Here is a 70,649-nt window from a genome sequence, read left to right as displayed (position 1 = left end):
CGTCCATTTGCCCACTCTTAGTGGAAGCATGACCAAGCTACATGTGGAGATAAGCAAGCACGGTTGTGCCCTATGAATATTTGGAGACTTCAGACAAGTCAATCAATTATCGAAGATAGCTAACAGGCACCTTCAAACCACTCTCATCACAAAAATTGTCGAGCCCATAAGATGGAGAAGGCACCTTCTGACGCAAATGTCCTACCTCTTCTCATTGTCGTCGTCAGAGCTACCAGAAAAATTCTCCCTCAACCACAACATGAGGAACTCTTCGACTTATTTAACTGCATTAGTTCTGCTGTTGTTTCAGTGCCACCCTAATCCTTTCACAAGAAGTGCACATTCATCTAAGTCTTGAAAGTGAACCATCATTGAGTTACTTCCAATCTAAAGTCCGGTTATACGATACACATCCTCTAGTGTGATCGGCATCTCTCCAAAAGGCATGTGAAATGTGTTAGTGTCCTCGTTCCACCTCGCTGAACGTCGTATAAGAATCTAGTCTAGTTTATGGTTCGAGTACTGAGCGATTTGTAGAAATCCAGATTCTTGCACTTTCTCACGAACTTCTTTAGGCTTGAGTTCTATGTCCCAAATGTGATCCTTCTTCAATGCTCGTATAGCTTCATGTTGAAGGGTCTCACCAGATGCACGATTGTGTATTCTCAAAATCGGTCGCCTATAAATTTTTGTAAAAATATATACGTTATGTTTGATTAATTGATTAAAGGAAGGACAAACATAACTTATCAAACAAGGACATTTCCAAAAAAAAATATACATGTACCTCGCTGTTCCAAATCGTATACGTAATGTGATTCGCCTAGTTCTTAAGAAGGTTTTGGTCGGTTGCCCCTTGTGGAAAATGGTCAATACTGACTAAAACTAATCCAAATAAAGGGAAACACATTAAACATTGATAAACAATACTTAAAGAACAAATGTTGATTAAAATTAAAGAAAAAAATAGGGAACAAACACAAAATCGTCAAGGTAATACCGACTAGATATCCAAAATTCGGGGGGTGTGCCGAAAACATCTAAGGATACTTCGACACTAGCCCACCGAAATTCACTTCAGGAGCCTATCTTTAGAACTGAGGTTCAATTCAGTGACCTCGAGCTGAAATACTAACCACAGTTTGAAATCTACTCGCCGAATTAACACCAGTAAGTAAGAGAGGTTACTGGAGTTAAATTCGGTAGGCTTGTACGGAATTCCATTATGAAGTGCGACATGGGCATACCGAATTCAACTCCACTAAACTAAACAACTTACTGGAGTTGAATTCGGTGGCATCATGTCAAGTTTGAGTAGGTTCATTGACACGAGCCTATCGAAGTCATCCCTAAAGCTTAAAAGGCACAAAACTTAACTATCCTATTCGAGGAAATCAAATACTTTAAATTCGAGGACAAATGCAATTTTTTTTTTGCTGTTGATCAAACAAACGAGAGATTAGAGAGTTTGAGAGAGTTTGAGAGAGAGGGAGAGAGAGAGAGAGAGAGAGAGAGAGGGTGAGGATGAAGAAGAAGGAAGAAGAGCCGATTGAAGTAAGGTCAATTTTATTATTACTTAACGGCGACTTAATGGCGTCAACTTTAACATTAGTTCAAACTGTATATTTGGGGGTGCTTCTTACAACGGGACCCTTATAGCCAAAATGGAAATTTTATAGGGGCCCCCATTCTTGTCAAGAGGACCCTTCTTGTGAATTTGGTGCGAGTACACCGAATTCAGTACGAATCCACAAAAATGGACTACTAGAATAAATTTCGGTGAGCTCGTACCGAAAGGTCTCTTGTGAATTTGGTTGGCATGCACCGACGGATCACTTGTGAATTCGGTGGGCTCGTACAGAATTCACAAAGAGGGACCTTTTAACAAGAATGGGGGACCCCTTTTAAGAAGAGCCGCCCCCTATAAAATCTCCCTTAATTCTTTTCTATATCAAGCTAGTATACTGTCAGCCTAACCGCAGCGGTGCCTATAAATGTATGGACCTTGATCATCAACCCCAACCGGCCAACCCCACACACCATTCCACTCGGTCCACAAAATCCAGGAAGTCTACTAGTTGCTAGCCACAGCCCCAAAAATCAATTATATGGGCACCGAGGTTCTTGAACCTCAACTTCGCACACCTTTGAACTTGGTCCACTCAAATCCCGGAAGCCTATAAGTTGCTAAACCTCAGCCCCAAAAAATCAAAAGAAGAAAAAGACCATGCGACCAGGAGCACAACATCAGACGAGACGGGTCTCCGGGTTTGTGACGATTGCAGACTGTTACAACTCCGGAAATGCACATCTTCACCAAGTATAGATACCTATGGAAGAAGAAAAATAATATTGGGTTTAAGGTCCAAAATAAAAAGAAAATATTGGATTTAAGGTCTAACTTTGATATAAAATAAGTAAAAAATATATTTATATTTTAGTATTATTTTTTTTCTCATACAAATACACAAATATATCACTAATGTGTTAATTGTTTAACGAATGTGTAGATATGTGTAGGAATAGGTTTGTTTTATACGCAACACAAACCAAATTGTATGAAGTTAAACAGTAAAATGTCTATGGTTATTTATGTTTTGTTTAATGCAATAAGACAACAATGGCATGCAAAAATAATTTGTTTGGTGAATCTAAAAAATTGTGTATGCAAAAATGATTTGTTTCGTCAATGTCAAAATGTGTATTTTTGGACTTTTGGCCTTTTTGCGTTAATATTGAACTTGTGGTGTTATTAAGGCTCATATTTTTGACCTTTCACAAAAAATCTAGAAAACAGAACCGTCTTCTATTTCTTGGCCCAAGTTCATAATATAAGTCAATAGTTCGAATGTGCGCTCCTTCAAACTACGTGAGAAAGCGAACTAAGTTGTTGTATCCTTAAGAAGGAATACCGTTAATCTTTAGATATACACATGGCGTAATTCATCTTAAGGGAAGAGTTTTTTTTGTCTCCTAGGCTTTTGTATATCTGAGTCTCGTTTGTACAAAATGTAAGATGTAAATATCGATTAATGTCGTCTCTAAGTTTTGTACTACCCGAAATACAACATCTATAGCCTACCCTCGCCTCTATATAGATCCGTCTCTGGTACTATTAGTGTTTATGTAGACTCATATCTCATTTTAGAGCATGTCCAACTATGAGAGGCTTAAACTCAAATCACTTTTATTATCATAATTAAATGAAAGAGCTCTACCAAAAAAATTCAACTCCAACCATGAGATGCTTATGCCTAAAATATTTGTGTATGTGCAAGACACATGTGTGGTATTTTATGCGTATGTGAAAAACTTGTTTGATATTGTGCATGTACGAAACACATGTCTAAACTAAATTGGATTCAACTTTTAATTACATCTACCATGCAACTTTTAATTACATTTACCCATCCAGCTTTTGGTGGTAATCGAGTCATAAGCATCATCACACGTTTCATCGAGGGGCTCTGATATGTGTGGTGATGTTTGATCAGCGGTGTCATCATTCCCTAATTCAACATACGTAAAATCAAGAGACATCATTCCATAAACCTTTCGTCAGACATTTGTTACATATCGATAGAATCCATTATATGAAGAAATAAAGAAAAATGAGAGGAATAAAAAATATTGTAAGATAATGAAAGAAAATGAGAGAGAAGATGGTTGTGTACGGGTTGGTTCCTTCTTTCCAAGGAACCAACCCGAAATTGGACTATTGGATTCAGCGGTCCAATTTGATCAAATATGGTGGAACAGATCCAACAATCATATTTGATCTGCCCAGCTAAGTTGGATTTGATCAAACTCAACTAGGCACCCAACATTTGAAACTCCCAACAGTCATATGTTGGGAGGTCCAAAATTGGTTTGGTTCAGTCGAGTCTACTCTTAGAGTTGACTGAACTTTTCTCTGGGACTAAGCTTAAGCTCAGTCCAAAGAAAAGTGGGTTGGAGTACGGGACACAGTTGAAAGTATAATTCTTCAGTCTAACCCCTATACGATTGGACGTCCTAGCCAACTCAACTAAAAACTAGTATATATAAACTTACATAAACTATAAATATTTAATTGTTGCGATGGAAGCAGCAAAATTCACAAAATGTCAAGAAGAACATCAAAATCTTCGACAATGTAAAAGTCGATCTGGTGGGGTAGGTCCAAAGGCATATGTACCAAGTCTTGGTCCACTATTTGCCTACCTAAGAACCTGGGAGGCCTAGACATTCACTCCCCGGAGCTAGATAACCAAGCTATGCTGAACAAGCTTGCTTGGAGGATCAAATCGGAACCTAAAGCGATTTGGGTTCAATTCTTAAAATCCAAGTATTTCAATAATTCAGATAACACAGGTCCAACCAAATCTCACCATTCTTGGCCTTGGAAGACTATTAGTAAACACATAAATCACATTGACGAATTCACTACTTGGGAGGTACATAATGGAGAAAAGATAAACATATGGAACGATAACTGGATCCCCACGCTTCCCAACCCCCCTAGCAACAACTACAACTCTAATATCACCAAGGTTTCGCAGCTGATCGAACAAGATAAATGGAATGAGGATCTTCTTACTAATATCTTTGACGTCACTACTAAAAATTTGATCATGTCGATTCCTATCACGGGAGAAAATGATGATCAAAGAAAATGGACCCTTACTCAGTCAGGCAATTTTACTGTCAAATCCATGTATCAGCATCTCCGTACGAGCATGTATTCACCGAGGCCGCTATCACACAATTGGAATTTCATCTGGTTTATCCCTGTAGTCCCTAGAATAAAAGTTTTTATATGGAAAATATGCGTCAAGACACTCCCGGTAAGGGAAAGAATAGGTAAATACATTGACAATAATTTGAATTGCCCTAATTGTACTGATATTGAATCCATCGAACACGCTCTGCTTCATTGTCCTTTAGCGAAAAACATATGGTTCTACTTTAATATTTTATCTGACAAAATCACCTCGGTGGCAGAATGGATATTCTCCTGGGAACAGAAATCCCAGAATAGTAACACTGATAACAACATCCACTATGCTACTATCCTTTGGAACATATGAAAAATCCGCTGCGATCATTGTTTTCAACACGAAATAAATTCGCTAGACAGAATCAAAACTATGATACTAACTGTAAGTTTTCTAAAGAGCTTTGATTTTATTTCAATCAATCTTAATCTCAATTACAATTTTGTTTATATAGAGTTTAGAGTAAAGAAGAAGATACAACTAACTCTAACTAACTCTTAACTACTAACTAATTATTAACTACTAACAGAATTAACAAACTTAGCTAATAACTAACTTTGTTAATCTCTATTTATTCAGGTACAAGTGGTGCTTCTATATTTTGACTGGAGAGCTTGGAGGTGCTCCTAAACTTGGACTGAGAAACTTGGACTTGCATGGGCTTCACAAAGACTATTTTACCCTTTGTATTACTTTAGAGTAAAACCCTAGAGAGTCTGTTTTCATCTTCTATCTCTTTCGAAACCCTAGCTCTTACATCCCCCCTCAAACTGATGATGGCGGCAAAGACAAAGTCATCAGATTGTTCCTTATGCGAGAGAACAGATCATAGGGTAAACCCTTCGTAAATATATCCGCCAGTTGATCCTTCGTCGAGACATGAGTAATTATCAGAGACCCATTTGATACTAAATCACGAACATAGTGAAAATCTACTTCAATATGTTTCGTTCGAGCATGAAAGATGGGGTTGGAAGCGAGATGTTGAGCACTGATGTTGTCACAAAAGAGATTAAAAGGCCGATTCAGAGGACATTTGAGCTCATCCATAAGGTAAGATAACCATACTACTTCGGTTGCTGTATTCGATAGTGCTTTATACTCAGCCTCAGTCGATGACTTGGCTACTGTTGACTGCTTTTTAGAACTCCATGAGATCAAACTTGAACCAAGGAAAATACAGTACCCACCTGTTGATTTTCGTGAATCAGGGCATCCAGCCCAATCTGAGTCTGAATAGGCGATTAAAGTAGAAATATTACCAGGGACTACACTAATTCCAGAACCCATTGTCCCTTTTAGATATCTTAATATTTTCTTGACAATAACCAAGTGAACTGTTGTGGGTGTTTGCATGAATTGAGCTGTGTAATTCACAGCAAAGGATATATCTGGACGAGTTAGGGTGAGGTATTGAAGAGCACCCACCAAACTTCTATATTCTGTGGGGTTTTCAAGCACTTCTCCATCAGTAATGGATACTCTTTGGCCACTGGCAACAGGAAGCTTAGAAGGTTTGCATTCTAACATACTTGCTTTCTGTAATAATTGAAGAGTATATTTAGTTTGTGTGAGAAATATACCTTTATGAGATGTACTTGAGTTAACCTCTATGCCCAAAAAATAAGACAGAACTCCCAGATCCTTCATCTTAAATGCTGAACTCAAATCAGATATTAGCTTTGAAATTTGAGTGTTTGAGCTGCCTGTTAGAATGATGTCATCAACATATAATAGAAGAATCATCATCTGATCTTGAGAATGATAAAAGAACATAGAGTGATCTGTTTTACTCTTATTGAAGCCATAAGCATGTAAAAAATTTGCAAACTTGTTGTACCAGGCCCTAGGAGCCTGCTTTAGACCATAGAGAGCCTTATGAAGATGACAAACATACTTTTCTTTCCCTTTTTGCTCAAATCCTGGTGGCTGAATCATATAAACATCTTCATCCAAAGTCCCATGCAAAAAGGCATTTGAAACATCTAATTGTTTCATGAGCCAAGACCTAGTGACTGCAATTGTGAGAACTAGTCTAATAGTGTTTGCTTTTACCACAGGACTAAAAGTTTCTGCATAGTCCACTCCTTCTTGTTGATGGAACCCCTTGGCTACAAGCCTTGCTTTATATCTTTCAATAGACCCATCACTCTTTTGCTTCAACTTGAACACCCACTTGCAGCCTAGAATGTTCATAGACTTTTGATGAGGCACAAGTGACCATGTCTGATTTTGTTGAAGTGCTAAGAATTCTTCATTCATTGCCTTGACCCACTCTTCATGTTTTGCTGCCTCTTTATATGTTGTGGGTTCAGTAGGTAGATGTAAGATAGATAGAAAAGCCATATCCAACATGTGAGGTGATGAATAATGAGCCACAAAGTCAGCAGGAAGCTGCTTGGTCTTGATTATGCCATTTCTGCCTCTAGTAATCACTTGGTCAGACTGTAAAGTCTGAGAATGCAACTCTGAATTAGCTGGTGTACTAGTGACATCATTAGGTGTACCTAATTCATGAGAGGGCAAGCTCCTATGTCTTGGAATAGTTGGTGAGCAAGTTGAATTTGATGTCCCTACTCCATTGACATTAGACTGACTAGTTGATAAACCAGGCAGAGGTAAAGAAATAATTGGTTGTTTATTCTGATCACTACTAGACTGTTGAGAGGAGATGTTAGCATATGGAAATTTGTTTTCATCAAACACAACATGTCTAGACATATAAATTCTCTTTGTAGTTGGTTCATAACACCTATATCCTTTGTGTTCTTGACTGTAACCCAAAAATACACATAGTAGGCTCTTGGGACTTAGCTTATCTTGCCTAAGTTCTCCTAAATGAGGGTAACATGCACACCCAAATACCCTTAAGTATTTGTACTCTGGTGTAGTATGAAATAAGACCTCAAAAGGGCTTTTACCTTGTAAAATAGGTGTGGGTATTCTATTTATGATGTAAACAGCTGTATTAAAAGCATCAAACCACAAAAACTTAGGCAGAGAACAATGAAGAGATAAGGTGTTACCTAACTCTGTGATATGCCTATGCTTTCTCTCAGCCTTCCCATTTTGCTGAGGAGTATAAGGGCAAGAAGACCTGAATAATATGCCATTTGAGTCTAAGAATCTCCTGAAATCACCTTGTTTCAATTCAGGAGCACCATCTGATTGAAAATATATCACTTTTGTTTTAAGTAAGTTTTCTGATGTTGACTTGAAATGAGTGAAACATTTGATGCTATCAGACCTATTTTTCATTGGGTATATCCAGCTGTATCTACTGAAATCATCTAGGAACAAGATGTAATATCTGGCCCCATTTGGTGTGGTAATAGGGGCTGGTCCCCAATCATCACAATGGACCAAGTAGAGTGGAACTTGTGATATAGTAGAAGAAGAATCAAAAGGTAAACATTTACTCTTACCCATAGCACAAGATTGACATAGTTTTTGATCAATAACAGTAGATAAAGCAATCTTGTTCTCCTGTTGAAGTTGTTTAATAACACCACAATGTGAATGACCTAGTCTAGCATGCCAAGTATCATAAGATGTAGCTACTTGAGCAGTATGAGCAGCTGTCCTATTTTCTAGAACCCCATTACTGACTTCAATAGGATATAAATTGTTCTTAACAGGTCCTTCTGAGAGAACCTTTTTGGACCAAATATCCTTAATACAATATCCCCATGGCATGAATTCCACTGAACAGGAATTGTCTTTTGTAAACTTAGAAATAGACAATAGATTCCTTTGTAAACTTGGAACACATAGTACTTTGTTAAGGTCAAAAGAGCAAGAGGAGGTAGATAATGTTGAATTCCCTATGTTTGTGATAGTTAGAAACTTACCACTACCTACCATGACTGCTTCAGAACCCTTGTAAGGCTGAGAACATGTTAAATTGCTTGTTGTGTGTGTCATATGGCTGCTGGCACCTGTGTCAGCTAGCCAAGAAGTATCTTTTGAACATTTTTCTGCTGAATTAGTTGCAGTATAGCATTCATTTACCATATCAATGTCAAAACTATCAGATAGACAATCCATAAAGCATTCTTCTTCTGTTTCAAGTACAATAGCAGTATGGCATTCTTGAAATTCATCATGCTCATCACTACTATACATATATACTTCTGCAGTATTACATTCAAGAAGAGGTTCATCTGCATATGAATAAGATTGAGGATCCACTTGTTCCATTTTTTCTTCAATTTTCATAGATACTTCTTGTTGAGTTTCTGTATGATAGCTATTATGTGGTTTATTTTGCATATATCTGAAATAGCATACACCTGCAGCATGGCCCCATCTTTTGCATATCCCACAGGGAACAGAAGAGAAATCAAAATCATCTGCCCTTTGATTATGATTCTTTCCTTGAGGATTTTGAGAAGTAGATGATGGAATGTTATCTTTCTTAAAATGGGTAGCTTGATTCTTGTAATATGAGGGAGAGGGTCTACCATTATATCTATTAGAAGGCCTAGGATACCCTCTCTTGACATAGTAAGCCTCTTGTTCTAGTTCCTTATTAGATAACCATTGTTCATGTTGTACTAATCTAGACTTTAGTTGAGGCAAAGAAAGGAATTCATTGTTGGCTCTAAGAGCTATAACAAACTGATCATAATCTGAATTTAATCCTTGTAATGCTAATCTTACTAATTCTGAATCTGAAATCCTATCATGCACAGATAACAGAGAATCAGAAATGGTCTTCAGTTCTCTTAGGTATTCTGTCACAGTTGAATTACCCTTTTTGATGTTTTGTAATTGTTTTCTTAATTGGTCTTTCTTAGACTCAAGACCCTCATTATTGGTGAGGTCTAGATATTCCCAGATTTCTCTAGCTGATTTTAATCCATAGGTATCACAATAGATGGATTTTGACAAGGTACTTTTGAGGTAAGATCGAACAAAACTCTCCCTGGATCTCCATTGCTGGAAATCAGGGTTAACTTGCTCTACTCCATGAATTATTCTTAGTTGGGGTGGTTCCTCTATAGAACCATCTACAAAACCTAGCATATCATAAGTATTGAGAAGTGTCTCAACTTGATCTCTCCACATGAGATAGTTGGAGTCATCTAACTTCTCTGTAATAAAGCTAGTAACAGATGATATAGGTGGAAGATTACCTGAATTCAAAGAAGCCATGAAAGATCCTTGGAATTTGGTGATAAGTTCGAAAAAACAGTAAGTTGCTGCTGAAAACCTAATTTCCTTTCTCTCTTAATGATGAAATTGAAAGCTTTAAGCTTTCTTCTGTTGAGAATATTGATTTGATTCTAATATTTGATCTTGTTTGCTGTTGAATTTTGTATGAGATGTTGAATGTTGCTGATTGCTATTAAGCTCTTGAAGAAAACCCTAGTATTTGGATCTAACCTTGAAATCTGATACCATGTAAGTTTTCTAAAGAGCTTTGATTTTATTTCAATCAATCTTAATCTCAATTACAATTTTGTTTATATAGAGTTTAGAGTAAAGAAGAAGATACAACTAACTCTAACTAACTCTTAACTACTAACTAATTATTAACTACTAACAGAATTAACAAACTTAGCTAATAACTAACTTTGTTAATCTCTATTTATTCAGGTACAAGTGGTGCTTCTATATTTTGACTGGAGAGCTTGGAGGTGCTCCTAAACTTGGACTGAGAAACTTGGACTTGCATGGGCTTCACAAAGACTATTTTACCCTTTGTATTACTTTAGAGTAAAACCCTAGAGAGTCTGTTTTCATCTTCTATCTCTTTCGAAACCCTAGCTCTTACACTAACCTTCCCTAAATATCAGTCAAATTATATTAGCAAGAATCATATAGAACAAGGAAAATGGAAACCCCCTGAAACGTCTTTTCTGAAAATAAATGTGGATACATCCTTCATCGACATTCATAATGTAACAGGTACTAGCTTAGTTATTCATGACACAAGATCTAAATTCATAGAAGCACATGCTACTACCACTAGGAGCAGAAACTCTGAGGAAAGTGAAGCCATAGCTATCCTTAATGGATTGGTATGGGTCGAATCTCACAATTACAGAAGAATCATCATAGAAAGTGATAATATCAACATCATAAAAAATTTACAAAACAGCAGACATGAAGTTCAATGAAAATCGAAAATTCATATTCAGATAATAAAGGAAATAAAACAGAGGCTGGAAAAAGTTAAATTCAATCGAAAATTCATATTCAGATAATAAAGGAAATAAAACAGAGGCTGGAAAAAGTTAAATTCTCTCATACTAGTAGGAAATTCAACGTAGCGGCAGACAAGTTGACAAAATGGACAAGAATGAAGAACAGAACGAAGACATAGAATAATGTACCATATATAGTTGTTAAATTTTATTGCAATAGAATTTTTATTTCCTAGTAATATATAGTATCAGTTTCAACAGAAAAAAAAAAAAAAAAAAGAAAAAAAAAAAGAAGAACATCAAAATCAATCAAACATATGCAAATAAAAAAAAGAAAACAACCAAACATCTTCAAGTTGGTAAAAGATGACAAAATCGAATGTAGGAAAATACATAGATTATGAGCACCACATGGCCGAATAACATATCATGATATCATCACACCGAGGAGGTCCCACCTTCTCTCTTTCTCCTAAATTCCCACTTGGACTGAAAATCAATACTAGCACTCTTTTCGTGTCCATTGGGTGGTAAAATTCAAGGTTAGATTCTTAATGGACTTTCCCATTTAATTTGTAACGTACTCAATGACATTAATGTTTTTGTAAGAAATCCGTTTCTGATATTATATCTATAAGATATTACAAGAATTTAGATTTGTTGCACCAAATAAGTACTAAAAAGTGATTATTGTTGTAATTCTTAAAACATCTGTGCATTTTGCGATAGATGAGTTTTTTCCGCTTACAATAAGCGGCCACTTATTTCATCCAAACGCAAACAATTTCCTATAAGCACTTAAAATAAGTTAAAAGTTATTTTTTAACTTATTTTAAGCGAAACCAAACGAGACTAATTCTTCGACACTAGCATAATTGTAGTCCGCACAATTTTTTTGTCTGCGTATATTTTATCAAGATTCAAGAACAATAAATTATCTTACAAGGTCAAATTAGCTCATGACATCATCAATTTGGTGTTGTCCGTCCTTCAAACCATTTTTTGTCGGCCAAATGACATTTTTTACCCATTTTAATTTTATTGTTGTTTTTTTCTTTTTTACTCTCAATGTTTTGCTTTCACCTTTATATATTCTCTTTTTTCTATAGTTTATTGACAAAAAAACAAGAAGAAGAGAGACAAAAGAGATAGGGGGTTTTGCTAATCATCTCGAGCCAAAGATTAGAGATAAAGTAAGTCCCCAAGATAGAGGTTTGTAATCTCTCTTTCTCAATCTTGTTTTAGTGATAAAGAAAGGTGACTACTAGCTTTATAATATTTGTAAGGAGATAACAAAAAAACTAAATTAACAACACATTATTGATTTTGGTAGTCAAAATTGGAATTGGGTCAAAATATGGTATCTAAATAATGAAAAAACCTTACATGGACAATATAATTTATAAGTTGTTGGAAGCATCATAAAACCTTAACTACCTCCAAAATCTTCATTCAATCTCTTTGTTCTTTGTATCAAGATTCAATGTATGTTCTCTTGCTTCCTAACTTCCTTACCTTATTTCTCTCTCTCTCTCTCTCTCTCTCTCTCTCTAAAATTAACTTACATAATTAAAGATTAATTCACTTAATCTTATCTAAATAATTAATAAACAAATATATCTATACTATGATAATTATATCATTTGCTTCCCTAGTCTATCTTATAAATATTAGTAGTTTTTTCAAATGGGATGTCTTTCATATAAAGACATGCAGTCTTTCGGCGAATTTTATTTTTCTCTCTCCTCATCTCTGTTTCTCTCTCTAGAGAGTTGAAAAGTGGATCACTCATTGGATTAGGAAGAGAGAGAAAAAAACGACCAGGTGCTGAATGATCTTCCTCCTCCCCACGAGGGGCTGTACATGACCCCTCCAAAGAACATGTCATGTGATACCCTTACAAACATAATATGAGGGTTCCCCAAACTGTCCATCACACATGCAAAAGTTTGAATTAGTTTGCTGATCTGAGCTCTTTTGGTTTTCACTTATGTGAGCCAATTTAAAATGGTAGATTCCAGCTTGCTGTCATTACTATTGTGTGAAATTCCCAAACTGAATGTAGAAACTTCTAGCTTGCAATTAATGTGTAATGGGCTGGTCGTGGAATTACTCACACGATTTTGTCCTCAGACTTGGTTTTAGGTATGACATTTAACCTTTATCGGAGAAGTAGAACTTCTTTTTAAAGAGATTTTCTATTCATCCTCTTTCCCCCAGCCAGGCAGCCCTCCACATGATGTGGGACATATTACTTGAGAGTGGAGCAACTGGAGAGCAAATGGTGAGAGTTATACTCCAGTGATATGTCGCCACATCAGATGGAGGGTTGGGTATGAGAATTCTGATGAGAGGGAAGTCTAGAGGAAGAAGATGATGAAATTAGAGAATTAGAAAAAAGGAAGGTATTCTCATTAGTGTTTAATACTGTCTAGTTTTTCTCCGCCAGTTTTTTTTTTGAATTGGTAAGCGTGTGCCTCGAACCCTTGACCTCTAAGTTGGAAAACTTACCTCTTACCACTTGAGCCAAGGGTTGTTGGCAGTTTTTCTCCGCCAGTTACAGTATTAGTTTTGGTTTTAATTAAATATAATAAAAAAAAAAAGAAAAAAAAAAAAAGAAGGAAATAAGTTTTGGGTCTTTCTTAGTTCATCATCTTAGCTGGGGCAGTGGTATTAGTTGAGTTGCTGTTATTTGTAGGTTAAATAGAATAATTCTTGGTTTAATATCGTTTTCTTCTTTCTTATCATATCCTTGTGAATATTTCATCTTTCTTATCATATCCTTGTGAATATTTCTTGCTGTGGATGGAGCCCTCCATTCTTGCTTGGAATGTCCGTGGGTGTGGGAATTTTGCTAATCGCAAGCACCTTAGCGGACTTATTAAAGAGCATAATCCTGACTTTCTTTTTCTTTCTGAAACCAAATGTATAAACACAAATCTCGATAAACTTCTGAATTTGACTAGCATCTACGACAAGCATGTTATTGACCCGGTCAATAAAGCCGGAGGTTTAGCCCTTTATTGGCCTCCCCACTTTGATATTAATGTTATTTACTCTAACAACAATATGATTCATGTGCAGGGATCTTTGGTAGACAAGGACAAAATCTTTTATATTACGGGTTTCTATGGAAGCCCGTACAGTAGGGATAAAACCAAACCTTGGGAGACTCTAGCCCAGTTAGCCCCTGACCCCCATATTCCCTGGCTAGTTATAGGAGACTTAAACTGTATTTTTGACCAGTCTGAAAAGCTAGGAGGCAAAGAAGTGCCGCACAGTTCTATTGAATTTAGTAAGCAGAATATCAATAATTTGGGTCTTCAGGATGTAGGTTACGTGGGAGACCCGTTCACCTGGTCTAACAAACAATTTAGTGGTAACCTTATACAAGAGAGACTAGATAGGGCTTTAGTGAACTACACCTGGCTTACCAACTATCCTCACTCTAAACTCACTCATCTGCCTACTTTAGGCTCTGATCATAACCCCATTTTTCTCTCCACTAAAGCTAAATCCAATCTGGGGCGTAAACCATTCAAATTCATTCGCACCTGGATGTCCCATCCTAATTGTGCTCAATTCATTAAAACTAACTGGAGTTCTCTTCCCTGCCAGATTCAAACCAAACTTAACTCCCTGGCCATTAAATTCTCTTAGTGGAATAAAGAGATTTTTGGTCACATTGACAATAAGATTAAGAGCCTCACCCAACAACTCCAATTCATTAAAAACGCTGACCAGTTCAAAGATAACTTCAATCAGATTGAAACTCTGCTCTTACAACAGGAAAGCATGTGGAAAGAGAAATCGAGAGTAGTTAACATCAATTTAGGTGATCGCAATACTCAGTATTTCCATGCGAAAGCCTCAACGAGAAATCGGAAGAATCAAATTCATTCCATTAAGTTGGAGGACGACACGTGGACCAATGATGAAGCTCAAATAGCCAATGTTTTTGTTACTCACCTCCAGAATATTTCGGCTTCCGCTGGCTCCACCCTTTCTACTAATCTTATTGATTGTTTTAACCCTCAGATATCCCAACTCCAAAATGATACTCTTACGGTAATTCCGGAGTTAGACGAAATCCGTAAGGCCACATTCTCTTTGAAACCTGGAGCTGCTCCTGGGCCGGATGGATATTCTCCTCTATTCTATCAAGCCAACTGGGATACAGTTAAGGAGGATCTTCACAAGATGGTTTCCGTCTTCTTTCGAGAAGCGACTCTCCCTACGAGGTCTAACCACACTCATATCTGCCTAATCCCTAAAACCAAAACTCCTCAAACCCCGGCTGACTATAGGCCGATTAGTCTTCTTAACACTACATACAAAATCATCACTAAAATCCTGGGCAACAGACTCAAAATTACTCTGGCTGATATCATATCCCCGTTCCAAGCTGCTTATGTTCTGGGTCGGCAAATCACTGACAATATCATGACTAGCCAAGAGTTAATTCATTCCTTCAAAAAGATCAAAGGCGCGAAGAGTTATTTTGGTCTCAAACTGGATATGTCCAAAGCTTTTGATCGGATTGAATGGCACTATCTGGAGCAAATTATGCTCCTGATGGGCTTCACTCCTGGCTGGACCAGGCTTATTCGTACGTGTCTCAACTCTAGTTCCATGGCCGTTCTGATCAATGGGCGTCCCAGGTGCACTTTTAATGTTAGCAGGGGGATTCGTCAGGGAGACCCGCTTTCGCCTTTCCTTTTCGCTATTGCTATGGAAGGTCTAAGCCGCCTCCTTGACAGGCATAACAGTCCTCACCCCTTCATTGGCTTCCCGGTCCCCAATTCGGATCTCACTATCAATCATCTTCTCCTTGCAGACGACTGTATTATCTTTGGTCAAAATTCTCTTGACAACATTCACAACCTCAAGCGGATTCTTAAAGAATTTAGTGATGCTTCGGGTCAGATGATTAATTAATCCAACATTTTCTTTTCCAAGAACTCGCATCCGAAATTCAAACGTATGATTATCCGTGAACTTAAAGTTCATCAATCCTCGACTGGTGACAAATATCTCGGCACGAATCTGTTCATTGGTAAAAACAAAAAATCTATCTTTCAACCCCTTCTAAACCAAATCAAAAACAAGCTCGCCAAGTGGCAATCTAATCTTCTCTCTCAAGCTGGTCGCTCGGTAGTCATTTCTACTATCGCAGCGGCCGTTCCCCGATACCAAATGCAATGCTTTGCTATCCCAAAAGGCATATGTAACAGCATTGAGTCCCTCCAAAGGACTTTCTGGTGGGGAAAATCCAAAACTTTCCATACTATCAACTGGTCGGCTATTTGCAAGCCAAAGAAACTAGGTGGTCTGGGGTTGCGCCTCCCTCATCTTGATAATCAGGCCTTTCTCAATAAAATTATCTGGCGTATTATTAATAACCCGAAGGCTATTTGGGTTCGTGTGCTCAAAAGCAAATACTTTCCTAAAACCCATCGGCCCACCCCCCCCCCCACCCCCCCCCCCCCCAAAACCACCCACTCTTGGCCTTGGAAATTTATTATTAAGAATTACTCTAATATGGATAGTCTTATTTTCTGGAACATTAATACAGGGGCTAATATTAACGTTTGGAGTGACTATTGGATCCCAAACCACCCCCCACCCATAACTAATCATACGGGGTCCAACATTAAATGGGTTGCACAACTTATTACTAACAACACTTGGAATTTTCAGATATTGTAGCAATGTTTTAACGATGATATATGCAGTGCTATTCTCAGCATCAACCTCCAAAATAATCAGGAAGATAAACCGATATGGACATTAACCAAATCAGGTAATTTCTCGATAAAATCAATGTATTATTATTTAAGAACGGAAAGCATGAATGTGACGCAGGACCATATCGAATGGGGATTTATCTGGAACTTGAATACTATACCACGTGTGAAGATTTTCCTATGGAAATGCTGTACTAATAGCTTACCTGTCAAAGCGAAAATTGGCAAATTCATTGGAGACCAATTCTCTTGTATTAATTGCGATGAAAACGAAACATTAGATCATGTGATGCTGCACTGCACGTTTGCTAAAGCAATTTGGTTCAATTATGATGTGAGAACTGATCAGATTAGCTCGACTAATCAATGGATATCACAATGGAAAACTCTAAATGAGGATACTACCAACCAATATGCCAAAATACTATGGTTCATTTGGAAAGCTAGATGTGAAAATAGTTTTAACACGAACAAACAGAATCCTCGACAAATCATAGACCGAATTAATAATGTGTCTATCACTCCTCTCAAGATTGAGACGGTTATCACTAACAAATGCAGGAAATCTACTAAGGAACAAAAATGGAGACCTCCATCGACACCATATTTAAAGTTGAATGTTGACGCCTCGTTTACAAAAGCTACAGAACCGGCCGGAATAGGATGTATTATCAGAGATGAAGAGTCGAAATTCATTATAGCAGCAGCGAATTCGGTGCGAAGCCAAAACGCGGAAGAATGTGAAGGATTAGCTATCCTATCTAGTATGCAATGGGCATTACAATTAAAGATTACTCATGCTCATATAGAAAGTGATAACCAAGCACTAATCAAATTCATCAACGGTCATAATATTGGTCTACACTGGCAATCGTTAAAGATGATACAACAAATTCAATCCCTTATAAACAATTTCGAAGGAATCATGTTCACCTATGTGTCTAGGGATTGCAATGCTCCAGCTGATGCGATAGCGAAATGGGGAAAAAGAAATGGAGAAAGGAAAGAATGGAATTATGTACCTTCTTTTGTGTCAGCTTTACTCTAGTTGTTTTGTGTGTTAGTAGTACTCTTGTTTGTGTCGGCATTACTTTAGCCGTTTGTGTGCTTGTAGTACTCTTGTTCGTTTTTAATGCAATGTTTCTCATAAAAAAAAAACAGTAATTAACAAACATTAAGAAAATACTTATTCTTACACTGCCTTTACATTACTCTTTTATTCTACACTCTCATAACACCATCATCTTCAATTCATATCCTTACACTCTCCCTCAATCTGAGTCGACGAAAGAGACATCAGATTGCTGAGAAGAGAGGAGAAAAGTGGATTAGAGAGACCTTTTGTGAAGACATCAGCAAGTTTCCTATTAGTAGGAACAAAAACTAGAGAGAGTACCAGAAGCAACTAACTGCCTTACAAAATGATAATCAACCTCCACATGTTTTGTTCGACCATGAAAAACAGGATTTGAGGCAAGATGCTTCGCACCCATGTTATCACACTTGATTATAAATGGAGAGTGTAAAGGAAAGCCCAATTCCTCCATAAGATAAGAAATCCACAAAAGTTCAGAGGCAACACAAGTCAATGCCTTATAATCTGCTTCAGTGTTCGATTGAGCCACTGTAGGCTGCTTTTTAGAAGATCAAGCAACTAAAGTATCATCCAAGAATACTGCATAACCAGAGGTAGATCGACGTGAATCAGGCCATCCAACCCAATCTGAATCACTATAGGCAGAGAGTGAAGTTAAATCTCCAAGAACAATTCGAATACCTGACCCAAGAGACCCCTTAAGATATCTTAAAATTCTCTCAACGTCTCTATTAATTGATTATTCTTTTGTGTAGTTTTAGTCTAACAAGAAGAAAAATATACAATAGAAATGCGTTCAAAGGAGGACTATATTCACATTACTGTTAAAATCCACATCAATGCATGTATGAAGAACATTGAGAACGTGTTGTGGAAGATAAGGAAAACCATTTTAGAATTCACATGGAATTAAGAAAGTATGAGTTGAACACTTGGTTGCTCTAAGTGGTTGATAGTGTTGATATAAACTCTAAAATCCTGGAGGTCTCAGATTCCACTCCCAGATAAAGTGAAATCTTTGGTTATTGAATTTGGCTTATTAAAAGTGTAAATAATAATAAGTTTGTCGGGCTTTTGGCTCTATGTTGTTGGGCTTTAGGCTTCTTTAATTATTAGTTTAATTTAGGCGGTTATCGTGCTTATCACATCTTGATGATGTATCAACGCCTTGTAATGGCTAACGACATAGATTGTAATCAATTTCTATAAAAGAAAATGAGAATGATTTTGTCACACATCTCCTTTAAACTATCAATTTAGTAGCGCATAATCTAGCCACTATCAATCTTTTAAATTCTGACAAGGGTTGATGGGATGTAGAAAATTCTTCATCTATAATCTAGATGAAACCTCTATTTCAAGTGAATAAATTCGACAGAAACCTATTTGCATAAAAACAATCCATTTTACAATGGAGCAAGCCAGCAAGGTCTAACTTAACAAAAAAAAAAGTCAGCAAGGTCTAGATAATTTTGTGCACAAACGTTGGTAGAGGTCAGATTCCCCACACATGTGGGTGGGTCCCAAGATTCATGGATCCAATTTGGTGACTCCTCTTCCTTAAAACGCAAACGATTTTAAAATTAGGTTACGATCTACACTATTAATGTTACTATGAGTCGTTATGTCACAAATACACTATTAATGTTACTATTGTTTGACCTGAGTGAGTTGTTATGTCACAAATGGAGTCGAGATCTTTTGTACACTTAACATTTCTTTTTTGAAAAATATCTTCCTTTGAGTTCTTTTTTCAAATGGCATTTTATAATTTGATCTGATTTAGACTAATCAAAACTACTTAGAATAAACGAAATGTCACTGTTGCAATAGCAATCTGCATGTAGTTCAAGTCATATTCAAAAACTCTCAAGAGAGTGGGGTAGAAAGCCATATTATTAGATTCTGAAAAGACCATTAAGATTTGTTTTAATGAAGATTAGGATAAGCATTGGCTAAAGATAGTTGAAAGAAAGGTTGTAGGTCCCATCATTCAGTCTCTCCTATCACTCATTTCCTAGGAGATTTATGTTTTTTTTTTTTTTTGATGAGAGGAACATCGCATTACCAAAACCAAGAGTACAAAGAACAACCAAGAAACTAAAGCAAATCAGAAATAAACGTAGGTACAGAATTCCACACATATCTGCAAGCATTCCTTCTTCCCCATTTGGCAAGCGCGTCTGCAGGAGTATTGCATTCTCTAGGAATAAACGTGAAGATGATGCCCTCGAATTTATCTATAAGGATCTTTACTTGTTGCATAATCTTTACTGCTTGCCAGTGGAGTCCGACACTGTGACCGTTGATAAAATTTATCAAAGATTGATTATCGCTTTCTATATGAGCGTGAGTGATATCCAATTGTAATGCCCATTGGATACTGTAGAGGATGGCTAGGCTTTCACATTCTTCCGCATTTTGGCATCGCACCGAGTCCGTTGCTGCTATAATGAAGGTGGACTCTTCATCTCTGATGATACATCCAATACCGGTCGGATCTGTAAAGTTGGTAAAAGAGGCGTCGACGTTCAGCTTTAAGTATGGTGTCGATGGAGGTCTCCACGTGCGTTGCTTAGTGTTCTTCCTGCTTTTGTTAGTGGTAATCGTCTCAATCTTGAGAGGGGTGATAGTAGCATTATTAATTCTGTCAATAATTTGTCTCGGGTTTTGTTTGTTTGCATTAAAACAGTTTTCACAACGAGCTTTCCATATAAACCAAAGGATTTTGGCATATTGATTAGTGATTTCCTCGTTTAGGTCTTTCCATTGTTGAATCCATTGATCAGTAGATCTAATTTGATCTGTTCTAACCTGAAAATGAAACCAGATTGCTTTTGCAAACGTGCAGTGAAGCATAGCATGATCTAAAGTTTCGTTTTCATCACAGTTAATGCAACAGTATGAGTTTCCAATGAATTTGCCTATTTTAGCTTTCACAGGTAAGCTATTAGTACAACACTTCCATAGAAATAGTTTAACTCGAGGGATAGTATTCATGTTCCATATAAAGAACCAGTCTGTTTGATCCTGCATTTGATTCGTGCTTTCTGTTCTCAAATAATTATACATAGATTTTATGGAATAGTTACCTGATTTTGTTAACGTCCACGTCGGTTTATCCTCTTGATTATTCTGAATATTTATGCTCAGTATTGCTCTGCAAACCTCATTATTAATGCATTGCTGTAAAATCTGAAAATTCCAACTGTTATTAGTAATAAGCTGCGAAACCCAATTAAGGTTAGACCCACTTTGGTTGGTTATTGGAGGGGGGTGGTTCGGGATCCAAAAATCCTTCCAAATGTTAATATTATCACCTTTATTGATGTCCCAGAAAATCAGACTATCTATATGATTGTATTGCTTTGTAATCGATTTCCAGAGCCAGGAGTGATTGGCTTTCGGAGGAGTGGGCTTATGAGTTTTGGGATAGTACTTACTTTTGAGGACGCGAACCCATATGGCATTAGGATTATTGATCATGCGCCAGTTGATCTTGTTAAGGAAGGCCTGATTATCCAGAAGAGGGAGGCGAAGCCCAAGACCACCCATCTTCTTAGGTTTGCAAATAGTTGACCAGTTGATAGGAGATTTATGCTACTATCATAACTTTTAAGCAGGAAACTTGTGTCTAATGGTCTCTTTCACGGTCTATAACTAGTTTTTTCGGATGCATTTATTCTATTCAAGATCGGTCCAAATATTTAGGAGACCTCAAACGAAGTTAAAAAAAAAATAGACCTCTATATAATGCATGTTACAGAAAAAAAAAATAATTGAATAAATGTGAAAGTGGGTGGAAATATTTATAATTTGGGAGAGATTTAGAGAGGAAGAGTACAAAATAAAACCTAAAAAAAAGGACAGAGGTATGGAAGGAATAGAAATAAATTGGTTCTAGTCCCCACAGCATCTTATGAGACCAACAACCAGGCCCTACAAAAATTGTCACTTTTTAGGACCCAAAAATAGAAGGTAGAGAGAGGGAAGAGAAAGGAGAGAGAAAGCTCACTCTTCTATTGGTCGGCTCAAAACTATGAGAAGGAAAGTCACTCCAGTCTGTTACAACAACTAGTAAGAATCGGCTGATAAAGACATTTTACATAATTAAATTTCAAAAATTAGTAGATAAACTAAACAAACTCAAGAAACTAATGGGCTACAAATGAAATGTAAGCAATAAATTTAGAGAAATGTTATTTGGCTGGAAATAAGGAGTCAGCCACTAGCGAAAGGTTGATGTTGTTGGCTTCCATTGGTCGGGTCATGTAGAGAGAGATTTGACCCTTTGACCCGACCAATAAGAGTCGACAGATCATCTTTCGGTCCGTAGTCGGCCCCCAATTTTAGATCAAATAACAGTTCTCATAAAATGTAGCTTATATAAGCCAAGGCAGGGGTGACCATTAAGAGACCACGGGCGGTTTTTTTTTTAAGTTGATAAACCTAAGTACATTATATATTTTGTCTTACCATAAAAACATGTGACAGTTCTGGAACTGTTAATATACCTTTCTAATCATAGCGAAATATGATCATATCTTGAGATAAGGTAAAGAAATATTCGACGCTATCAGATAATCCGTTAAAATTTGTAAGTAGCCAATGCAACTCTAGAATTTAATTGTTCAATTATGAAATTAAGTTGTCATTATTAATACGAGACTTTCCTCTTATTTAGTTGTTCTGGGTCTTTAGTATCATAATCTGTATTTATCCACAGGTCAACTGAGTCAACTTGATCACATTGGGAAGTTCAAATTTAGAGTTTGAAATTCCTTAACCCTAACTCAAGAGTGTTGATAAGGTGAAGTGTGATTATTGATGTGAGTCAAGTGTGAAAATACATGGTTCACCAAAAGAGAAACAAGTTACTATCTCTCTCTCTCTTTGGGACCCACATTTTGATTGGTCTTTTTATGGCCACACATCTTTGAGTTAAATCCCTTTAGAAACAACTGTTTGTGCTTGACCCCACTTATATAAGAGTCGTGAAAACACTTCCCACTTTAGCTTTAGACTACAATTTTATCCATAAGATGCAGGCACCACATTTCACGTACTATTTTTGTATCTAAACCTCTTTTTGCAAAATAAAAAGAAACACTGTCACAATAATTTTGGAAATGTTATATTTTTCTTAATAATAGTACCATCCTCAAAAGCACCTTAGATGAAGTAATATTTTATTTCAAAAATTTTAGTCTGTCTGTAACTATTAAGACTACGAAAAAAATGCAGACATTTATTTCACAAAAATTATCCTCTAACTAAAGATCAGGGCATTCTACACAAAATCTCATGAAAGTGAAAAGTCTATGACATACTAACTTAAAGTCGAACTAAAAAGTTTGACATGAACAGTGATAGGTTTCTTCGAGACATATGTTGTTAGACCTATATGTAATAGATTTAAAGTGACATTTATTTAAGTCTTCCGCATATGTGTGAAGTTCAAACAACTCATACCGGTGAAGGGGTGTGTGTGAATAGTCACATAAAAATGTAACTTAGTAGGGACAAACATAATGTAACCTGCCCTCATTTTCAATTAATTTTGAGACTAATGAACACAAATGTAAACATAAAGATAAAATTAAGTTTGAATCTAAATATTCTATGATAATATTTGTAAATAAATGGAGATTTTATTAATTTGATGGAATAACAAACAACACTTATTACTAAACCCTATCATGTCCTCCATGATTTAACGGAGAGATATAACGAATTGTGTTAATTAATTAATCTTCACCGTCCAAATGGGACCTTCACCCTCTCTCTCTCTCTCTCTCTCTCTCTCTCTTTCTCTCTCTAATTTTCTCTCTCTACTTTCTCTTCTACTACTCTTTTTATTCTTACCTTTAGAAAAATTTACATCTTTATACCGGTATAGATTCAAATTCAAGAAAAAACCCTTTCTCATAAATTAATCAACATGCATAGAAATCGACGAGTTCTTCAAGAGATTCCGGTTGTGGGTCAGCATTTTCAAGCATCCAAAGTAAGTGTTCAAATAAAACAACTTCACAACCAACTGTGACGGAATCTGACCCACCTGATCGATCAACAAGTTCTTTAACAAGTGGGTTATCAATGATGTCAGAACTAATTAGATAACGCCGGCGAGATTTTCCGACGTATACTGGGTGAAGATTAGCATCATAATTATAATGGTCTTCAGCTGCAATTGAACTTCCATTGTGACGACCACTTCCTTGTTTCCCAAATGACTGCCATTTCTTCAACACTGATTTCAGCTTTGTTAGTCCTTTTGCCATTTTTAGAGAGAGAAAGTAAAGGGAAGAAATGGGTTTGGGTTTGATTTGGGTTTACTTCACTATCTAGAGAGAGAAAGTAGCAAATAAGAGAGAGAGAGAGAAGAGATGGTAATGGATGGGAAGAAAGGAGAGGGAAGGTTCATATATATAAAGGAGGATTTCAAGGGGTGAAGTATAATTGGTGGGAGTTTGTGATATTCACAATTGAGTCCTTGAAATTTAGTTAATTTTGTTAGGAGGGACCCATTGAAAAAGATAACAGCGGGGAGGAGGAAGTAAAACCAGCTGCGATTTTGTCTGTTAGTGTCTGAACTGGGACTGGTTCCTCTTCATGACATCTTTCTTGTCTAGTCTTATTGAATTCTACTGTTCTAGAGAGAGAGATAGAGACTTGGATCTTAAAGGGAGAAGAGGACAACATGAATCGTCCATCTATTGCCAGTAATAAACCAACAGTAATCTTCAACTTGTACTACCACTAGAGAGATGGTGGTATCAATAGGCCCGGTCGGGACGGGTCGGTCGGAACCAGCCTAAAAAATGGCCCAAGGCTAATGCGGTGCTGGTCCGACTACCATACACGTCCGCTTTGCTCGGGCCTTGCCTAGCTAATAGCCAAGCTGACCCAAGACTACCAAATTAGGACATCCACCTCTTACTCTCCATTGGTAGGACATTTCAAATGGTACTTAATGTGAGAATAGTTTCACACGAGAGAAGATGATCCTCTCTGCTTGTTGTCAATTTATTTTAAGTTAACTGATTACAAATTTAACACCTTAAACATCTAAACTCAGGGATTTTGATGTTCAAATCAGATTTAAAAAATGAAATACTTCTTTATTTTATGATCTTATTAAAAACTTAATTCATAAGTTGGTGTGTAAGCCAACAAACTGCATTGCTTATCAAATACTTCGGAAAATCTAAATATATATCAAATTAATATTTTAAGTAAAAAAAAACCACTTTACTAGGTAATTATTCCTAGTGATGAAAGGGACGGACATGTGCAAAGCTATTACAAGTGTAACCACAAAATAGTGAAATACATAATTACAAAACTAACTTATGTAGTTGTATATGTTGAAAATTTCATATTAATATTAAAAGAATGGCAGATACATTTTTGGACTAGCCGACTGCAACTACCATGAATCTATCTAATTTTTATTTGATTAGATTATAAAATTATTTAATATTAATATGAAAGTGTTATTTAAATTTGTTAAATATAGTTAATTACATTGTATATGGTTTAACATATAATCCATTCACTATATTTGTCCCCTAAGGTTCATTCTCGATTGCTTTATTATTCATGAATATTTTATCGTTATGTTTATCACATTCGCAATGGCCTAAAAACAAGTGTTGTCTGCTTTTGAATATAAAAACTTGTTGCTGGTAGAGTGATTTGTTTCCCACAATTAAGCTTACCTACCCAATGTTCTTGTTCTTAAAGTGTTTTTTATGCCCTTTTAAGAGTACTTAAATATGAATGTTGTTGGAAGTCTTCTATTTGTGAAAGAAGTAATTCTTGAGAAATTTCAAGTCAAGAATTACAGAAAGTAACTCACCCTCAAAAGAAAGACAAAGATTCATCTAAAGCTACTAAGAAAGAATATTATTTGGTCGTAGGATTGATATACGAAGTCTTTTTGTGTACGATAAACCAGTGTAAGAATTTTTTGTATTAGAAAGAGAGAAAAGGCATCGTTGTATAGTTTAATTTGCCTTCAAAGTGATATTCAAGATATATACTCTTACACCTTAATCAATATATGGATTAGATCATTAGAAAGTTTATTTGGAAAACTTTTAATTACTTATTTATTTGTTGTTTATCAATTTATTTTTATTAATCTATGGTCAGTTTTATCTAGTGTTCTCCTACCCTTGACTAGCACGTTTTCATAGTCCTTATCATCTCTTGTAAATTTTAATGTTATTTCTAAATGATAGAAAGTTTTTTTTTTTTTTTTTATATATATTATACATGTTTATTCCATATGTTCTGTTTTGTCTTTTACACTTCTATTACATACAAAGGTTTAAGTAAGGGTTGAATCTAGAATACGTTTTCAAAAACAAAAATACTAGAATCACAAAGGATTCTGACAAAAGCACTTATCTAGCTGATGTGGCGGTTGTAATCTGAAATTTTAACTAAATCTGGCCAGTTGAGAGATAGATATCACAACCGTCAAATCAGCTGGGTAAGTTCTTTTGTCAAAAACCTTCTGGATTCTAGCATTTCCGTTTCAAAATAGGCTATCTTAAAGTTCCTAGGGAAGCTATATCATTTATGAAGTCAATGCGATTGATGATTGCAAATTTTGAACCTTTTAGACTTTTAAATAGAGCTTTATATTAGTTTTTTTTCTTGAAAAGAGCTTTATATTAGTTAGAATATGTAAATTTCTGGAGCTAGTTCCAAATTAGTTGAAGGATAATATAAAAATGATAACTATATTTGATACTTAAGGGTTATTACTTTGTAATCTCGTACAATTTTGAAAGATGAGAAATAAAAAAATTTGGGTTATTTGCCTAATGGGCCCCAACTTTGTGACCAGCTTCCCGCCTGCCCCCTACTTTACGAGAAATACCCATATGGCCCTCTTTTACCGTTAACTTTAACTTTCCGTCACTCTCTTTCCTTCATCTCTTTTTCTCTCTCTGCCATGTCACGCCACATCAACTGTTACGCCACCTCATCACCTTCTCCGACAGAGGTCGCCGGCCGGCCAAATTTCCGGCCGGCGACCTTCAAACTAAAAAAAAAAAAAAAAATTTCTCTCTTCCTCTATCTCTCTAAAATTGCTCCGGCGAAGGGAAGGGAGACCTTCGTCGGAGCAATTTTAAAGAGAGAGAGGAAGAGAGAAATTTTTTTTTTTAGTTTGAAGGTCGCCGGCCGGAAATTTGGTCGGCCAGCGACCTCTGCCAGAGAAGGTGATGAGGTGGCGTAACAGTTGATGTGGCGTGACATGGCAGAGAGAGAAAAAGAGATGGAGGAGAGAGAGTGACGGAAAGTTAAAGTTAACGGAAAGGGGGCCATATGGGTATTTCTCGTAAAGTAGGGGGCCAGGCGGGAAGCTGGTCACAAAGTTGGGGGCCATTAGGGAAATAACCCTTTGATAACTTGGAAGATTATGTGATGGTCCTCAAAGTACCCTCTATAAGAGAAAACATATAGATTACCCGCATATTTATATAGGGGACTGGTTACCACTTTTACCCCTTTACTCATGATATCTATTTATTCGTATATCTACTTTATTTATACTTAAATTCAGTAAATCATGGATAGTATGATGTGTGTGTGAAAAGTGGAAGGATCAACTCCAATGCAACAAGACTTTGATCTCAGAATATATTGCTAATAATGTGGTCCTTGCTAGAATATTTTACACATGAATTGAGAGATGCATGTGGTTGAATTACTTCAGCAGATTATAGTCGGAGGCATTCAGGAGGATAAACCGATTTGGCAAGTGGAACATTTGGTTCCGTGGAGAACTATTGTATGGCCAAGTGTTGGATTCCCACGCCATAACTTTGTTACATGGATGGCGCTAAAGATGAGATTAAAGACTAAATCGACGCTACGTGTCTGGAGCATGAACTTACACAACATATGTGAATGTGGGCAAAGTGAAGAAGATGATGATTACCTGTTGCTTCTTAGAGTATCTCATACTTGTCGAGATACACGTGTATTAAATGAGTTAGCTGCAGAAAAAAATAAAAAATTTCATCTTACATTACCAATTGATGTCTTACATTACCAATTGATGTCTATATTCATAATGTTTATGCAGATATGTGAAAACTCCTTAACATAAAAAAAAGACACGTGAAAACTGATCAACTTCATAATGTTTGCCAAAAAAAATAGAGGAGTTGGAGGCAACTTCAAGCCAAAGTACTTTTTATGGCTTCTAAGGACTCACTAAGTTCTTATATTCCCAAGTCTTGGGACTGTTAACTCAAAAAAAAAAGTCTTCGGATAGGGGTGGGAATCGGTCCGGACGGACGGGAAACGAACACTAACTCAATCAGTCCGGGCGGAACGTGCACAAGTCTTAAGTGTCCACTCGGACATCCGGACAAAACGGACGGACATTTCGGATTTTTCTCCAACAAAGTGACCGTCCGTGACCGTTTTGATAGTCGGGCAAACCGGGTATCGGTCGGGCGGACACCGATCACTAATGAACAAATAAAGAATTTTTTATTCGAAATTAAAATTGTTGAGTAGCTAAATTCAACTTTCTAAACTCCCACTTTCAAATTCGAAAAAGTAAATGAATACAAAATTAAAAGATAATCATTGAGATTTCTCATGGATTAGGATCGACGTATTGTGGATTCTAGGGTTACTGGTGAGATATTTTTACTCTTGAACTCTCATGGTTGTAGTTAACTTTACAAATCTAAAGGCTTCAAATCAATCATATAGGCGGAAGGGTATAAAGGGTTTGATAAACAGACGAGTTCGGCCGTGCGGACTATATAAGCGGACGGACTCGGTCAGATCACCGGACAAGGACCAATGTCCGCGTCCGTCCGCTTAAGTTCTTTCGGTCGGGCGGATACGGACACGTTCAGACATCAGACGGTATCAGACCCTTCGGACTCGGACGGTCGTGGGCGGATTCTGGGTTTTCGGGCCAAAATCCCACCCCTAGACATGTGTGAGGTGGCCGAATTGGGCTTTGTTCCAGTTGTGGAACCCAATTGGCCAATAACTTAGGGTGTCAACAACCTTCAATCACAATAACAAAATATTTATGAAAAAGAATATTAAATTAACCCAAGATGTAAAACGCATGAAATATCATAAGGCAAACTTTGAGGGTGTGAAATAGCAGATGGAAAAGTTTGAACAATAGCCATCAGTCTGAAAATATGAAATAGCGAATGAAATTGAGATTCCCATTTCTATATGGTGAGAATAGATATCCTGGATTTTTTTGTCGCCAGTACAAAACTCTAAACTTGTTTGATTATTTTTGTAAAGAAATACCTAATTATTTTGAAAATATATGAAGACTTGATTTCTATTGATTCGAACATCAAATATAGGTGAGCTAGACAATTAAAAATATCTCAAGTTGACACTTTAGAAATAGAATATCCTTTTAAGATATCTCTATTTGACTACCTCAACTCTATTTTAGAGATTCAAGAATTTTACATTGGAGAGAGTTCTCACGAAACTAAAAATCAAAATGTTTTAGATTAAGTGGTGCTTACATTTTACAAGACGTTCTAATACCCAAATTGAGTATTGGAATGGAGAGAGCTTTTTGTAAAAACCAGAGAAATCCTATATGTCAATTTTAATCTTGCGTGGGAGATGCTCTAATAAGTCTACCCTATGAAAAAAAAGAAATCCCTAAATCTTTTCACGAATTTCCATTCTAGACAAAAGGAATCTACGTCTCTCCAACTCTCTCTCTCACTCTAGATTTCTCTCTATTTGGTTAGAGTTATGATAGGAGGTAGCAGAAATCTTGGGTGTTAGGATATGTAGGGCTCGGTACATGTGCTTTTTGGAAGTAATCAACTAAAATCTCTTCGAAGATTTCTCAATTTTGGACCATGTGCGCTTACGAATATTAACTGTCGATTATTATTGATTTTGTTTAACTACTTTCTCTCACAACCTCATGACCTCATTGAATTTGTTAATAAGTACTCCCACAATTACACAAAAAAAAAATTGACCATCGACATTTGATAACATATATATAATTCTTTCTCTAACATACCTAGTATTATTTAAGTCTCTCCGTCTCAAATTGATGTCGGCATATACTAAATTAATCAAGGCAATCGAATATTAGAAGAATCATGTTATATTTTGGTACATTAAATCTGCGAAGTAAAAACTTTCAAACCCGAGATATAAGAAGTTATGTGAGGATTTTAGAAAGATATATAGTACTTATGATCTCAATAGCAATAGTATCGTCCTTGGTTTTAGCACTACATGGTACAACGTTTTTTAATTAGTTGGAATAGGTCCGCCCCGGAAAGCTCCGACTAGGTTTATCCTTAGATCGAGAAAATGTAAGATAAAAAGTGATATGTTATAATTCCTCTTAGGAAGGTCCAAGGAAAAACTACATCATTTACTAATCAAGTGATTGTACAATTAGATTTGGGTTTAATTGTAGTTATTCTCAAATGAATGTTTATTATTTTTTCTTTTTGAAATAACCAAGTCAATCAGAACTTGCAAAAACACAAACTGATGACAGATATATAGGCCAATTAATCATGTACCACCCAAATCGAAGTGGTTTGCACCCCACAAAAAGCCACTAAAATGACAACTAACTCTAAGATCCATTAGTTATAACATACTAATTTTTTTTAGTTTTGAGTGATCAAGCCAGCTGAATTTAGCAAAAAAGATTGGACGTCTTAGATTGTTGCTAGGAAATCTTACATAAATATGCATACACACAAACCACCAAGAAAGTTAGCTATTTGTGAATCAAATCTAGACAAGATCATCTTGAGTCATAATGAACGGGGTCTCTATTTTACTAGATTAACAGTATAATTGACTGTTAATTAAGTAGATTACATAATGAACGGTTACTGCCCATTTGCCTCAAACCTTTGGGCTTGGATTAGTTTTATATTTGATGGTAATATCAAGCATTCAACTGGTTCAGAATTGATTGGAGGGCCTTCATGGCCCGTTGGACTAGGGGTTGGAAGAAGATCCGGTTGGAATGTGATTCTATGCTAATTTCACATGGACTTCATAACACTGACATGGTACCTTGGCGTGTGCAGAACCATTCGAGAAACATATTACATAGATAGAGTTTCGAGTCTCACATATTTCTAAAAAAAAACGTGGAAACTTTTTGTTTTTTAAAACTCAAACAATTCTTCAATTGATCACAAAATAATGTAGTATCACCACCCACTAAGATCAACATCGTGTTTTAGAAGGTGAAATATAGTCACACACAATCATGTTTTTTAAATGATCAAATATGGTCAAAATGATATTTAAAGTGGTCAAATATAATTTTTTAAACTAGTTTAATTATGGAATCAATTTTTGGATGGTAAAACAATTGGTTGTTAAAGAGTTTATAGATATAAAATAATATTTTGATACAATGTTGTTGTTTGTTTTATGGGTGCTTCTAAAGGCACCGGGCCAAAAGGCTGTTAGCATCCATCTCTATTAGCACCAGGCTCAACTGCTCATTTTCTCTGTTAGCACCGTATAATTATGTAGGCACCAGTCAAAGCCAACTTAACCCTAACACCTCCATCCATTTATCACAAAATCAAACAAAATCTATCTGACGAACTGAACCAGTCCGAGCCTTAAGAGGACCAAATGGATCAGTTGATCCGGGACCTAAGAGGACCAAACGGATCAGCTGATCCGGGGCCTAAGAGGGCCAAACAGATCAGCTGATCCGGTGCTTAAAAAACATCCCAATCCTCATTCTCTTTCTCGTGAACTCGACCATGACCAACTCCTCTACTACTTCTCGCAAGGTTTTTTTTCATCTTTCTCTCTCTAAAAACCCTTATTCTCATCTCTCCATCTCCCTCTCTACCTTTTTGATAAATCTACTGCCTTTATTGTATGTTATAGGCTCTGAGCAAGATCGCTTGCAATCGCCTACAAAATGAGCTACTTAAATGGCAGGTTAATCCTCTATTTCGATTCGAACGCAGAGTAACTGATAATCTCAAAGGTATCATTTTTCTATTTGGGTTTCATTTTTTTTTTATAATCTTTTCTAGGGTTTCTTTCAATTCTTTGTTTTTATCCTGCTCTAACAAATAATTGGTACTTTTTATTTTCTATTTGAGTGGTGATCAATAAATGATAATAATAGGTGGGGGTGATCAACAGAAGGACGGATTGGTGGATCAATGAAGTTATTTATGAAGTGATCAAATGTGTTGAAAATGGTGGTTAGAAGTGAAAATGAAGAATCTGTTCTTGATCTAGTAGATAATATAGATCTCTTGGGATTTCCTGCAATTTTTGTTCTCTCTAATGGTGATGAATTTATTGAATTGGGTTTTGGGTTTTGTTTTTGGGAAGAAGGTTTTGGTACTAAATCTTTCAATCTTTCTTCTACATTTACAGAGGGGATGTAAAACTGATGAAGATGAACATGAGAAGGAAGAGGAGTGAAAATGAGTTTATCTTGTGGATGAAATTTGGTGAAGAAGGAAGAAGAGAGTGGACCCATTCTTTTCAATTTTGTATATTTACTAACAGGAATAGAAAGTAAATAAGAAAAAAAATGAAAGATTCTTTACTTACACCATCTAGATGAGCACCTATGATTTTTGTTTTGAAAAAAAAATGAATTGGTATTCTTTTAATTTTGGAAGAAGAAGATGGAAGAAGCAAATGAAGGTGAATGTCACCCACATTAAAAAACCGGTGCTTATAGAGAATTCGGGTCAATGACTATTGACCCGAGTCAATAAAATTTCCGGATGCAAACAGTCTTTCGCCCTGGTGCCTTTAGAAGCAACCCTTGTTTTACTTATGAGATACCATATATTGTATCACTATAATCGTGATATTATAAATCATATAATATCTTGATACATGTAAATACATCATGATACATATATAATGTATCTACAAAATATGGAACGTATACATATATTTCGTATAATATGTAAAAGAATTGAAAAGAACCAAAAAATGTAATCTTTAAAAAGGGTCGGCCCGTCAGACCATGAACTTGGTTCGACCCAGTGTGTCATGAGGTTGGCCCAACCAAACCCAGAAGCCACCCTAGCCCGTCAATTATCGACCCCTACACGGGCTCGACCAGGCTTGAGCTGCCAACTCATTTAACACCACTTAAATCAATGACGCTCAGGGCCGGGCTTGGACTGCCCGACTCATTTGACACCACTTAAAGCAAGGATGCTCGTTGGCAAATCTTAACAGGTGGAATTCCGCATAGTTTTACCTTATGCATAAAGAAGTAAATGAGATTTCTTCTTCTAGGTTTAAATAAGGCCGCGGCTTTGGGGAATAAAGAAAATTCTCCGGAGAATAAAGACTTTTCTTAAAACTAGTCAAATAAGATTGACTTTTTATGTTTCTTTTTAATGTTAAGGGGCTTCTAATTTTAGAAGATGCTATAAAAAAGGTTCCTCCATCTCATCACCTCTCTCTGCCACTTCATCTTCTCGACACCTCATCATCTTCTCCGGCGAAAGTCGCCGGCCGGCCAATTTTCCGGCAGGCGACCTTAAAACACAAAAAAAAAAAAAAAAAAAAAAAAAAAAAATTAATTTTGTCTCTCCTCTCTCTCTAATTTTTTTTCTTTTCTCTCTCGCACTCTCTCTAGAACAGATCTAGAGAGAGAGAGAAGATCTGTTCTCACGAACAGGTGGTCTGTTCCTGAGAAGATGTTCTCACGAAATACCCAATAAGAATATGGTCATGCTACCATTACCTCCTAAAACTCATCTTGAAGGATTACTAAGAAATTTGAGGGCCTTAATAGAAAAAAAGATGAAAGCTTGGAAAGGGATCCATTTGTTGCTGCATTAATGAATTGTTCGAATGATAGGCGAAATGGAAGTGTAAAAGTGGTGCCAAAAAAGTAATAGGTTTGGTTTTCTTGATGGTTTTATTCATAGTTCTTGCATGAGAAGTTGTGAAGTTTCTGATCAGTCAAGTATTTTGTTGCCTAGATCAAGTGGGTTATCCAACAGAAGGTCTTCTTCCAAATGATTATATTCATAATTATCAGTATATAAGGGTTTACTTGATCATAGTAATAGTTGAAGTTTAATTAAGAAATAGGTTATGGTATTACAAAATGGTAATTTGTAGCCGTGAGTTCGATGTTTTATTCATTTTCTTATTGGTCTGTTCGTGAGAACAGAACAAACATACCTTCTCTCTCTTTAGATCTGTTTTAGAGAGAGAAAAGAAAAAATAAAAATAAATTTAGAGAGAGAGGAGAGAGAAAATAAAAAAAAATATTTTTTTTTATGTTTGAAGGTCGCCGGTCGGAAAATTGGTCGGTCGGCGACTTTCGCCAGAGAAGATGATGAGGTGTCGAGAAGATGAAGTGGCAGAGAGAACAGATGAGATGGAGGAGAACTTTCAAAAAAATGTATTCTGTATTCCCCATAAAAATTTATTCTGCGGAGAATTTCCAAAAAATCTGGATTCCCTCGAGAATTTATTCCCCGAAGAATTTTCTTTATTTCCCAAAACCGCGTCCTCAAATAAATATCATTCTTCCGCTCGTTAGGAGACCTCTAATGTCATGATCATGCTTTTAAGTTCCTCTTTCATTTGTATTTATTTTCGTCTAATAATAATAACAACGAGTGACGATATATATATATCATAAGGATTGATGTTCCATAAGATGCCAACCTAGTTGGGATGTCATGGGCAGTACTCTGAAGATATAATATCTTTCAATTTTTTGTAAGTTGAAAGAAACAGTTAATGTCATAATGAATCTAAGAGTTACTAATTATAATATAGGACTATAATGTAAAAATGTTTACAATTTTAAGAGTACCCGTAATATTTCTTTTCGGTTCCTCAGATAGTCTCTTCACGAATACACAAACCGGTTGCACTTGTGAGTTGTGAACATGTCATTTATGCTAGACAATTGTGTGACACCCACTTGCTTTAGCTGTGTGTCTGGGCCCTGGGTTATATATGCAGGCTTAAGTTTAGTAGTTGTTGAGGCCTTTAAGGTGGTTTTAAGTAGCCTTAGCTAGGAACAAAATCCTGTATGGCTGTATCTATTGGGTTTGGGCGTAGGAGGTGAAAGAGATTCAATATCGCAAACTACTTAACTTGGGTCGTCAAATAAAGCAAGTCCGGCTTTCGCCGATATATAACAAGAAGATACAAGAACCGAGAAGAAAATGAACTATTTTATTACTGAACATGGAGCACATATTTCATATCTTTACTTGGGAAATCAAAGAAAAAAAATACAAGCACCAGTTCCTCTAATCGAAAACAAGGGCCCAAACCCAGACAAATATTGCATCTTAGACTAAATAAAACCAATCATTGAAAGTTATTTCATATTACAGATCTTCCTTTGATTTCAATTTTCAACCATAACAAATTTGATCTACTTGCTACTCTTCATCAGTGGCCAAAGGAACTGCCAATGCCTGAAAATTCAGTGTCAAAGAAGAAAAATCAGTCGAATAATATAGTTCCGAGACTCAGAAACTACTTGTTTGACATCACAACTTACCAACTTTCGATACTTGAGAGCATAAAACATCTCAAGGTAACGGCGAGTTTCACGGCGTTCGAGGTTTGAGACGTACTTCCAGAAGCCATAAACCCCAGACAGTGTCATCAATCTCTCAGAGTAGATCTGCCATGTATACCTGTAAACAGAGAAGGAAGAAATTTAGCAACCAAAGTTTTTCATTCTCGATCTAAAGAGACGCGCGCGAGAAAAGGGAGTCTTTTTATGCTTACTTCTCGTAAATCCGCTTCAGACCTCCTTCAGAAATTTGGTTCCAGTGACTTGGATCACTCTTACATGTCTCGAAGAAACTAACGAGTAAATCGGACGCTTTCTCGCCCTGGTAAGGATCAATATGAAAACCAGATTTGCCATGAACTATGATCTCAGCTGGACCACCATGAAGAGTTGCAAATGTGGGTAAACCACAAGTCATGGATTCAACAACTGTGAGTCCAAAAGCTTCATAAAATGCAGGTTGTACAAAGGCACCCTTTGTATCTGCTATATAACGGTAAAGTTCACCATTTCGAACCCGATTCATCTGAGAAGAAATCCACCTGAAATCTCCATTTAAGTTGTAAGTCTCAATGAGCTCATACATTTTCTTCATCTCCTCCTTCTCTTCAATGTCTTTCGATTCCTTTCTTCGGTCCCCAGCCACGACAACAAGGTTAACCAACTCTCTCAGTCGTCGGTTCTTACCAAACCACTCAACGAGTCCAGTCATGTTCTTCACACGATCTAATCTTGCCATTGAGAATATAATAGGCTTCGAGCGATCTTTCAATACACCACTGTAACAAGAATCAAAATCTCAATATAATTGTCTATTACATTGTTTGCTACTATAAGAAAGTTCCGGTGAGAATTGTTAACATGAAACCTTACTTTTTGTATATACAAAACGAAAATTAAAATCGGAACATACATGTGCTCTTCATTTTGAGTTGTACTGTAAAGAAGCTCCTCGATATCTGGGTGGAAAGCAGTAAGTCGCTTTTGCTCCTCCGTAAAAGGAAAATAGACATCCATATCAGCTCCAGGTGAGACAATGTTGAACTTTGGATCGAAAACATCGACTCCATGGACAACTCGGTAGAGTCCAGGGAGAGTAAATGCTGTGTGACTTTCATATTGTCCAACTGTGTCCTTGCTGAAAGCAGAAAACCATAAATTTTCAAATTAAAGCGTATGAAATTAACACCGAAAAATCTGATTAAAGAATATATCATACCTTCCAGCAATTTCTTGGAAGGTACTAGTGATGATAAAATCTGCATGGTTCATGGCAATAAGATCAGCTGTGAATTGGCAAGAGAAGTGATACTTCTCGTCAAACTTTTTCCAGTACAGATCAGAATCTGGGTACTTTGTTTTCTCCAAGGCATGAGCAATGGTACACTATATAAGTAGAAAAGGTGAAAGGAAAGGAATATCAATTCTAGATGCATTCATATCAAATAACTAGCTTGAGATACGGTTTAATAGTTCACGATATTTGACAAACCTGTGTTACTCCTAACTTGTGTGCGAGCAAAGATGCAACTAGATTTCCGTCACTATAGTTTCCGATTATCAGATCCGGCTTTCCCTCCAGCTCTCCAGCAATTTCATTTGCAACATCCTAAGGACACATGAGACCGAACTGTTAGAAACTTGAAACTAGGGTTATGTGAACGCCATCGTCGGTAGATAAAAAAGTTGATTACCTCAGTGTATGTCTCCAAGTAAGGCCATACTTCAAACCTCGATATCCATTTACGAACAATTCCCTTCTCGGTTCTGAAAGGAACTCGGAGAATGTGAGCATGCTCTGTTCCAAAAACTTTCTCAAGACGCTGGCCGCAAGTAGTACCTACTGCATCAGGTAGCAGTCTTGTCACCTAAATTCATCAGAAAAATTGAGCATCAAATGACGATTTAGTCGGTCAGACGAAGAAAGACATAAAAAGGTTTACATACACAGGATAATGACAATAAAGACTTACAATGAGAATTCGAGGTGTGATATCAAGTCCTTGCTGCTTAATGCGTTGAAGCATCTCGCTTTCCAAAGCTTTAACTTGATCCAGAATATAAACTACCTGTGATAAAATTCAATAGACAAAATAAACACAAAGCAGAAGTCATTGAACAAAAACTCGAGAATGGAAGCTTATTTGTTGGACGAACTACCTGGCCACCGGTGTCGGGATAGCCCAAGACATTGTTCTGGGCAAAGTAGCCATGAGGAGAAAGAATTACGACATTGAAAACCATTGGGATTCTCCCAAGGAAGCTCTCTAGAGTACACGGATCTGGCGCCTCAAGAAGATCTAGCAGTAAATGAAGCATCTCCAGTACACGCCCCGCATTATCACCCCAACCCTTTTCCAACCCAATCTTTTGAAATTGGTGATCGAAGTCTGAATATGGGGTGTCTGGGGCTAATGTGGATAGATACTCAGAAGCTTTCCTCAGAACTGATTGGAGGGTATTGAGGTTCTGAATTCTGTCATTCACCATCATCGTCTGCACAAAGATCAGCAAAATAAACGTTAACTTGAGATTATATCCATGGGAGAATCAATTAGTCCTAAATTTCGTCATCCAAGATGGGATCATTTGTGGAAGATCTAACCTTTCCCTTGTAGTGGTGTACTCGGAGAAAATCAAGCAATGGTGCCATGCTATCTTTGTCATGAAACATCTTCGAAGATAGGTGTCGGTTGAGAAACTGTACACCATTGCCAATGGATTTTGAAAGTGTGGGTTTTGGGAAAGAAGCATTGAAGGGCTCAAAGTCCAACTCAAGCATGAAATTATCGTTGGACCTGCGAGAGTGCGAGACAAGAAACTTCAGCATAAAAACACACATTTGGACAAACTAGGCAAACCCCAAAGATCTAGAAAACCTTTCCATATTCAAGATTAGTAGATTACCTCCCATTGACAAGGTCTTCTTTGAATTCCAAATATTCAGAAGCAGTGAGTTCCTCCGTGACTAGAGCATTCATATTCACGCGTATGTATTCCCAAACTCCAGGCCTCGGACGAACAGCAAGTGCAATCCATGGAGGTAAAACTATTGCCTCCTATGAATTAAAAATAATACAACTAAATTAGATCAAAGGGATCCATAGTTCAAGATATCGTACGAAACCCGATCTATCGTCAGTCTCACCTGGGTGGATCGTAACACTTCTCCAAACACCCCCTCACTTAGTTTTTTCTTGTCTCCTTCGAGTATAGCTTCGAACTCAGCTAACAAGTGATGGGGCTGTAAAATTCCTTTCCCCTGACTTTCAAGCCTATCAAAAGCAACACAAATAAGCAAATATCACAGAGACTAAACTTCAAATATTTGGTTTTCGTCCCACATTTTCAAAAGCTATAAAAAAAAGAGTTGAACTTAGAACAAACTAAAATCAGCAAATATGAGAATGAACAAACCTTCCCAAAAGAGCTAACAATTCGTTCCGGAAAGATGAAAGAGTCTCGTCGAATCGCTCTCGAAGACTATGAACACGAGATAGTACACGTTCCGCCATACTAGTAAAAAAAAATGTCAAATCTCCTCAAAAGTCTTGTCTGAAACACAAGAAAAACATATGATCAAAAAAATCAGTAACTCAAATTACACTAAAACTTAAACAGAACATTGAGATTTATCTCAAAAGCTGATAAGAACTTACACTAAACTTCTTTGAAAAACTTAATGATGAAATCAGTGTAAAGAAGAAGAAGAAATAAATAAGAGAGGCAAACTTTTTGCCCAAGTAATCAAAAATGGAAAGAAAGAATCATAATCTTCAGTGGAAAAAAACAAGAAAATATTCAAGCTCATAAACAAGGAAATTTTCAGCTTCAGTAAGTCATAATCAACTTTACCAAAAAAAAAGAAGAGTAGCCTCCAAATTTGAAAAAATGGACTAAAGTAAAACAAACTCCCAGTAGGTAGCAAAGCAAAATAACCAAAATTAGAATATCCTGAAGAGATTAATTATCCATTAATCTTCATAAATTTCACAAAATAATTATTCTAGTAATCTAGAGAGAGATAAAGAGCAGCTAAAAGGTTCAAAGAAGAAGAAATATACCACGAACAAATGAACGAATTAATAGAGAATGTAGTAGTAGTAGTAATGATAGAGAAGAATGAATGTAAATTGAGATGAAAACTAAAATGATCTTTAAGGTCTATATATACTACTAACAAGAAATCAACTGTGATTACTATACTCTCTATCTCTCTCTCTCTCTCTCAAGATTAATTAATTAATAAATCTGTTTTCTTGAAAAACTTTAACAAGTTCCTCTGGTTTTAGAGTTTTTTTTTAATTAAAACCGCTTTAGGCAACACTATGTTAGGGGTTAGGTAACTTGGTTTTAAGTAGTTGACAGTGAATGAATGGATTAATATAAATTTTATCTTTCCAAACCAATGTTGATATAGAAGTCTAAAAAACACTTACCAAAATTTTGCAAAATCAGTCATCTACAAATTTCATTTAGAAAAAGAAAGGACAATCAAGACAGAGATAACTTGTGAGCATGACCCCATTAAAATTATCTTCGTAGATCTTGCAATGCAATAACTAATGTAAATTTCATATAATATTAATATGTGACAATATTAGCTAATGTAAAAAATAATTTTATAGTAATTTGATTGAAGAAGCATTAAAAATAGCGGAGTATAAAAATTTATAACCATATTGAAATGTCTAATGGTGTTAAATTTTTTATTGAAATTAAGTTAAATCCAATTACGTATATGACCATTTACATCACTTGGAACATATGTGACTGATATATATATATATATATATATATATATATATATATATATATATATATATATATATATATGGAAATCTGAATTAAACTACAAAAGAATTATACATATGCAACCGATATACAAAATTAAGTTTGTTTTATCAAAATGTTAATTAAACTACAAAAAAGTTATATAAGTGTGACCATTTACAATTATTTTTTTTTTTTTGTTGAAAAGTGACTAGTTACATTTTTTTCTTTTTGATGAAAGATAAAAAGGGTTACATGGTATCTCAAGTTGATTTTGTTTTATGATTATCCGTTTGGATTTTTTATTATAGTCTTTTACAAAGAATTTTTTATTATACTTGGAATGCCAATACCAGGCCGCCAACCATTTACAAATGTTGTGGGTATTGAAGGACCTCAAAATAATTAATAATAACTAAAAATCATTGCAAGTGGGTATTCATTGGCATTTGGTAGTGCAAAGTAGGTACCCTAGCCTCTCAACAAAAAAAAAAAAAAAAGTAGGTACCCTAGCAAGTTTTCTCCCTAAAATCTATTTGCTCCTTCATGGCTTGGAACTTCAAACTCTCTCAAGCTTTGTATATATTGGTGTGAACGAATGAGACTAACCTGTCTCAAAACAAAAACACCCTAGTGAGGAAAGTGGGGTTGATTTTCCATCATAAATGTCAAGATTCTACCCATGGCTAGAAAAGTTACTCTATCATTTTTTCGGTGAAGTTTATCTTCAACCTTTTTTTAATGGTTATAGTTATACCTTCTAACCTTAACTCAAAAGGTTGAGATTATATCTTTTAAATTTATATTGGAACTATTACAATGGTTGAGATACATGACGAGACATCAAAATGTCCCACCTAAATCTCTTAACTTGGGCTAGTTAGTCTATTTCGAGCAGTTACTCTGATCCATTGTTTGTTTTTCTTTTCCAGGTGTCTAATACGGAGTTTAGTGTGAAAAAACGGTTAAGATCGGGAGAAAGACATGTTAAAGGCATTTTGGTCATTTGTTGGTTCTTGTAATTCTGGTCAACATAAGTGCTCGAATGAAAAGTACAGTCCAAGACAAACTTGTGGGTGAAAACAGAAGTGAAATCGGAATTCAGACGAGCGAAATGGAACAAGTCAAATTGGACGAGCGAAATGGAACAAGTCAAATTGGAGTACTACAAAGTTGACTAGCGGTGTACGTTTGGGCGTTGTTCTGGCCAGGGGGATAAAAAAGATGACGTGGCACTTTAGTAGCCAAGAGCTATACTATATTCGTGCGGCTGAGTTACACGATAATCATATTGGTAGCACTTTGATACTTCTCTGCGGTCCTACTTCATATTTCTAACACGTGGCTCCATAGAAACTTGTGTTGTCAATACACCTCTTAAACTTATCTTCAACAATTAAGGATACATATTCGATAGAATTGTCTATGCTAGACGTGCACGGACTACTCCATCTTTACAAATAAATGACTGGAAATTTTAAAGTTATGACCACAATGTAATTGTGACCACATAAAAGAAATTTATTTTATATATGTGTATTGTGTCAGTAGAAACACTCTTACAGATCTTATGAATTTTGTTATTGATTTTGTTCCATGCATAGTTTAGCATATGTTGTTTAATTATCAAAACTCAATGACATTGTAATCCTCTCGTTGGGACCCATTATATCCAACTAATATTTTACCTACTCTCTGCACTCAACTAATGGACCAATGGGGTAGTGAAAAGCCCAAATTACTGTTTTGTGATAATGATTTCCTCATGTAGACTGATATTGTTTTTTTTTTCTCAAATTAATATTGTCACAATAAGTAATTTCCTTGTTAATATTGAAATACATATTTTTAGGGGGTATAGGCTATGACTTTTGTTTTTTGTTAAAACTTGAAAGAATAGGCTTTGACTTTATTTACCATAAAATCATGAGACAAATTACATTCCCGATAACCTCTGCAATTTAAATCACTGTTAAGAAATCCATTATTCTTATGGGTAATAAAAGAAGTCTATTATTTTACGGTTAATAAAACGGCTAATAAAAGTTTAGCTTTCTAAATTGTCGAGTGCTTTTGAAGAAAAAAAAACATTAGGGTACATGTTCGTCGGATAACATAGTTAACTAATTGTAAGTACATTAAAATCCTGTCTTCCTAACAATAGTTCTATGGACAATTTTTTTTTTCTACTGTTTATTTTATTTAAATTTTAGGCTAGCCAGGTGTGATTTCAAATCCTGGCTCCGCCCTTGGCTCTAGAACTACCAAAATAAAACAAAATAATGTATTATGTTTAAAAACAAATGTATAGTTATTTTCCTTGTTGAGAAAAATAATTTACAAAGTTTAAAGATGATTTTTCGTAGAAAAGAAAAACGTCTTTTTGTCGGAAAAACAGTAAAAATTAAATAAAACCAACTTGTATTACAAGTTTAAGAACAAAAAGATTTTGAGATATCAGAAAATTATTAGGTTCTTCGATGTCGAATAAAGGAGAGACAAATTACGCGGCTGATAGGGAAGCACTTTTTCTATATAAAACTCCTCAGATCCTATGGATAAATGTTGTTTGCTCGTTAGCTAAGATATTAAGGAACCAAAAGTAAACATTATTGATATGATTAAAGAGAAACAAGTTGCATTTCCTTTTAAACTTCTATAATGAGCTGTTTCAACAAAAAAAAAAAAAAAAACTTCTATAATGAGCTAGAATTTTTGGGCTTATAATCCAAAAAACGGACCCTAATAGGACTTTTAGTCCTCTCTAATCCTATAAAGGGTTTCAAAACCAAAAAAATAATACAAATGGATATCTAGTCCATTTGGTGTCATCTAGAGAGAAAACACAAATCCCTAGAATACCAAATAATTTATAATACCTAAACTAACCTTTCATATATATAAGATCTAATTTAAGCTCAAATCAACCAATATTCGTTTTCCTATTTTATCTCCATGTTTCTCTCTCCAATTACCGACTCTAAAGGAAGAAAGAAATCTTTATCTTCCTTAAATTTGTAACCGAAACCTTCTCTTCCTATCTTTCTCTCTCTCTCTACATCTTCATCTTCTGAAACTATCCTCCATTAAAACAAAAAACTTTGTAACCGAAACCTTCTCGTCCTATCTTTCTCTATCTCTCTACATCTTCATCTTCTGAAACTATCCTCCATTAAAACAGAAAACTGAGTTTCTAAGTTTAGGTAAAACTCAAACTAAATTTTATGTTTTCTGATTATGTTTCGATTGAAAATCTTCCATTAACTTGTTTCATTATCATTAGAGCTATTCAAAATCATTATCTTAATTGTTAATCAGGTAAACAATTTTCTTATTTGATGATTTGTTTCAGATCAAGAAAGTTATTATTGTCTTTCTCTCTCTAAAGTTTGTATTAATGATCACGATCTTCATGAGATTAATACTTCATTTCTAAATCTTACAAATCGAGTTTACTTATTGTTTTCAATCAATCGTCATATCAGTTATCAATAGATTTGGAGTTTATGCAAAGTATAATATTCAAATTTTCTCCAGATCTGATTTTTTTCCGTACAGATTGATGAAACGTGATTCTGTCACACGGTTACTCGTAACAGAATTAACATTATATATACTTTAGAATAAATTACCATAATGTAACGTAAATCATATAAACTTTTCCCTGCGATGTATATCAAATTGAGAACATGATATATGTTCTGGTTCTGCAAATTTTTCACGAATAACATTAACATTATATTATTTTGTGTAAATTATACGTAATTTATGGAACATTATGTATGATTTAATATCAAAACAGTTCTCGTTTCATTATTATAACATCTTTGATTTACATATGTAAATCCTGTGTACTTTTTTGTAAAGTACATGTAATTTATTCAAATGTTCATATAATTTACTGCAAATAATATACTTGTATATATAATTTATTTGAATTAATCTATCTCACTTTGTTATCACAGATGGAGTTTCAGGCAGAATCATCAAATCAAAATAAGAAAATCAAACTGAAATCAGATGGTTGGGATAAGATATTTACAGAACTAGTACAGTTATTTCCTGGGGGTGCAAAAGCTTTTCGATATGCTCTTAGGCAATATAGCATCAACAGCGGGCATGATTTCAAATTCATAAAGAATGATTCTAAGCGTGTTACTGCTGTGTGTCCTGTTGAAGATTGCAAATGGATAGTGCATGGATGGGCACCATTGAAATGCGATTCCATGTTCATATTGAAAGACATGGAAAGGAAACATGATTTCATTATTTGTGATAAATGTCTCATTATTTTTCATAAAGTTTGCATAATTTATTGTAAATTATACATAATATCGTATTTACAGTTTAGGTCAGAAATTACAAGGTTTGATCAATTAAAAATTTTTAAATTTTTGCTGTTATCATTGGTTATTTATCAAAAATTACCAAATCCTGTGGTAAATCACGGATACTTGTGAATAAATTATACATACTTTACGGTAATTTAAGTTATACCAGACAGAAATTGACATAATTTATCAAACAGATCTCTAAAAATTGATTTATGACGAAGCTTTGAACAACTATGTCACAACAGAAAAAACCATAAAAATCAACCCAAAATCTCACCATAACATTGAAACAATCTTCTTTAGGATGAAAAATAACCATGCAAAAAAAACTTGTGAAGAAATTATACATACTTTACAGTAGTTTTGGTTAGGATTTTTGTTTCTGATTGATTCGGATAATAGGAAAGAGAAAATTGATTTGGTTTCTAAATCTGTAAAGAAGAGAGAGAAAATTGATTTGGAAATATCCGTGGTGATGAAGTTTCGTTTTGGTTAGGATTTTTGTTTCTGATTGATTCGGATAAAAGGAAAGAGAAAATTTGTTTTCCAAATCTGTTTAGAGGAGAGAGAAATTATGATTTGTTTCTATCCATTTTTTTTCTAATAAATCTCCATATTTTTTGCTAATAAATCTCCACAATTTTTGCTAATAAATCTCCATGTCAAATTTGAGCGTGGGACATTGACGGTAATGTGTTTAGAAAGTGAGGGTTTTTATGTCCATAATGTAAAAGGACTAAATATCCATATTTTGAGAAGATTGGATCATAAACCTTTTTTGAACATTATTTTGGTCTATATACCCACCGACCCTCATGTAAAGTTAGTCATTTTCAACAAAAATAAATAAAGTTACTCATATTATTCCATTTTGATTGAAAGAGACTACCTATATGTCGTTCCAAGGTCTCCTCTACTCTTTCAACAAAAAAAAAAAAAGGTCTCCTCTACTGTACATTGTTTGGGTAGATTGAGTTAATTATAAAGTTAGGATTACCCATAGTAGGGTTGGGAATCGGTCCGGACGGGCAGTCCGCGGACAGACTTGCTTCCGGTCCGGGCTGAACGGACAAAACTCCACGATGACCGTTCGGACTGGCGGACTAAACGGACGGACTAAACGGAATTTTTTCCTCAAAATGTCCGCCCGTGTCCGTTTAATCCATCCGGACATGCCGGGCACCGGTCGGTCGGGCTTCGGGAATGAGAAATAAAATACGTGCAAAGAGGCGAATATTTAGAATTTACGGAAGGCTGAACTAAGCGAGAAGTGTAACAAAAATAAAATAAAATTACAAAGCAGACAGAAGATAAATCGAAAAATTAAGTACCAAAGTAGCCTAACATCATTAACTTCAATTCTTTAACACCATTGAATGCACACGAATACGCGATTAACAAAACACCATTCTTAATCTGTTTCAAAATCCACCTGATGCTTTTTCGAACAAACTTGAGTATGCCGAAAGAAATCAATCGTACCAGTCTTAGACTCGCATATGGTTCTTTCACCACAAATTTTACAGACTGCAACTTCTACAATTCTCCCAGCATTATCAGGATCAGGTACTTCAATGATGTCCCACATTTTCCAGATTTTGGCAGTCCTCTTCTTCATGTGTTGTTGTTCTATCCTAAAATAACAAATAAGATATAAAAAGAAATCAAAAAAACAAAATATAAGAGTCTAACATAACATCACACGACCATGAATGAAATGAAATAGTTACTAACCCTAATATGCCATCACAATCGGTCAACATTAACAACCCATATCGGATAAAATGAATATAAGAAAGCATACAAATACATGTTTTACGGACCATGTTGCCAATGTCCATGACCTACAACATAACAACTATTTCAATTGTTCCTAACTCTACAACATGCCTAGAAATTTAGAAACAACATATTTACAATGTTAGAATTTGTCATCATTTGGTAAACAACCTAAATCAGACCATGTTGCCAACTCTAAATCAGCCATCATCAACAGGAAGCGACTCAACTTGAACAAGTCCGAAAACTTCTCAAGGAATCATATCGGGTTAACGAGGTAAATCCTCAAGTCTACCTTCACAAGTCCAACAGAACATCACACAACAAAGTTACAACCATCAGGTCAATCCTCAAGTCTACGTTCTCAAGGAATTCATTCGAATAATAACAACAACAACATAATCATAAAACATCAAATTGATACAAAAATTTATACTCACAGAGAGAGGTGGTTCTGTGGTTGCAAATTTCAAATGAAATGAGTTGTGTTGTCCTGAAATAGTAAATAAAATGAATCAGAAACTAGAATATAATAAAAGATTATACAATATCAGAAAATTAGAATATAATAAAATGAATCAGAAACTAGTTATGAGTTTTACCTTTTTGATCTGGTAGATCTTATGATGCAAAATAATCACAGTCCATGTAAGATGAAGAAGAAGAACGAACCAAGTCAGAAAACTAGTATTTTACTTCTTTTTTTTGTTTTCTCTGCATTTGGCTGAGTGATTCTCAAGCAGTTTTACTATGAACAAGTTATAGTAACTTATTAGGGTTTAAGAAATTTATATTGAACCTTTTTCTTACCTTCTTCTCTTACTACTAATTTTCCTACTTGGGTTTGCTGAAAATATTGATTTTCAACTGATCTAGTTAAATTCTTGTTTCAACTCAAGAAGATCATGTAACATAACAAGTCTGTAGTTGGGATTTTCTGAAATGCCCTAGTTCTTGTTTTATACGAACCACAAAATATTTCTAAATCTTAAACAAAAGGAGAATAAAAGAGAGATTAGGGATTTAGGGTTGAACCGTACCTTTGATCGTTGAGGGTTGAACAGTAGAAGAATGAAGATGATAATCAAAACTAACAAAGATTAGGGATTTAGGATTGGTTGTTTGAACTGTTGAAGCCTTGAAGGTCGATGACTCGATTCGAGAAGATTAGAGATTTCCGAAATTAGGGATTTAGGATTTTAAGGTTGCCACTTCTAAGGTTTTTTATTTCAGAAGTGAGAAGAAGAAGAATGAGAGGATTTAGGTTTTTTTATTATTATATACTTAGGCTGAAGAAATCCAATAGCTCTGATGAAACCCTACCAAATCTAATGGTCACGCTTCTTCCGGACAGTGGTGTGGACTAAACGGTTCCAAACAAACGGACGGGTATTCGGTCGGGCGGTCGTTCATTATCTAAAGTGGTCGGTCACGGGCGAACCTCCGGACAGGCCCTTTTGTCCGTGACCGTCCGCTAGAGCTTTCTCGGTCGGACGGGCTTTGCCCGATTCGGTCACGGGTGGTCGCGGTCCTTTGCGGACGTGGGCGGACGTAGGCGGATTCGGGTTTTCGGACCAAATTCCCAACCCTAACCCATAGTCACCAATAGCTGTTGTTCTTAGGCAGGCCCCTACTGCCAAATTTTTTGAGGGCCTTTATAGCAATAATTGGGGGGCTTATATAACTTCCATGGCATAATGGTAGAGGACAGAGAACCTCCACTGATTTTAATCTTTAACTAAAGGGTTTTTTAGGCCAAGATCCCCATTTATTTAGCTACATTAGGGGACACTCCTAAAAACATTTTCGTTTAGGCGTTAACCTCCAAAGTTCATTTTCCGTTCAAATAGCCGTGAAGTAGTGGTCGTGCGAATCACATGCTCGCCTACCAACCAAAATACCCCTTTCTAATTTTTAGTATATGACCCCCATTTATTTAGCTATATTAGGACTACACCCTTAATCAAAATACCACTTGGAGCTTCACAACCACCTATTTCTCAAGTATCTTCTTCCTCTCAACCATCAATTTCACAACCTGTAGTATTTTCTTCTTCTTTTGGAATAAGTGATGCTTCCAATATTAAAATTTTCACTATAAAATCCAGTTTTTTCTTCAGTTTGTGGATATGCTGAATCTAAGCAAATGGGTTGTGGTTTCAATCTGGAGTTCACCAATTTCTTGTGTTTGCTCTTCTTCATTGTCAATTTGGGTCTGTTTTTTGCTCTAAATCTTGCTTAGTTGTTGAAGGACAACCTGAAAACCGATTGAACATGGATGAATTTCTTCCTTGGTTTCTTTTTCTTTGATTGCTTCTCCTTCTTCTTCAATTTCTTCTACTTCTATTCTAGATTTAAATTCTTCTCTAGCAAAATCTTCTCAGATTTTATCTTTTCTTCGAAACCCATGTCTAAGAAATGGATACCAACTCTTTAAAACATGATTAAAAGATTCAAGATGAAACAATTTTAAAACAAAGACTATTGAGATCAATTACACCATTTTTGGGTACAACTACTACTACTTGTTCTTCCATACTTTTTTGGGTTCTGTTAGGTGGATATTATAACTTGAACTTGACCCATACAAGTAATTTGTGGGTACAACTACCTCGGACTGGTAAAGACACGATCCACCGGATCATCGGAGTACAAGTGACACTTCGGCCAGAGTCACTCGCTGATTGGTTCTAGCTCGGGGAGAGTATGACCCAATCTATAGCCGAATCTCGGACTTATGAGACAGAGAACGTAACATGGGTGAACCAACCGGAGTCACTCGTGGATTGGATCTAGCTCTGGCCTCTGGCTAGGGGTGAGCATGACCCAGTCTATGGGCGAACCTCGGAGTTAGTGGTTCAACATGTAACTAGGATGATTCAACCGATCGTGAGATGAGAAGGTATTAACTCGGGATAAACTATTCGAATGGACAAAGTATTTTGGTTGTAGTCCTAATATAGCTAAATAAGTGGGGGTCATATACTAAAACTTAGGACGAGGGTATTTTGGTCAGAGATCGAGCATGTGATTCGCACGACCACTACTTCACGGCTATTTGAACGGAAAATGAGCTTTGGGAGTTAATGCCTAAACGAAAATATTTTTAGGGGGGTCCCTAATATAGCTAAATAAATAGGGGTCATTAAAACCCTTAACCAAAATTGCACCTATTGATTTAGTTGTTCATATGATATGTGCATCTATCCTCCGGGAAGTGGACCCTCATCTATTGCAGATCAGTAGGTGAGGAAGAAACATTTGACCATCTCAAAAGGAATTATTTGGGCCGTCAATGCTCAATGGATCAGGAAACGTTTTGTTGAGGCTCACTATCAAAAGGTGATGAACATGATCAATGGTAAATCTAGTTCAACTCATTGGACAATCAATTGAGACCTGCTTTTGTTTCTTTGAACTTTTATTATGTAAATAAAAAAGCAAATGTAGTAAGCTAGTTAAGTTTAGTAGGAAAAATAATAGGGTTATTTTGCAAAAGGGGCGCATGTAAGTATCATGTTTTGAGAAAGGGGCGTGATTGTTTATTATTTTGTAAAAGGGTCGTGGACTAGGATTGACCAGTTAAATTTTAACGTCGTTAAGTTTTAACACGGCTAAATATTAACATCTAACTCTAACTACATTACTTAAAAAGTTATAGTTATATTTAAGTAAACTTGCCTAATCTGACATTTGTTTTAAACGAAAATACCTTATATAGTTCATCTTCTTCCTTCTTTATTTCTTTAACCTTTGATTTTCACCGAATAATGAAGAGGTGTTGCCGATTGATATAACTTGCTTGACCCTTGATTTTCTTTCTTCAAAAAAAAAGTCGGCATCTTTCTTGACCGAAATCAGTAAGTACAATAAAAGTTTTTTTACTTTGCGTTTTACTTTGTACTTTAGGGTTTATAACTTTGTATCTTGAAATTTACTTAAAATAATCATAACTTTGTAAGTACTGTAGTTAGAGTTAACGGCGTTAATATTTAAATAAATGGGCGTCCCTTTCGCAAAACATGGTACTTATGTACGACCCTTTCGCAAAATAACCCAAATTAATATCACCTGATATTGGTGTAATAGAGCCGACTTGGAAGTGTTCTATAAGAAATTTTGTTGTGACGAAATCAAGTAATCCAAGAAAAACAATAAAGAAAGTAAACAATCACATAAAACACAAAAAGATTTACGTAGTTCAGTTTGTTAAACCTACTCTACGACGAACAACGACGTGACGATTTTCATTATGATAAGAAAAACAAGTTACACAAGGGATGCATAAGCATGAATAAGATATCCCTAGGGTTTCTGTTTATATAGCCACAGGAAATCCTAATATCGTTGATCCACCACCTCACTGCCTCTCTCTTTTTAATTCCAAAATTTACATGAATACCAGCTCTGGTTCGGAGATTCGCCCTGCGCAATGAGTCCAAAATTTCAAACCGAGGTCGCAGCGGGTCGCAAATCGGATTATATATTGATCCATATTCAAGACATTTTTAACAACTTTTTTTAATAAATGAAGATGATTTTTTTTTTCTTTATAAAAAATTCCTGTATAAGTGACCTCCAAAAAGAGACATTTCGTACACATTTTATTACTATTAACACATACCGTTATTACACAGACAACTAACGCAAACATTTTTTCTCACTCGGAAATCGTATTTCTCTCTCTGGTGAATGTTGACCACACACCTAGTTTGATTATATAGACATCTTTGATACAACCCCCTCAAATTTGCTCTCTTGTAAGGCATCTTTCTTCCTCATCTTCTACACCACCATAATACCATTACCACTGTCTTCATCTCTTACCCTCATCTTTCTCCCTCCCCTTCATTTTCGTGGTCTTTTCCTCTCCTTCTCTAGCTCTTCCCTCCCTCTCCATCTCTCGCTTTCTCTCTCTCTCTTTTCCTCTCGCTCTCTACTTGCCCTTCTCCAAAACTAACCCTTCGTCATAATCCTAGCAAATGGTGGTGGAGAGAACCGTAGTAGATGTTCTCTCCAACAAGCCTCGCTAGAGAAATAAAGGAAGAGAAATATAAAGATATCGATTCTCCTAGGCCGCGTAGTTTCTCTAATTATGCAGATGAAAATATCTAGAGGCCACTTATTTTCAAACTTTGTAATATTCTCTTTATCCTTTTCTCTTTCTCTCTCTTTAGCGATTTTCCCATAAACGAGAGAGAGAGATAGAGGATACAAATGAGAGGGGAGAGAGAAAATTGGTGGTGGGGATCAGATGTTGCGGATGGTTGTTGAAAATTGTCGTTGAGGTCGAAATTGAGGATGAAGATGTAGATTATAGGATAAATATATGTAACTTATTTTTTGAACTCTGAACAAGGTTGCCCCTTATTTAAGTCGCGGCTTTGGGGTATAAAAAATAATCTCCGGGGATAAACTCTCTAGGAAATCCATGTTTTCTGTACATTTTCGGGGCATATTTTTTTTAATCCGAAAATTAACTTAATCAAACATTGCCTCCTAATCTTCACCTTCTCTGTCACCTTCACCACCACAACTTCCCATCACCACATTTCCGACCACCATTGCCACCTCTTCTTCTTTCTTTTCCTCTCCTACTCAGGGTTTTATCGAAATTTTGTTGTGACTGGTCAACCACGATATGTTTCATGGCCGACCAGCCACGAAACCCTTGAGGAGGGTTTCGTCAAAAGCCCCCCTCGAGGTCTGATTTCGGCAAAGGGAATACTTTTCTTTGCCGAAATGTGTCTGCGTGAAAGAGGGAGAGAAACATTGAGAGATATGAGAGGGAAACACATTGAGAAATATGAGAGAAAAACATTGAGATATAGAGAGATAGAACAACATAAGACAGAGAGGGAGAGTAAAGATGAAGATTAGGGGTGACAATATTGATCAAGTCAATTTTGGGGCTAAAAAGAGAATATGCCCTCTAAGTCAATGTTTATTGACTAAGTCTCTTTATGCACGAGAGATTTTTCTTTATTCCCCAAAGTCGCGGCCTTATTTAATTCTAATTGACGAATACTCTTTATACTCCAAAAAGATATTTTGGATTTCCCGAAGTCTCATATGGGGTTGACATAAACTCCTAAACTTTAGAGGACCGGGTTCCCAGATGAGGTGGAATCCATGGTTTATTGAACTTGTGGGAATCGAACCCGAGACTTCCAGGATTTTAGAGTTTATGTCACGGGAAATGATAGAGTGACTTAGAATTTGGTACTTAGAGGATGACATGTTTCCTCATTTGGAAACAAAAGCGGTTCCCACGGTAGTCAAACTTTGAAAAAACTTGGTCTTTTAGTGTTTTTTAGTGTACTCCACGTCATTATGTCATCCTCTAAGTCACCCTCTAAGTCATTGTAGAATCTCCCGCATGTCACACCGTTAACCACTTGTGCAACCAAATGTTAACATGTATCAATGCCATTGTAATGGCTATCGTAGTCACTTTCTTAAAAAAAACACGGGTGCTTCTAAAGGCACCAGTGTGAAAGACTGTTAGCATCCAACTCTAAAAGCACCAAGTCCAACAGCTCATTTCTCTGTTAGCACTCTATAACTATGTAGGCACCGGTCCCTTCTCACTTAATCCTAACTCCTCCATCCATCTCTCACAAAACCAACAAGAAATCCCAATTTCCCTTCAAACTTTCTGTCTAAGTAAAAAAATTAATTACAGTACTTTTTTTCCTCTCTCTCTCTCTAAAAAACCAGATCTAGTTCTGTCCTTGTCCATTATTATCAAACCCTAGGACTTCAATTCTTTGTTGCTTCTTATCTCTCGCTGTACACCAAGGGCAATCGTATCTCACTGTTGTGGATGAAAATTTTCCCAATTACTCATTCAAATGAGTAAGAAAGGATGATTAATCAATTTGTTAAGTTATTTGGTTCAAGTAGAGGAGACAAATTGGATTCCATGACTGTTTCTGAAGAATTTGTTGTTGATATGAATGGGTTCGTTGACATAATGGATGGGGTTTCAGGTCGAAAGTTTTTGAGGGGTGAAGAGAATAATGGGTTCATCTCAGAAGGAATTGAATTGGTTGAAGGATAAAGGTTATTAGAGTATGGAAGCATTTGTGGCTAATAAGCTTGAATTAGCATTGAGATTCTCATGGTATACTTAAGTTGAAGAGGAAACCTCACCTGTTTAGCTACAAGAATCATCAAATAAAGTACAAATACAACAAAACCCAGATGATTTCTAACTTGAAATGAAGAACTAGATGAAAGAAAATTGAAAAAAACCCACATTCAAGTTAAGAGAGATTAAATAGTAAGAGAGTTTGGAATAATAAGGGCTTATGTCATGGAGGAGGACTGGTAATACAGTAATCAATGTTGGGTAGTTGATCTCTAACTAGATGAGGTTGCAAGTCATCTTGTTTTGGTGCGGGAGCAGCTCCACCACCTGCCATGACTCACTTCTCTCTCTTCTTTTTGCCTCTTCTATTTCTCTTTCTCTCGCTAGAAAACGGAGGTGAACGTAACCCACATTAAAAACTGGTGCTTATAGAGACTCCGGGTCAATGGCCATTAACTCAAGTCAATAAAAATTTTGGATGCTAACAGCCTTTTGGCCTGGTGCCTTTAGAAGCGCCCAAAAAACACAAATTAGATTGATTTGTATCCGTAGAAATGTATTCGGTCAATGCAAGGATTTCTTCGGTCTCTTTTTTCCTTCCTTTTCTTTTGATAAATCGATTACGATATCCGTTAGTCGTTACAAGACATTGATACTACCACGAAGCATGATAAATTAAAGAAAATGATAAATTAAAAGAAAAAGGGAAAAAGAAAGAAAGAGCCGTTACATTAATATACCTGAAAGAACTTTGAACTACAGAAATCCTTCGGGAGAAGACAAAACGCTCCCCAAAGCAGCATTTTATCGTCACTACGAACTCGTAGTCACTAACCCTAGTTTTCTTTCCATTCTTCTTCCCTGAAAGTCTTCCATTTTGTTCAGATTCAGTTTTGTCAAATTAATCGCATTTCTGGTTCGATTTGATTCTGGTGGGCTAAGAAGAAATACAAATCTCAGAAATTTGTAATATACTTTGTAAGTATATAGCAATCTTGTTGTTTCGTTCTTGAGTTTTAATTTTCCTATTTTTGTAAGCTCAGGTGATTTTTGTTGTTCTCATCAGATTACTCAAGAGAAGTAAATCTTATTAGGGTTTGTTGTGCGTATCAAGACCTATTGATTCTTTTTTAGAAGTTTTTTAGATACATTTAAGTATTTTATCTTGTTGTTTTCATTAACTACATATATATTAAGATTATAGGGTTTGTACGAATGTTATTGATATCAAGAGAGCTCGTTTTTCTGCTATTGTTGAAGAATCTGGTCTTTTTTAACGGATTTCCTTTTATGTTGGATGACAATGTGACCTAATTTCCTTTCTTGATCATGTCTATCTCAGAGAAGCCCAAAATTAATTTTTGTTTGGTAACATTCTTTCACAAATGCTTCTTTCGGACCAATTTTTGCTGTTTGTGTTTTATTTATACATAACCTCTCACTTTTGAGTGATGGTAGTCTTCACTGTCAACTATAAATGTATTCTTAGTCTAATTTCTCGTCTAACTATGTTTTAGGGTTTATCAGAAAAATGTGTATTTACTTATCTTATGTCCTTTTTTGTTCTTCTTTCCTTTTTTATTTTTAAAATACCATGGCATGTTTTTCTTGACGGCTATCCTGCATTGCAGCTTTTCTCTGGCTTCATGAAGACGATGTTTAGAACACCTCTCACGCCGGCGTCAAAGACGGGGAGGACTGCTGCATCATGTACTCCTAGAGGACCGAAAGCTCGCGAGGAGAAGATATATGTCACAGTTCGAGTGAGGCCTCTCAGCAAAAAAGAGCAAGCACAGAGTGATCAAATTGCTTGGGAGTGCATGAATGAACACACTATATTATCTAAGGATTTAAATAACGGGCGGTCTACAGTCCCTTACACATTTGGTAAATCCAAGCTATTGCATTGTTTGTTGTTACATTATAGACCCATTCAGCTATTCTTAATGTATGCTCCGAAAATTATGTTGGTTGGTAAATCAGAATTATTGTGAAAAACAGTATTTTAGACAGCTAAGCAATAACCTCTTACATCGGTTGGGTGCCTCATCAAAACCATTTTCTGATATGTGACTTCCTTTCTTGTTTTAAAATGTCTTGTGATTCAGACAGAGTCTTCGATCCGACCTGCTTGACGCAGCAAGTTTACGAAGAAGGGGCGAAGGACGTAGCACTATCTCCCCTTACTGGAGTTAATGGTTTGATATTCCTATTTCAATCTGTTCCGAGATGATTTAAACTTTTCACATATTGATAATCTCAAGCATCAACACATTTTTTTCGCAGCCACTATATTTGCCTATGGACAAACAAGCAGTGGTAAGACATTTACCATGAGAGGGATTACAGAAAGTGCTGTCAAGGACATATATGAGCATATTAGGAATGTAAGTGTCGTCCGTACCTCATATTTTACAAGCATCCTGGTAAGATCTGTAATAACAAGTGGAGACTGTTTTGAGATTTTATTTTCTAAAATTGTAAAAATAAAGAAAAAAAATTATATGTTTGTGGCTCAACATGATGTCATTGTCTTGAAGGTAAAGAAATCTTTGAATGGAAGACCCCTTCGAACATGTTTCACCCACTGCTTATATTTGATAACCTCCATCGTTTTCATGTTTGAACATTGTTTTGTAATCCACTCTAATAATGGAACAATGCCAATATTTTCTTCTCCTACTCTCAAATTTATATTATCCTCTCTGCCATGTGCAGTCTACTTGTACAAGAGACTTGATTAATTCATTTAAACTTTGCTGTGATCCTCTGAAATCGGTCTCTTTGATGATTTTATGACATCGTAGAACCCAGAGAGAGACTTTGTCGTCAAAATTTCTGCATTGGAGATCTACAACGAGACTGTCATTGACCTGTTGAATCGAAAGTCTGGACCCCTTCGGCTTTTGGACGATGCGGAGGTATATGCAAGACAACTTCGAGGGAGTCGAACCACCCAATTGTGATTTTTTTTCTGTTTCTGTGTTTTGCTTTTTGTTCTTAATCTTTTTGAGTGTGTCCAATTTGTCAATATTTGAATTGAACACAGAAAGGGATATTTGTTGAAAAGCTGGTAGAGGAAGTAGCTCAAGACTGCAATCATTTAAAGAGTTTAATTGGCATCTGTGAAGGTATAAGATTTCATTTCCTTTTTCGTAGTTTCATTTAATTAATTTGGTTCAATCGACTCTTCACATTTATTTTGACCACCAATTTAGTTCAAAGATATGATAGTTGAAGGAAATTTCACCAAAATTACTAAGTTATATCATTTAATGGGCATGGCCAGTGATTGGACTCTGAATTGTATTTATGGCGGATTTAATGGCACTTTTCTCCCGCCTTGCATGATACATGTATAGTCTTTTACTCTTGCATTATTTTTAGGGTTTTGTTTAGCAACGTAATTACATGTAATTCTTGTGCAGCTCAAAGGCAAGTTGGTGAAACTGCCTTGAATGACACGAGTTCGAGATCGCATCAGATTATTAAGCTGGTAAGTTCAATTGACATATTATTGAAGAACTTCACCTCAAATAACACTCTCTTCCTACGAATTCATTGGTCAAATCTTCCAAGTCTGCCATTCGAATTGTTAATGAGAGGAAAAGCATTAAATTTATGGTATTTCATTACTGAAAACGGCATGTTAGTATTTAGAGATGGCCGAGAAACTCACGCAAAAGTGTAAAGCTGACAAATTTGTACCTTTTGATTTCAGACTGTAGAGAGTTGTCTCCGTGAAAATTCTGGCCATGTGAAGTCATTTGTAGCAAGTCTGGTATACTTCATTTCTTTTTAATTGTCGCATACAAGTGGATTGCTATGTTGGCAACCCTCTAACTTTTGTTAGCTTTAGGTGATTTACTTTTCTTTTTATTTGTAATTTATAATCCTGGTAATACATTTAGGGGTGTCAATGGATGCTTAACGGCGCGGTTAGTGTCATATCCTAATCCATCTATAAATCATTTTCATATAATCCGGTAACTATCTGATACACCAAAATAGATAACACATTTGCTCGCCGCATGCGAAATTTTTTGGATATACCCGAAAAGTCGAAAACTATCCGATCCGATAAGTTTAATATGAGATTTTTATATTTTTAAAACAAATGAAATATTATTTTCAAGAAAAAACAACCTAGCTTAACATGTCCAAACAAAACATCTGAAATCATTCAAATGGAAAACAGTTGGTTTGTAGCTCCTCCGACATATGAGGCTAAATCCTCAATATATGATTTCGACACCCTTTACTTGGGTTTTATACCTCTACTCCACACGATCTGATGAAATCTTGTCCGTATGATGTGAAATATAATTATTATTATTATATATCTAGTACATACTATTATGTTTAATTATGTATCAAATATTTAATATGTATATATATATATATATATATATATATATATATTTTTATGAATAAAATATTTTCAATTACGGGTATACCAGTATCATGTTAAGTGTATTATTGCTATTTGCAGAATCTCGTGGACCTTGCAGGAAGTGAACGAGCATCCCAGACAAAAGTGGATGGTATAAGACTGAAAGAAGGGTCTCACATTAACCGCAGCCTGCTGACACTAATGACAGTGATAAGAAAACTCAGGTAAAAACTGAAATCATTAGAGTTCAGACAGAATGTATAAAGAATTAAAGTAATCAGACCGTACAGCATTTGATAAGCCATAAGTGTGTAAGATCAACGTTCTGGCTATTTGGCTTACAGTTTTGCTTGCTTGAATTTACATTGCATAAAATATGATTCAGAAGGACCAGTTTGATTTACTTCGCCGAAGTTGCTCAAACCCATCCTTTCCAGGCTTACCCAGCCTACCTCGGTATTGTCCACCAGACATCTTGTGTTTTTACACCCCAACAAAATGGCAGAATGCAAGAATCATCATCTACTCGAGGTGGCTAGGTCCTTCTTAAGTGTTATGAATGTTCCAAAACGCGGGTTTTGGTAATTACACCCTTTCTGCTATTGAAAGAGGCAAGCGCAATTCACACTTTCTTCCCTAGCTGCTCTCCTTCCAATACAGCAAGTTCCTCTCTCTCACAAGATGTAAAAAGAATCCCAGTGATTCCCGTGAGGAAATCAAATAAATTGCTAATGAAAAGGGAGCTTGGCGCTGCTGTTTGAACTGGGAAGAAGGTTATGGATCAACTGACCTCCGGCATTGTTTCACCTACTGTATATACCAACGGACTTTCACATGTAAAAACACTTTAAGCATTTCCAGTATGAAGATAAAAGTTTTATTGCTTTTCTGTCTGTCGATGATTTCTCCTTGTATCATTCTTTATATATTTTGCATCATACCTTACTTAAATGCATTATATCCACATGATATATCTAAAAACAACTAGAATATCTTATACTCTGGATGTTTCAGCACATGAAAGAAAAAGTTAGTAGCATTTGGGCTAACTGCAACTTTGACATCTTACTAGGTGTGCATTATATTGATGATTTGGTAACAGAAGTATGTCTATTACTAACTGCATTTCATCTAGTGAATTCACTTTCATCTCGAACTGCATTTGATTACCGGAATTGCATAGTATATTTGCCTTGTCTGTAACAACCACATTATTATCTGTCTTACACTCTGACCTTGAATTTTTCTTATTATAGTGATGGAAGAAAGAGTGGACATATACCATACAGAGACTCGAAGCTTACACGAATTTTGCAGCCTTCGCTTGGGGGAAATTCTAGAACTGCCATCATTTGTACCATGAGTCCTGCTTTAAGTCACAAAGAACAATCACGGAACACACTCTCATTTGCAACTCGTGCGAAGGAAGTCACAAACAAAGCCCAAGTTAATATGGTATGTATTGTGTTTCAGAAAGGATCCTTCAATGTTGAAGGATTTCTATTTCGGGCATGAGTATTAGATGCAATATAATCAAGTCAATATTTGGCTGTGGTGCTATCTTAGGCTCTTAGCATATAAGTTAATATCAAACTCGCACAAAGTTCTCATATGGTACTTTAGTAGATTCCCTGAACTTTAACCACACTCTAAAGTCCTCATAACGATAATGTGACTGGAAAATTAGCTTACTGCACACCATGAAAGTGTTTCCCCTCATTAATACGTAATATTCACTTGCAGATCTGCTACTAGAGTTCGTATGCTTGTTTTATAATTTAGAGGTGTTTTTGAGCTTTTCAATATAGAATTGGAATCCATTTGAAATCCCGTTTGCCTGTGATGTGTATGAAGTGGAATAAAAGGCCTTTTGATGAACGGATACCAACATATCCTTATCTATCAGATTGAATACCTAATAACAAATAATCATTAAGGTGGAATCGCTTAGTTGGTTAGGGCATGTCTATGCGCGAATAAGAGCAACCACAAGAGGAATCCTGACCCAGATTCCATCTCACTCAACATGTCACTTACAGTTCCCTGTGATTGTGCCGCCTCTTCAGGTTGTTTTAGAGCAGCAACTCGTGAAGCATTTGCAGAAGGAAGTCGCTCGACTTGAAGCAGAACTTCAAACTCCAGTACCTTCTTCATCTTCATGCTTGAAATCCTTATTAGTTGAAAGAGATATGAAAATTCAGAAGGTATGGTATCCACTGATGCTATCTATTTCTTGCAAAATATGTGATTTCCTTCCTCGAAAAGTTATTCCCTCTGAATCATGCCAAGGGAGATTTTGCTCTTGCATTTTATGGATAACTCAACAAAATTATTTCATTTATGTAAAATCCTTCTATCCTAAAATTTTGCGGTGTACAGATGATGCTGGAAATGGAAAATCTGAAGCGCGAGAGAGACATTGCACAATCAGAGCTCCAGTTGGAGAGAAAAATGCGCAAGAAGCTGAAGGTATTTGATAAGCGACTTCTATTTACCTATAAGTTTTATCCATTTGTTCTAACTTTGTTCTATATAAATTTCAGGGGTCAAATTCACCTGACTCTTTTTGTCAAGTGGTCAAATGTGGCTCCTTTTCCACTGAGAGTGGGCCACTTTTGGGTACACCTACTTTTCCATACGGAACAAAAACCAAAGTCGGGAGAAGAAGAAATGCAATGTTGAGGCAGTCAATTACCTCTGCAGAGCCTTCCATGCTTGTGCATGAAATCCGGAAGCTTGAGCAACGACAGAGGCTGCTTGGGGAAGAAGCAAATCGAGCATTAGAAGTTCTCCATAAGGAGGTTTCTTCTCACAGATTAGGGAACCAAGATGCTGCAGAAACCATTGCGAAACTTCTGTCAGAGATTAAGGAGATGAGGATTATTAGTTCAGTTTCGGACGATGATAAAGTTGGAGAAAACACCAACCTCAAAGAAGAAATCTCTAGGTTAAACTCTGATGGAATCACCATTTCTACTCTTGAAAAGCAGCTTGAGAATGCTCAGAAATCGATAGACAAGTTGATGATGCTTCTTCCAAGTAATGACAGGATTCCTGAGTGTAAGCTCGAAATTGTTAAAAATAGATCAACACAATTCCCCTTAAGAAATAGCACCAACAAACAACATTTATTACGCTCACCGTGCACACCCTTGTCCTCTTCTCGGAATATAAGGAACTCTGAGCAAGAAAATCTATCCCCACAGAACGAGGATCATGTACCTGCTGCGGATACATCGATAGAACCATGTAAAAGTACATTGAAGAGAAAAGAATGTAATGGCATCTCATCACGCGAAGGTACATCTGGTCCACGGTGTCCGAAATCCGTAAATGTGAAAAGAATGCAGGAGATGTTCAAAAACGCAGCTGAAGAGAACATAAGGAGCATAAGAGCTTATGTTACAGAGTTGAAGGAAAGAGTCGCAAAGCTTCAATACCAAAAACAACTTCTTGTTTGCCAGGTAAAGGACCCGAGCTTTTCTTTTTCTTTTTGGAAATTTTGTCAATTACCTAAATTCATCAAAACCAACCAAAGTTAAAAAAAATAGGCAAGCCACTGGAAAGTGGTTTCAGGGATCAATTATATTCTCAAACAATTAAAATGAAGCTGAAGGAGAAATCTGCATGATTAACGCTAGAATAACCAAACTAAGTTAGGAATCATCAAACCGAATTGTCTGAGTAAAGATTGATTTGCTCTCGAAATATATGTTTTTTCCAATATCAATGATTCAAAATAGATTTGAGACTTTGAGAAACAAACCCATTTCATTGATGAATCTTTGTTAACCTTCCAATGCTGTCTATAGGTATTGGAGCTGGAAGAAAATGAAACTTCAGCTTCTGAAACGGGAGTATCAGATCAGTCACCTATGTCATGGTCCCTTGTCTTCGAGGACCAAAGAAAGCAAATTATCATGTTATGGCATCTTTGCCATGTTTCAATAGTTCGCCGTTCACAATTCTACTTGTTATTCAGAGGAGACCCAGATGATCAAATGTATATGGAAGTTGAGCTCCGAAGGTTGACATGGTTGGAACAAAAACTGGCAGAGGTTGGCAACGCAAGCCCCGCTCTTTTGGGCGATGAACCTGCTGGCTCTGTTTCTTCCAGGTAAACCCATTTTTCCACCTTGTCTGTTCTTAGATCTTTTTAAATGCATCATCACCTAAACTCGTCAAAATAGGAGACGTTTGATCTTCTATATTTTTTCTCCGCACGTTTTGGATTATAGCTCATGGTTTTGTTTGTGCCCCAATATGCAGTATCAAGGCTCTCAAGCAGGAACGAGAAAATTTAGCCAAGAGGGTAACGTCGAGGCTAACAGTAGAAGAACTCGAAATGCTTTACATAAAATGGGAAGTTCCGCCCGGGGGAAAACAGAGGAGGCTGCAACTAGTAAACAAGTTATGGACAGACCCACATAATATGGAACATGTAAGAGAGAGCGCCGAAGTTGTAGCGAAGCTAGTTGGTTTTTGTGAGCCTGGTGAACAGATTACGAAAGAGATGTTTGAACTTAATTTTGTTCTCCCTTCTGATAAGAAACCATGGATGGGCTGGAACCTGATCTCTAACTTTTTCCAAAATCTGTAAAGGGAAGTTTTGTTTCAAGAGTGGTGAATGAAAATCATTAAGCAATTTATTTTCGAGTCAATGGGATTTGGGGAAGTTCCAAAAGCTTTCCAGTTTTTGCTAATAGCGTCTCTTTTGTGGATGCGTCTCTTTTGTGGATGCGTCCTCAAAATGTCCAGATGGAGATAAGTCGATGGAGATGAAGGTGGTGAATGGCGATTATGATAAAAAGATGATGAATGTGAATGTTCCTCCTCCTTGTGCTTCTAGACTTGGTCAAAACTGTTTGACCAGGGGAGTTTAGTATGTTTGGTGCCCTTGGTCTCTCTCACCCCACAAAGTAATAGTATCATACTGACTCATATTCTTACTGAATTTCTTCTGACTTAGGTAGACTTACAAGATTTATGGAGAGAAATGAATCTTGTTCTCTTTCTTTTTTTTGCAAAATAATGAATCTCGTTCTCTCTAAACGTAAAAAATCACTCCAAAACCTTTAAGGTCCCAGGTTTGATCGTCAGAAGAGGTGAAATCAATAGTTTAATGAATTTGGGTTATTAAAGATATAAATAATTAGTTTTGATCATCGTAGACACAAAAGATGGGAGGTTTAGAGAAAGATATTAAGAAGTCACCATGCTACTCCATTGTGGCTCTCAATCCTTGCAATCCAGACAGCTAAGCCTATCTTGAAAATTACCTGAACGAGCAGGTCACAGATTCCTTTGATTTCATTTCAATCATTAGTTTACAATCGAGACCTCTTACCCTATCTTGAAAAATGGAACTTACTTGAACTAGCGGGGCAGAGATTCCTTTGATTTCATTCCAATCATTAGTTGTTACATCATCAACTCTGGGTCGATTAGTTAGAGCAACTCCAGTCCTAGCCTATCTTAGGCCGAAAAAAATATTTTTTCACCCAAAATTTTCAGCCTCAGCCTCTCTTAAGGCCGAAAATTTGAAAATGAAATTTCTCAATTTACTTAATAAAGTTCAATTAAAAAAACATTGATTACAACTAATAATTGATTAAAAATTTAAAACTACTTAAATACAACTAAACAACGATAGAAAAATTAAAGATAACTAGAAGGGATTTTTTGGGTCTCGTGGTTGACCGTTGAACCAAGCTTCTCGCGCTGCTATAAGCATTCGTGTACCATGTTCGTCGAGAAATCTAGCATCAATCCTCAATAAGACTATCCCATATTGTCGGTTCTTGTGTTCCTTATCTGCTGTAGATACTCTTGTTGAACCCGTAGGGTCTCTTGTTGAACCCGTATAGCTTCCGTCAAAGTTGTTGCTCTCTGTTGGGATTCTTCATTTCTTTTTCCAAATATCCCTAATTTTGAGTTTTTGAAGCAGTAGAATGTGTGGATGGTTCTCCAACTCTTTCATTTGCTTTGACTTGTTTACGGTCAATTGGTCTTTCCTCAGATGGATTGGTATTAGAATCTCTTTTGCCGGATTTTGACTCTCCTGGCATGTCTGCCATCCAATTGTTGTGTGTCATCAAAATTTTGTAAACATGTTGGAACCTAAAGCCTTTTCCTTGATGATTTTTTTTATACATTTCTAGTGCTCTTTATAACTGAAATAAACAAAATATATTTTAAGTATATATTATGAAGTGGAAAGGTAGAAAAAAGAAATTATAAAGTTCGAAACAATTATCCGGTCATAATCGTTTTTCCCGCTTTTTGGAACTTTAATTATTAGCCTCAACAAGGTCGTGGCTGAGGGGGGCTGGCAGGGCATCCGCCCTGGCCCCCCACCAGCAAAAGGCCCATCCTCCCCTAAAAGTCTTTATTATGTAAAACAAACCATAATTCATATCATGAGAAGGCTAATAGCTCTATTGGTCCGTGAGCGTCTTGGGTTCGAATCCCACTGTCTCTATGTTCGTTTTTTTCCATTGAGATTCAATTGCTAAATGAAACTCTATTTTTGCTCAGTTATATTGTTTCTTATTTTGGGTGCAATTCTTTCATTTCTTGAGGGGGTTTGAATAAATATCAATTTAAGTGTTCTAAAAAAACATTCAAAAATAAGTATGTGAAAATCATGATACAAACTATACCATATTCAAAAAATCACTTAGACTCTACACTATACATTCTACAAAGATATTTTTTTTATCATTTTGCTCGTAACTTTTTTTATTGTCCAAAAGACTCAAAATCAAATTTCGTCCGGGGCCCTCAAATTGTCAGCCACGACTCTGAGCCTCAAAGTAGATATAAACCTTTGACATTCCGAGCTTATCTCACTGAAACGAGATTTACAACTTCTAAGTGTGCATTGAAACTTTGCACTCGCATTATATTCATCCGATATTTTTTGCCAAAAATATTTTATATTTTTGACAATTTTCGCACATCAAATGTGATTTTCAAATAACAATTTGTAAGTAAAATATCTTCATCTTTCTTATGCGGTTCCCGTTTAGTTATTGTTGTTGAAGTCGTCTCTTCGTGCACCGAAGAACCCTTAATTGAGCCGACGGATAAGTAGAATTAGGGAACAACATTTCCATATAACTTTGGTCGTCGAGTTCGTTGGTATCTAGTGGATCCATAGGAAAACAAATAAAAGGATGGAAAAAACTTGAAAGAGATTAAGGAGAGAAAGAAATTAAAAGAGAGATAGAAATGAAGAGAAACAAGAGAGATAAAGATAGTGAGATGAATTGGAGAATGGGTTCAACCCATATTTATAGGGGTTGAACCTATTTCCAGCCATTGGATTTGCTCCAACGGCTGGGAGGGGTCCCCAACGGTCATGTTGGGGACGACTTAAGTCGCCCTTAAAGTTAGGGGTGACTGAAGCAGTCGGTTGGAGCTCCGCCTCAACCGACTGTGGTTGGAGGGTGGGGCTGAGGCCAAAAATTTGAATTTTTGGCCTCAGCCCGACCCTCCTTGGAGTTGCTCTTATAGCAAAATTTTAATTCCTACATATAGTTCTAATTTGAATCTGGGTGGCTCCAGTTAATGGTACGAGTACCGATACACTACTCTGTGAGTGCGCAGTATACTCCTGGTCCAGCTAAACCTTATCATTCTTGAAACTGGAAAGTGATCAGGAAACATTATGAGCTCATTGAGAACTTAATTACCTGAGAAGTTCATACAGGAGAACGTATCAATATCTGGAAAGATAATTGGATTTCAGGTACACAAGGGCTCGTTAATAATAGCAACAACTCTAGTCTTGTTACGGTCTCACAGCTCATAAACAATAACCAATGGTGTGAGGAGATCCTCAGAGAGAATTTTGATGAACCTACTTGCAACCTTATTAAAACGATTCCCTTCAGTGTGAGGGTTTTGATCAGATGAAACGAACTCTCACTCAATCTGATAATTTCTCGGTCAAATCTATGTATCAACATCTAAGCCTTACGCATAACCCGCAACCACCCCCCTTCGATCAACTGTAACTACATATGGTCTATTCCGACGATCCCTCGTGTTCATCTCTTTATTTGGAAAATTTGCTCGGGAGCTCTTCTGGTCCTTCAGCGCATAGGTAAATTCATAGAAAATATTTATACTTGTAGGAATTGTTCGAATATTGAATCTATTAAGCATTGCCCTATTGCATTGTCCCTTTGCCAAAAGTATATGGTGTCATTTTAATATCTTATCTACTAATATTCAGTCAGTGTCAGAATGGATTCTATCCTGGCAGAATCCCGCACAAACCAATTACACCGCAAGGTTACTGTTATGTGACATATATGGAAAGCTAGATGTGATCACTGCTTCCGACACACGATTAATACTATAATCACAGTTATAAAACTTATAATGGCCTTTCCAAGAACGAATAAGGTTCAGAAGGAAACATCAAATTCTAATGAAGCAAAATGGAAACCATTATTGGCACCAGTTTGATAGTTCATAACTCTCAACCTAAGTTTGAGGAAGCTAAAGTTTGTTCGGCTCGAGCATTTGAAAAAATCCGAGACAAAATCCAATGGCAAGCGATATGCGGAAAATCAAGCCGTACAATGTGGGCAGAGCATTTGAAAAAATCCGAGACAAAATCTAATGGCAATCGATATGCGGAAATCATAGTGGAAAGCGATAATATCAACCTGATAAAGCATTTGAAAAATCCGAGACAAAATCCGATGGCAATCTATATGCGTAAAATCAAGGAAATAAGAAATAGACTAAGCAGCGTCAAATTCAACTACATCAATCGCAATCATAACACTCAGGCGGACAAACTGGCGAAATCTACAAAGAGGAAAAATATGTCAAAACTATGGAAATATATTCCTTACTTTTTGTCTAAAATGTATTGTAATGTTACGCTTGTGACTTAATGTTAGTGAATAGTTTCAACAAAAAAAAATGTTTTGGATTATTTTCCTGGACAAAAAACACTTCTCTAATGCATATATAATAGTTACGCCCGGCCACAATCTAGACATTTTATTTCTGTATAACTTCAAATCTTAACTAGTTAACAAAAAATATCTTATGGTTAACTATTTAAGCTTCTATACGTTTACAAACCAATTAAGCCCAAATTTGAGGCGCTGAATTACGAATCCCCCCAAAAGATAGTATGAGAAATCTAATACGCAGTACGCAATGGATAATATCTATAACATTGGGTTTTATTTAGAATTATGTAATTCTTTTGGAAATTTGAGTTTGAATCATTTGAGACATCTTGTTTGTCCTAGATTTGTTGTTGAAGTATATATATTTATGCCCTTTATACTTTTCTAGTAACATGTGTTATTTTTGGCACCAAGTAGGTTTCATTTAGAAACATACAACTTTATGCCTTCTTAGACTCTATCAGGTGAGACCTTTTGTTTAATACACAAAATTCTTCTTAAGTTTTTTTCTGCCTTTCATCTTCCTCCAATATCAGTTTGTTTGAGTTTAGGACTGTCCGAAGCTTTTTCTTTTCCTCTTAACAACTTCCTACCCCTTTGCAGTCGATGAGTACCCAGATTGTTGTTCGCATTCTGGTTAAGGTATGTAAAATTTTATAGTTAAACAAAATAAAATAGCCTTACCTGTTTGATTGCCTCAGTTTGGATAACAATGTATTATGTTTTTCATTTTTAATTTACAGTCTCTTATGGCAATGCCAGCTCCAGATTTTAGCCTTTTAACCTAACCTAACCCAAACCTGGAAGGGAATATTTCCTTAATCCGGGCCAGACTATCACACGAGACTCGCCTTGTTCCACTTTTGGAAGACCTTGCGTTATATCACCCGATCTCGATTTTACATATTACTGAGATCATCATAGATTATTAATGTGGTGCATTCCATTACCGCGGAAACATTATCCCATGGCACACCTAGAATATGGGACCAGAAATTGCCGAGGAGCAGGATCCGAAGCGGTGACTGCACAAGGGGAGTGATCAATGACTGGAGTGGAGCTAAAGGATTCCTTTCAGGCTGGAAGCCCAGGCGGAAGGAACCGAAAAAATTTCTAAGGGTCCTCCAATTAGGGAACCCCTATCCAGACCCAACCACAGGCGCATCCGATGGATTCTGCGGATACCTTGTGCTAAAAGGCGGCAATCATGCTGGAGTCGCATTTCTCTCCTTCCCTTCCACGTGATCAAGACACCTGGTGGGACAATTAGGTTTAATCTGACCTGATTCGACTCAGCTGATCAGCACCGGCTGTATTCCTCTGTATAAGTAGCGTAGGCATATTATTCTGAGTTGTGGATATCAAAAGCTAGTCATTCTCCCTCTCATATGGACTTTCCTCTTTTCTTACGGCTTACAAGAACGTCATGTACAGGTTTCCAGCAAGTAATCCAATATTATGCACTTCTCATCCTCTCTGACATATCAGAAGGTTTCTAAGACATATCAGAAGGTTTCTAAGGCCGTACTTGCCGATATATTCAATACTCATTTTTCTTCCCATTTTATTCAAAATTTTAAGATACTCTTGATACTGTAAGGAACACATATCAACGACTTGCACACTGACAATTTTCTAGGTTGACATAATACATTAGAATCAAGTTATTATGTCTCACGTATAGTTGTATTTATGATATGATTTCACTCGAGAACTTGATGATTTACTATATTACCATTTTATTTGAGCGGGCAATTAATACCGTGGGGCTTGCTCTGTTCCTAGAACACCAAGTAGCAACCGCGGGTTGGGATATTGAGAAGAGCCAAGGGCGGGGTCATGTTTTCCCTCGCACGGAGTTTAACCAGCAAGAGCTGAAGAAAAACATCTCAAATAGCGTCCCTTTTGATCATATTGAGAAGGGCCAACTGGCCAAGGGCGGGGTCATGTTGTTCTCCCGACACTCATCAACTCCCCGTTGAACATGGATATGCCTTATTTACGTCCAAATGAAAATGGATAGAGACCTCATTCCATCAGTATTAGTAGCACCCATTATTCCAGCTATATAATACATCATCTAAAGTTTCAACATGGACAACGGAACAATTACTTCACAAGTCACAAGTCACAAGCCACGCCGAAATTTCAATGTGGGGAAGGAAAGAAAGATCTACTAGTTTAGGTATATAAGTAGAGCCCTCAATAATAAGAACTTTTAAGTATATACAGATTTCGAGAACTCAATGAGTGTATTACACTAATAAGCTAAAAGAGAGGAGATAAAAACTGCAAAAAAAGAAAACGAAATATTTAACCTGTACTATCTACTTGTTTTGTTGTTGTATTTGATCCTGAACGAGATTTCCCGATCAAATCAAATGCTTTAATCATTTATATAAGAGATAGAGAGAAACAGATATCTTACATAGGATGCTGGAACCATCGTTTGTTGCGCTTCTTCAACGTCTCTTTTATTCTCTCATACTTCTTCTAGGTTCCAACATCCTTGGAATGATTGGATCATGAAGGGGATATAAGATATAATAAATACATGATTTCGACAGAAATGATAGGATGGCTCTAAGGGTGTCACTAAAATAACACCCCTCCATGATTTACCCACTGCACAAAGCTGTCCGGAAAGTCACCAAGAGAATTGGAGCTCTGACCAGGATCGTATGATGACTCCGTCTCTGAGCATTTTCCACTCTGCTGAATGAAACAATGGAAACTTATAGTCAACCACCTAAACAGTTCCTCTCTCAATTATGAGATTTGCAATAAGTTGCAGTTTTAAGTCTAGAACAACATCTCTACTTATTATTGCAGTCTTTCAGATATACCAAAAATGAGAATTTACTCGACCTGAATGCTGGATCCATTTGAACTTGCAAGTGGCGTTTCAACTATTATTGCGTTTACATTCTCCAAAGACATGCCAGTGCCCAGGGAGTTCAGGAGTCCAGACCTGGAGGCAACAAGAAAAGAGTGAAACCACATTCTCCCTGCACTACAGTGTAGAACTTGATACAAGGTAGTTTAATTAGCATGGTTCAATCATTTACGACTCGTGAACCGAAGGGGAACATTTCATGAAGATATGCTGATAATAATTGCACTTTAGAACTGAAAAATCATAGAAACTACCTCTCAAATGTTTCTTCTTCAATGGAATCCCCAGAAGAAGAAAGCCAATCAATATCAACAAAATTTGAACAGCTACGAGCATCCTCGTAAAAACTAAGTTCATTCCTTTGCATGTCGGTGAAAAGCTGCTTGCCAGTCATTGTAGGAACATATCTGAAATGATTAAAACAGGTTTCAAAACTAAATTATTGAATGATAGGAGTTACAAAATACATAAATTGGTCATTATCGTCGAATATAATATCTGATACTAGGGAGAATGATCTCAATATTTCAAACCCAACACAACAATCAGTAGTTATAAAGGTTATGCGTTGATAGGTTTTCTTTCAAGAGGAAGAATCATATAAGTTCAACTAATGCTTAACACTTTAATAGGCTGATGGTCCTGATAGGAACTATGAAACACGCAATCATGTTAGACAGTGAACAACTCTCTGAACTCAAGAACAGTATGTGAAAGAGATTTTAAATATTGATGAGATAAATATATTCAGATCAAAGCAACTACTAAGGGAGAAAATAGAGGCAAGTTAGCCAACCTGGAATATGATATATTACTGTTGCAAGTTGAAATCTCATGTGTGGATTCAGAGTGAAGACAAGTGTTATCTCCTTGAGCTCTTTGCCCGACATTTTTCATTGATATGGAAGTATCACTTTCACAAACAATGTTACCATCTGATAAGGATCTTTTAAAAGATAGCCTACAGAAGAAAAGTTAGTATTCCAGATGTAGTATTGCAAAATTACATGGAAGATATCATTGACTTACGAGGGACCCGTGTGACAATTAAAAACACTAGTAAGTTATTATTTTCCTTCGAATAATGTCATTAGTGATCTTGTTATTAT

At 36.2% G+C, this 70,649-nt stretch overlaps 3 protein-coding genes, 1 long non-coding RNA gene and 1 pseudogene across 14 annotated transcripts in view; 1 reads left to right on the top strand and 4 right to left on the bottom strand.

Annotated features, from left to right (window-relative positions):
• Window positions 1-23,688: 23,688 nt before the first annotated feature.
• LOC147543521 (auxin-responsive protein SAUR78 pseudogene) lies at window positions 23,689-24,036 on the bottom strand (annotated as a pseudogene).
• Window positions 24,037-34,963: 10,927 nt separating this feature from the next.
• Window positions 34,964-39,834, bottom strand: SUS4 (sucrose synthase 4). 5 transcript variants are annotated; one of them, XM_086636556.1, is made up of 14 exons: window positions 38,993-39,834; window positions 38,751-38,888; window positions 38,482-38,608; window positions 38,241-38,392; window positions 37,939-38,131; window positions 37,494-37,829; window positions 37,307-37,402; window positions 37,028-37,201; window positions 36,826-36,942; window positions 36,553-36,719; window positions 36,247-36,471; window positions 35,549-36,112; window positions 35,316-35,454; window positions 34,964-35,229 (listed from the first exon to the last, which is right to left on the bottom strand). In XM_086636556.1, exons 2-14 carry the CDS (start codon window positions 38,846-38,848, stop codon window positions 35,194-35,196), a joined length of 2,424 nt encoding a protein of 807 aa, XP_086492682.1. In that variant the 5' UTR covers window positions 38,849-38,888; window positions 38,993-39,834; the 3' UTR covers window positions 34,964-35,193. The 5 variants fall into 5 exon arrangements, with proteins under 5 accessions (XP_086492682.1, XP_086492680.1, XP_086492683.1 ...); XM_086636554.1 differs by having other exon boundaries at window positions 39,398-39,688; XM_086636557.1 differs by having other exon boundaries at window positions 39,413-39,688.
• A 6,104-nt stretch (window positions 39,835-45,938) lies between these two features.
• On the bottom strand, window positions 45,939-47,419 carry LOC147543519 (uncharacterized). Its single transcript, XR_015223901.1, has 3 exons — window positions 47,260-47,419; window positions 46,660-46,712; window positions 45,939-46,074 (listed from the first exon to the last, which is right to left on the bottom strand). It is a non-coding gene; the product is annotated as an uncharacterized LOC147543519 (long non-coding RNA).
• Window positions 47,420-53,941: 6,522 nt separating this feature from the next.
• TES (ATP binding microtubule motor family protein) lies at window positions 53,942-62,350 on the top strand. Of its 2 annotated transcripts, XM_086632801.1 has the most exons (15): window positions 53,942-54,290; window positions 54,944-55,199; window positions 55,421-55,510; window positions 55,599-55,699; window positions 56,120-56,233; window positions 56,362-56,443; window positions 56,741-56,808; window positions 57,034-57,093; window positions 57,805-57,929; window positions 58,962-59,160; window positions 59,772-59,909; window positions 60,085-60,174; window positions 60,249-61,169; window positions 61,518-61,822; window positions 61,975-62,350. In XM_086632801.1, the coding sequence occupies exons 2-15, from the start codon at window positions 54,959-54,961 to the stop codon at window positions 62,303-62,305; spliced, it is 2,865 nt and encodes a 954-aa protein (XP_086488927.1). In that variant the 5' UTR covers window positions 53,942-54,290; window positions 54,944-54,958; the 3' UTR covers window positions 62,306-62,350. The 2 variants fall into 2 exon arrangements, with proteins under 2 accessions (XP_086488927.1, XP_086488928.1); XM_086632802.1 differs by lacking the exon at window positions 57,034-57,093 and having other exon boundaries at window positions 54,007-54,290.
• Window positions 62,351-68,824: 6,474 nt separating this feature from the next.
• Window positions 68,825-70,649, bottom strand: part of LOC147543517 (phosphoinositide phosphatase SAC2-like) — an 11,194-nt gene continuing 9,369 nt past the window's right edge. For all 6 annotated transcript variants that reach the window (XM_086636548.1, XM_086636552.1, XM_086636551.1 and 3 more), the window contains 4 exons: window positions 70,337-70,501; window positions 69,795-69,947; window positions 69,513-69,615; window positions 68,825-69,356 (listed from right to left, as the gene is read on the bottom strand). In XM_086636548.1, the coding sequence (XP_086492674.1) occupies window positions 69,240-69,356; window positions 69,513-69,615; window positions 69,795-69,947; window positions 70,337-70,501 (538 nt within the window). In that variant the 3' untranslated portion in view covers window positions 68,825-69,239. The remainder of the gene's footprint in view (window positions 69,357-69,512; window positions 69,616-69,794; window positions 69,948-70,336; window positions 70,502-70,649) is intronic.

This window comes from Eschscholzia californica, unplaced genomic scaffold (assembly GCF_041429995.1).
Source record: "Eschscholzia californica isolate CP2 unplaced genomic scaffold, dmEscCali1.0.p SCAF_4, whole genome shotgun sequence".
Taxonomy (NCBI): domain Eukaryota; kingdom Viridiplantae; phylum Streptophyta; class Magnoliopsida; order Ranunculales; family Papaveraceae; genus Eschscholzia; species Eschscholzia californica.
The sequence above is the reverse complement of the archived record's forward strand: the minus strand, read 5'-3'. Positions and strand labels throughout refer to the sequence as shown.

Excerpts from the sequence above, each read along its gene's own strand:
- SUS4 (XM_086636556.1), bottom strand. The coding sequence starts at position 38,848 with ATGGCGGAACGTGTACTATCTCGTGTTCATAGTCTTCGAGAGCGATTC. Across the intron at positions 37,403-37,493 it reads ATCCCGACACCGGTGGCCAG|GTAGTTTATATTCTGGATCA; the intron begins GTAGTTCGTCCA and ends ATTTTATCACAG. Across the intron at positions 36,720-36,825 it reads ACAAGTTAGGAGTAACACAG|TGTACCATTGCTCATGCCTT; the intron begins GTTTGTCAAATA and ends CTACTTATATAG.
- TES (XM_086632801.1), top strand. The coding sequence starts at position 54,959 with ATGAAGACGATGTTTAGAACACCTCTCACGCCGGCGTCAAAGACGGGG. Across the intron at positions 57,930-58,961 it reads ACAGTGATAAGAAAACTCAG|TGATGGAAGAAAGAGTGGAC; the intron begins GTAAAAACTGAA and ends TTCTTATTATAG. Across the intron at positions 61,823-61,974 it reads GCTGGCTCTGTTTCTTCCAG|TATCAAGGCTCTCAAGCAGG; the intron begins GTAAACCCATTT and ends CCCAATATGCAG.